At 38.9% G+C, this 72,089-nt stretch overlaps 1 protein-coding gene across 1 annotated transcript; it reads right to left on the minus strand.

Annotated features, from left to right (window-relative positions):
- Positions 1–7,626: 7,626 nt before the first annotated feature.
- On the minus strand, positions 7,627–58,828 carry Nasp (Nuclear autoantigenic sperm protein). Its single transcript, XM_083117680.1, has 8 exons — positions 58,562–58,828; positions 46,919–47,142; positions 39,346–39,477; positions 26,946–27,033; positions 22,618–22,919; positions 19,688–19,818; positions 13,418–13,606; positions 7,627–7,919 (listed from the first exon to the last, which is right to left on the minus strand). Exons 1-8 carry the CDS (start codon positions 58,630–58,632, stop codon positions 7,860–7,862), a joined length of 1,197 nt encoding a protein of 398 aa, XP_082973806.1. The 5' UTR covers positions 58,633–58,828; the 3' UTR covers positions 7,627–7,859.
- Positions 58,829–72,089: the final 13,261 nt, after the last annotated feature.

Consider the following 72,089-nt stretch of genomic DNA (forward strand, 5'->3'; position numbering starts at 1 on the left):
TGGAAATGTGACTCATCTCTGAAAGGTCGTTGGTTGATGAAAACTTGTGTTTTCTCTATCTTTGCAACCATACCATCTGCAATGCTATAAGATGAGTTTTGGAATGTTCTTGACCCAACTAGTGCTCATGACGAGATAGAAGTAGGCTATTTTTTAATGCTGACACAAAGAACGGGGAAAATGAAGCAGACAAACTTGAAACGAACAATTTCATGGAAATTACTCCTTATATATGAAAATTATATGCACGTTAAGCTAAAATATGCACTAACGTCCCAAATATGCATTTATATGCACTATAAAACTTTATAAGAGTAATCCACACCAAGTGAAATCCATTGAGAGATATGAATTTTCCTTAAGGAAAAAAAACATGCAAATATGCAAAAATCCACCCCCTAGTGATCAACATCTTCTATGATAGATTTCTATCATCACAGACAGAGGTTTATCCAGAATTTTCTATTTGGGGGGTGTAAGTTCATGTTTAAGGGGGTGAAAGGGTATATGTGAAGCAAAAATGACCATAAATTGGGCCTTTGTGGAATATTTTAGGGGGTGTTGAGGAATTTTTGAGGAGTGTGTGGATATATCACTGGACACAGATTTGGCATAATCTGAACAAAATTATTGAGCAGTGACTGTGGAAGATTTTTATATCTCTCGTATTCTCGAGAATCATTGCTGGTGGCACTTTTTTAACAGCTAAACGTCTGGTTAAAGAATCCCAAGCATTCAATACTGGATTGATATCAGGGGAACATGCTGGCCATTCCAATCAATGGATATCTTCTTCTATGGGGTCAGCCAGAGCCACTGCACAGTGGGGACAAACTTTATCATCCATTGAAAAGTTAAATCTGGTCTGATCGCTCCAAGAAAGAGGCAAATATGATGGACGATTATGTTGGTATGGTAATCCCTTTCATGCTTGTTTTGGAGTTTTATTTATTTCTTCAAAGCGAAATAATATCTTCTAATTGGATAAAAGAAAGATAAAATTCAGAGAGATTCTGTCGGATGTCAATCAGGTCAATTCCAGAATGGAATTGAATTGTTGTTGTTTTAAGTCCACTTCATGCACAGATTAAGGTAATCAGGACTGGACCTACAGTTTAAAGTAAACCACTGTACAATGTGCCTCCACTGAGTATCAAACTTGGGATCCCTTGATTAGAAGGCAACATTAACACTACATTATTGACGAGGTCCCCCAATTCCAGAATGTACCTGGTTGATATCTGAAGAGAATCTGTTCGTTCAAAATCACACGTTTCTGCAGCGATCATTTGCCAACAAGAAAGCTTCAAGAATTATTTCATAGATAAAAAGTTCTCATTTAATGACAACCTTGTGCCTGGATGTATTTTATTATCACATCTATTAACATCTCTGTTTATGTGGTCAAAAGTTCATTTAAGCGCAGTCCCGGACAGGTAAAAATATCTGAAATACAGCAAATGTGCCACACAGGAAATTCCTATCATGTATCATGAGCAGAGAGTGTATTTATAGGCACAAGAACCTGTAAAACATATAAGCAAATACACTTCAAACTTATGATAGTAGGTTCTTAAAAAGGCACTATAAATTAAAAATGTACAGAAATAGACAATGAATGTGAACTTGGTATTGATTTCCTTTGTCAACTGCATACTTATTGAGTTTTTACAGCCTGTTGTTTTTTCTTATTTTCCTTTGCTTTTCTGTTACCTTTGGTTAATTGCGACTACGATGATGAATGGTGATTAGATAAAATTTACGAAGGGACACTCTCAAAGTAATTCTAAGGCTGGAAAATGAGCCTGGTTCCTTCAGTAGAGAAATTGTGAGTTGAATTGAATTTTTCTAAAATTTTCCACGGTAAATGGAGTTGTAGTGTCTGATACAATGTTCTTATATTACGATGAAGATTTTTCTACTTGAAAGGGAGTTAATGGACAAAATCACAGGTGTAACTATGATTTATTTTTGCCAGGTTGAAATTAATTGATTCTAATGTACAAATTATAATGAAAATAGGAACTTTCGAAAAAAGTACAAAAATAAGCAAAGCAATAAACATGAAATATCAAAACCTGTAAATTAAAATGGTTAAGTCAGGGAATGCAGACACCAGCTAGTTAAGCTTATGAATGAAACATGAAGGTAATAAGTTCACTGGGGAAAAAAACACATTCCATTCTGTAACATTGAACTGGTCCCTTCCAAGACATTGGAAACTTGAAATATGGTCTTTCCCAACGTCACCAAAAAAAAACAGTTGCAAGGGAATGTTTTTTTTCAGGATGCGGGGATGAGGTTGGTTATATTTAAAATATACCTAAATATCTTACAAAAATGTGTGTTGTCATTGCTGACTGGCTGGAATGGAAGTTTACTTGATGGCCTTGACAATGTCTGTCTCACATTAGTTGCCTTACGCATTTTGCTACTTACCAATTGATTTGCTTTATTTTACTTCGTTTTTGTGTCACTTTTGGCTAATTTGTGAAGATGTGGATGAGCGATGATATGATGAAACTGATGAATGGACACTCACAAACATCCATGCCCAGGCCAGGATTCGAACCCAGGACCCCTGGTGTCTTAGCGTGATGTGCTAACCCCTCCACCATGGGAGCTGGCATTTTGCAACTTATGAATGCAAGAAATACTCAAGCAGGCATTTTTAGGCAAGATTATGCAAAATAGACATTTATAGGTATTATGAAATACATTATTGGGCTTGAAACATGAAAATAATTCAAAACATCGAATCATTAAAACAGTAAAGCCTACATTTTACTACAAAGGAATATAAATGAAAAATAAGAAAAAATTTGTTCCTTACTCATGAGCATATTTTCTTCTCAAAAAGAGTACTCAGGTGCTTACCACTTATAAGCTGTTTACACACTGTCAACTTTAATGATATTTCAGAACAAAGAAAAATGCTGTATGTATTACAATTCTCTTTAATAACAATTACACATCCAAAAAGGTAAACATGAAAGAGAACAAATTACTGAAGTACAAAATATTCACTTTGTACGTTGAATTGTTGACAAGTTTTTGTATATAGCCTTAATAAGTCTCTTCACGAATGTCAAATTATTGTCTTATTTCTTATGACATTTTCAGATCATGAAGGCTGTAACAAGTTCACAACAAAAAATAAAATTTCGTAGCTGATTTCAGAAAGAAATGCATAAAATGCCCACAAATTCAAATCTTGTGGTTTATTTTGTTAAACAAATATTTTTAAACACTGACATATTACTCAGTAATGAATTATCCACAATTTATTTCATCACACACAATATTCTGAAAAAAGATAGTTCACTCACTAGTTTAAACTACATTTTTACATACATGCTTAACAACATACACCTGTTTATATGAAAATTACCCTCTCAAACCATCCATACACGATTCAAGAGAGATTGTAATAAATAATTTAAAACACCTTTAATTACGCAATTTATTTTTTGTTGATTGCTATGCAGTAGACCTGATTTAAGTCACTGGGTGTGTGTTTGTGATATCAGTTGAGAATTTTTTGGACATGCCTTACTGGATACAAAGCTCATGGATACTTATTTATAAGGGGAGCAAATTGACAGTACAGTCACAGACACTTCTGGGTTGTAATGATTCCATTCAAGTCAAAGGAGTTGTTACAACCCAGAAGTGTCCATGATTGTACATAGCATCTAAGGAAAGAAATTCTTTTTCTGATTTCAAATACTACAGCAATTGTTATGCAGCAAAATGTATGTATGTACTTCATTCTGATTTAAAATTACTGGCCATATGAAATATGTTTGAAATTGCATTACTTTAATAGAGGAAATACAGAAATGTGAAGTCTTAGATATACAGTTTTTATTTTTAATAAAATTTCCATACAATTTCCTTTTTACAAAACTTTTGCTTTGCTTCTTCTGGTATAATTGTAATTTTGTGAATAAGGACATTTTGTGCATTCATTTATTTACAGTATACATTTCCCACCAAAATGAATTTACAAAATCCTTTTTTCTTGGCCACAGAATAAATATTTTGTTTCACAGTTATTTCTATTCTACATGATTAGAAGCTCTAATTGGAAGACAAGTATGGTTTGAATGACATAATTTAAAACAATTTCAAAATAACAAGTCTTGAACAAAAATGTTACAAATGATCTCTTCAATTCAATAGGGTTTTCAATGTCTTTGTTCAAACTCTCTTCATTCATGTATAGATGGTATCAAACATACTATGGAATGTCATACACAAACTCTCTATGGAAATAATAAAAGGACACGGTTGTCAAGATTCATGATTAACACCCTAAAGAAACAACACTGAACCTATATGGAACACTGTATGTTATATTCCTCCAGTGTTTACAATGAGAAGTGATTACCTTAAGGCACAGATTACACCTTTTCTGTGCCTGCCCATTTTAACTGATGGTAGTACATTTATTCTGGAAAACCAAAAATATCAGGTACAATTTGTTACATTGTGAAAAAAGTTCCTTCAGAACTTCGCCTACCTAATTCCGAAAAGTTTTCAAAAGCATAACAGTAGTAAATACCTACACACAAGAAATCTTTCCCTTTTAATCTGCCTCAACATAAGCTTCCTATTACTTTTGCATGATTTTGCTGTTAACAATTTCAAACAAAATAATGTTTTCAACTGAATCTCTTACTTTTCCTGCAACTAGAATGTACTTTCCACATTACTAGCATCTAATCCTCACACTGTTCCTTGTGTAATATTGCAAAGTGAACCTTGATCAATGCTTTTGTACATAAATCATACACTACTAAAAAATGCAACAGCAAAAACAACTTATTTCTAAACAACTACAACATATTCAAGTGAAGATTTAGTTTGCTTTTTTCAACTTTAAGAATGTTTAAAGTATATTTTGAGAACTCTATATTTGAAGAAACTAAAGTTACATTTTCTATATCTTTAATATTGGTGTGGATTTTCAAATGCTATTCAGATGGAAACAGGGTACTTGCTTATGCATTCACTTTGTTTGTTGCTATTGTTTTGTTTTTTTTACTCTAGAATGATAGTGGGAAAAAATAAAGCTTCAAGGTATTATGAATAAAGTAATTCTCCTCTTCCCTACCTGCTTTCTTCAGTTCAACAGAATTGTTTCTTTTTGTTTAAGTCAAATTTATTCTCAAATATGCAAATTGGGACTGGGCCTGCAGTTTAGAGTGGAGAACACTACTGTGCCTTCACTGGGGTTCCAACCTGGTATCCCTTGATTACAAGGTGACTCACCATCAGGGAGGAACTTCAATAGCATTGTGACTGTATGCTATTGTGCTTCAAATACAGCATTAAAAAATTACTATTTTTGTCAAACTGTAATTACAATGGAATACCAATTTTACATTTTTCAGTGCCTAATGTGGGGAATTATGGCATCAACTTTAAAGGCATGTATTTTTACAGTTTCACTGAAACCTTACTGGAAAACAGTCCGATATGATTCAGAAAATAAACACTTCAGTCTTTAGATGAACATGATCAGAAAGACTGAAGCAGTAAGTGCTGACATTTTCATGAAAATAATTTTTATTCATGTTAAGGGGAATAAACAATGCAGTTGATAATATAAGACGTAAGCGAGTTACTAAAGATATATCCACGAAACTTACTTGTAAATGTTCTATTAATTTCGGTGGCCTCTGCCACCATCCACTTGGGAACTCAATGCTTTACTGTTAGGTTGACTTCCGGTTCCTGTTGTTTCCTCGACTACGGCTTGGGGCGCTGGTGTTGCTGGTAGTGGGTACCGGACTAGCAAGGCACCTCAAGTTCAACAAACACAGGATCCAAAAAAATTCTGTTAGGCATACATTGCACACCCTAATCGACACCAAAATCAAAGAGATGCATGCAATTATGCACTTGCTGAACATAGACAGTGGTCAGGCTCATCATGTTTGGCTCCCGCTATTACATCATCTCAAACAAATCACGTGCAGCAGACAAAATGGCTACACCAGCGCCCCTATCAGTAGTAGAGGAAACAACAGGAACTGGAAGTCAACCTAACAGTAGAGCATAGAGTTCCCAAGTGGATGGTGGCAGAGGCCACTGAAATTAATAGAACATTTACAAGTACGTTTCGCGGATATATCTTAAGTAACTCGCTTACGTCTTATATAATTTTTATGCTGTTTAATAATGAAGTAAAGTAATACAGAAATATGCAACAGACACTTTTGCATGGCCCAAATTTAAGGTAAGTAAGCAATATGCATAATTTTTCACTGATTCTATGCCAATATTTTGTGGTAAAATTTATGATAATTCTATTAATCTGATTCTGTGAAATATTTTAAACAAGAAATAGACAGAATTATACTGTATAGTTGCAATGGAATACTTGCATACTAACATTAAAATTCTGTCCATGTTGCCACATTCTGCATTAAGTTATAATAAAATTACTACATATCTTATTGTGGCATTGTTTTTGCAGCTATCTCTAACTTTCAACAAATAAACTTTACCCACCATCAGGAGTATATTAAAATTATAGCAGAGCTATGATCACATTACAGGAAAATTACAGCAATGTTAAAATGTTTAAAAAGTTCAAAGAAACAATCAAAGAAGCAAAAAAAGCAATGGAACATAGTAATCTCATTATAACTTATATATTAATGTTTATAAATATTCAGAACTTCAATTTCCTTCAATGTTCAGGTATCAATCAGTATCTTTCTTTCTCTAAGAATCAGTAAGAGTATTGACATCACAACTGGTACCAGCTCACACACACCAATAACCATTCAAATAACTTTTCAGTGTTCAAGTATATGCATGTGAATAGTGACCACACACTAAAACAAAACTAAAAATATTATACCTAGTTCTGAAAGTAACTCACTGGTGTAACTAAAAAATGCTATACCTTTCCTGTTCCAAAAAAATAGAAAGGTTTCTCAAACAAGTCACATCAACAGGTAACAATAATAGCTTCAGACAGCAAAAACACAAAAATGAGGTAGAGAGAATGCATGAACACTTCCTTGGTGCTTGATAAGTGATAAATTTACCAGCACGTTAGACCACCATTTCAAATAACTCTTGGGTAATCCACAATTTTCCTTGCAAAAGTTATGTCACATGTATACAAACATTTCTAAATGAGATGTTATCACTGGGTATTAGAAAATGAAAAATATACAACCATCTACAATATTCTCGTTATTGAATTTACAATATAGCTTGGGAATTTTAACTTAGGAACCCAATATAAATGAAAAGACAAAAGAATGATGTCTTGGGCAGATTAATCGGTACTCTACATGTATCATCTGATATAGGCATATTGACATATCGGTAAAATTACCAGTAATTTTGCTGATCTGACATGTATTTAGAGAAAAATTTTGCAATAAAAAATATATTGATATAAATCAGACTGATTGAATATCAGCTAACATTATTGGTAAATTTTATTCAATTTCAAAATAAAATACCATATATCCAAATATATATTTCAAGATTTGAGGAATTTAATATTGCAACTATTCATAGAATACCTTGTGAATTCACTTTTCATATTTTAACATATAACTAGAACAAATCACAGTAATAACCATGTCAACATACCTGCGTCCACTCTTCTAAGGACATCAGGTTTCGCCACTGGTTATGTAAATATGAAAATATTGCATTAAATCAAACATTTTGGTGAGGGGGGAAATAACCATGTATTAAAAATGCCAGTTGGACACAACAAAAGCATCACTGTAGTATCTGTACAAAAAATGTAATATAAATAGTCACAAATGCAGTTCAATATCTCTCGTAATTATCAAAAGAGAACCAACCAAAAAGTGAAGTCACTCACACTTTTTCATTCGTTTCGCATCACTCTCTCCAACCGGATCTTCTGGCTTTGGCTGTGGAAAGAAAAATTACTAGAAAATTTACTGTATTTCTGTAGTTACCTGTGAGTCATTGTATTCAAGTTATTTTAAATTACAGACTATGAACTCAAACCCAGGACATTATGTTCCCCTGACCACTACACATGCAGTAATCATGTACAGAAATGTGTGGATATATTTCATGAATAAATTAAGATATGAATATAATTTGGCATGTAGTTGGAAAAAAAAAACATCTTTGTGAATACTCGATGACAAAAAAATATTATCAAGTACTCATGTCATGCAAAAAACCATCCAGCAAAAAATCACACACAGTAAAAATTTACTCAATTAATGGTCTATATATTTGAAATGCTTAACAAATCAGTTGGAGATTTTTCATATTTAACAACGCCAATTATTTCAATCTGCAGTTATCTTTCATTTGCCAGCAGTTACATTATCCTGCAAATAAAGTCCTAATGTCACTTCTTTCTCCATTAGTTGTTGATCTTGCAATTAGCATGGACAATTCTTCCTCTGTTTTCCTCATTCTTGACAACCTAGTACCAAGCTTCAAATCAATACAGGTGGACATTTCAAACATAAAAATAAAATTCAAAAGTAATTCCAGGATTTCTACATGAGCTCTCCCAAATTAAAAAAAATATAATAAATAAAATATAAAAAACAATGGTATATGCTGATTATTTACTTTTATACAAGTTTTCACACAATGCAAAAATATCTTCCGCATACAAATGGATTAAAAAATTGTAATTTTAGTAGATGTAATCATCAGGGATATCATCACTATTCTCAAGCAAGAACATAAATTCTTCAACGACTGGTGTAGACTAGGCAAGCATGGTAGTGTGAGGGTTTTTTAACATGTTTAGTGTGTGAACGTTTCTTACGGACTTTTTTAGTAGTTGGGAGTTTTTAAGGAAGGGAATAGATCATGAAGTTTTACGTGTATGAAGCCAGTTGGTATGGAATTAACTTTTTATCCATTTTTATCCAGCGTTACCTATTTCCTATATCCTTGTCTTGATTGACGTGGCTATGTAGTGATCATACTGGCCTAGAGTGAGAATCTGAAGATGGGAACAGTAGGATCCCAAAATGTTGTTCTTTCATAAAATAGATACTCACGAAACATAAGTATTTTATGATATATTTTATATTATACTTTTAATATACATAATGTGAGTAAGTCACACACGCCTTGAAAATGAGTATATACGAGGGCAATTCGGAAAAAAACCTCCGTTTGCACATGCGCGAGAAATGTCCGGGAAGAGCGACGTCAGTCCTGTGGCAGTATGTGCAGTAGTCCAGTAGACAGTGAGCAGTGGAAGGAGAAGTTTGTGTTGCAGTTCACTCGTCCATTACAACAATTGAAAATGAACGTTCCAATAGCAAAGCCCGCCAAATGTGAAGTGCGTGCCGTAATTCGATTTCTGTGTGCGAAAAATCTTTCGGCGGCTGCGATTCATCGCGAACTGTGTGATGTTTACGGACCAAACGTGATGAGTGACAGTGTCGTACGTGAATGGTGTCGCATGTTTAAAGATGGACGAACCGACGTGCACGATGCGGCAAGAAGTGGGCGCCCATCTGTAGTCAGCAACGAACTCATGAAGGAAATTGACAAAACTGTCCGTGAAACCCGTCTGTTCACGATATCGGAACTTTCTCTGCGCTTTCCCCAACTTTCTCGGACTGTTTTGTACGAGGTGGTGACAGAAAAGTTGGGGTACCACAAGTTCTGTGCTCGTTGGGTTCCAAAACTCCTTTCGGAGGAGCACAAAAAAACAGAATGGGCTCTGCTTTGGACTTTCTGTCGCGTTATGCCGAAGAAGGAGAACAATTCCTTAACAGAATTGTGACTGGCGATGAGACCTGGGTGTCGTACGTGAACTCTGAAACCAAACAGCAATCAATGGAGTGGGGACATACGCACTCACCAAAGAAACCCAAAAAGGCTCGGCGAACATTGTCTGCCAGAAAGGTTATGGCAACAGTCTTCTGGGATGTGAAAGGTGTACTGTTAGTGAAGTTCATGGAGCGTGGATCGACCATCACTTCAGAAGTCTACTGTGAAACATTACGACAACTCAGACGAGCCATCCAGAACAAGCGTCGGGGCATGCTGACTTCTGGTGTGGTGTTGGTTCACGATAACGCTCGCCCGGGACAAGTGGATCAAATTCCAGAGGTGTCGGGCTCCGTCAGTTATTGATGGTTTCTTCTTGATCCCAAACCACACCGGTGCGTAGACCTTCATTATGTAATATGTGGAATTTGATCTACTTGTCCCGATTTCTCCCACACCACTGGAGAGATCTGATTAATAGGGTCATTCAACAAAACGCATTCTTGGCCCATCCTGAAAATCTCCTGCTGGCTTTAATAACCGACAAAATCCCAGAAATAAGAAGTTTTGGTTGGCAAAGAATTAAGAAAGCAAGAGGATTGAAAAAAAGGCAAAAGAATTCGCACTTTTGTTTTACCAACAATCAATTTTAATGCAGACCAATACTATGACATGGTTGATTGGACTTCATGCTCCCTCCACGAACCTACGTTGGCCAATAATATTACAAATGAAGAAGTAGATGACTACAATAAAAACAAAAATATAGCGGAAATTCAAGACTTCCCCTGCCACACACAAGGAGTGGAGCGATTTGTGAAAATTATCACAGAGGCTGCTTCTTCCGTTTTCGACGCCAGCGCACGTGATGGCTACATCAAAGCGAAATTGGAATCTAGAGAACATATGCTGACATTTCGAACAAAAAGTGACTATAAAGTTCAAAGAGAAAACTAGAAGAAAATCTTGGCCTGCCCCTTAGTAAAATTATGTTTGCCAACATCATTTGGGTGGGTGGAGCTCGCAGTCCAGCCACCTCGTCGTGGTGAGCTCTGGGTTATTTTCAAAGCATAATAAGCTATGAAAATAAGCGAAGCACTGGACAGTAATTGATTAACTGTTAGCAATTAGAAAGCCAAAATATTTTATTTAGTCTTTTATATCGGAAAACCTTCGAATAAAACACAGTCAAAACCAATTGGAAACCATCAATAGAAAAATATGGAGTTTTTAGCCTGAAATTGACAATTTTTGACCAAAAGGATACGTAAACAGCATAGGAAACCACCCCTAAGGCACGAATGTAACATATTTGCCATAAACAAAACAATAAACGACCATAATGCAGAAAAAAACACATGAAATAGCCAAATAATGACATTTTTGTGAAATTGTTGTGCGTGTTGCATAACCAAATCACTATCAAAACTTCAAGGTCGATGCGCGCCACCTAAACGACCTCCAAAAAATCTGAAAAAAAATCAGACGTGTTTTTGGTCACAAATGGCCACTTTTCCGCACTAGCCATCTTAACATTTCGAAAAAAAGTTTTTTTCGATACACCCTATTCCAGGTGGTTCTTTCAAGTATGCACATGCACTCAATCCTAGTGTTAATAACCTGCAAAGGAGGGAAAGGCCAGTCCTTGAAAATTCAGAGAAACATCGAAGACGTAGGTTGCTACTGTGCAATTCACTTGAGCGTCGGGGTTTTATTGCTTCGACTTATGTATCTCTATGTCAATCCACAGTTTCAGGCTGAAGTAAAATGAGCTGGGAAGAGGGGGATCACTTTTTTTTTTTTACTTGTCCTATGGTTTTTGTTCATTTTCAAGAATGTATCCAGAACTGGTTGCCCCATTTTAGACGTCAAAGGAAAGGTAGAGGAGTCCACTTCCACCCTCGCCTGTAATCACTCCGTGTGCACGCACGAGTAAGAAAATATTGTGGCTGAAACAATCGGCATTGCCCCCTCCCCCCCCCCTACACGTTTGCTGAGAGGAAAAAGAGAGAGAAGTTACTTAGCCAACGGAACACTTTTTTGGCAAATATTACGACATTGGCACAGTTAGGAAAACGTATGAAGTGGGAGACGGGAGTTATGATGCACATAAGATTGAAGTAAACTTTTGCGGATGCTTGGATGACAAATCATTAAGCGGATTGACAATCTTTAGTTGGCTTATGTGGCTTTGATTATCTCTAACAGTTTCGCTTTTTATGAAGTGTTACAGAGAACAAAGAATGAAAGCGGTTACCGGAAGTTGTCGGCTACAAGGCCAAGAGTTGCTCACTCACGGGAACCTACTGAACTCTAAGTCAGAGCTGGACAGATAGTCCAGACTTCCAGGCACCACACATCTATATTTTGGAACATTGCTGCTATCTTACCTCTAATTTCTCAAGGTGGTGTATTTATCGATGAAAGAGCTTGATCTGCCATATACACAGTAAAAGTGTAAAAGCATAGTGTTCCCCTGTGCTTAGCACCACGCCATGAAGGCATATAGGGGGTGTGGGGGTAACACCCCACACTTTCTTGATCCGGTCATAAGTGGGTGTGATGTGATCAGCATCACGCCCCTGACTGCCTTTACCTCCCCAGGGTTTCCCCCAGGTACCCATGTCATTCGACGCTCGGTGGCTGCCGAGACCGCTTCCAACGTTAGAAAAGTTCCCGGATTTGAACCGGCCGGGGATCGAACCCGGGATCTTGAGCATGGTAGTCAGACGCGTTACCGACTGAGCCACCGTGGCCACCATACACACAGACAAGGACTGCAAGTCCAGCACAGTCATTTCGGGCTGCTCCCCCACCCCCTCCCATCCAGTTGTCAGCAGCTCTTAGGACAAGGAGACAAGTCAAAGTCAATTTAAAATAACATTCAAGCACATTCGATCTTCTCTTCTCGCGTATCCAAGAGCAAGCGAAATCACAATGGCAAAACAAGCCTAGCGCGATGGGTAGCAGCCGTCGGGGGCGGGGTAACATTGGCACGCTTGGCGGAAGGGAGGGTAGAGGTCAAGTGCTATTGGATATCACTCAAGCTTGGTGTGGTGGTGTCTATTTTTAGATCAGACCCACTTGCGAGCAGTAGAGCGCTCATGAAGGGAATGAGTGTGAATAAAAAGAGTGGAAAAAACATATTTTTGGGCCGATTTCCTTCATTTTTGCAATTTTTTTCCAAATTTTTCATGGTTCCTGGGAAAAGGGTCGTTACTTCAAGAGTGTCATTACATCCGGGGTCGTAGAATTGAGAGTTGACTGTACATGGATTTTTAAACATAGAACTGTTTTTGCTACTCTGGACGTCATTAAGTTAATGAGCTCATTCTGCATTTAGATCCCCAAATAAGTCATGGATTTGGCGAGTCCAAATCCATCTCAGCCATTCCTGTAAAACTGGGTCAAATTTTGTAGTCGTTTCTACCAAATCAAGAAAATTGCCATTGTTGGGGGTCCACAGGAGAAAGTAATCTTCCTTTCCAACAGGATAATTCATACACACACACCTATGTGGTAGATATATAAATAGGTTGTTAATTTTTAAGGGTATGATAGAAGTCATTCTTACGTTTTGGCCCCCCAAAACTGATCAACCTAGCTACGTCCCTGTGTTAAAGAGAGCTTTTACTGTAAATAAACTAACCTTTCGCTTCACCAAGTGTGAAATATCACAGGCAGGTTTCACTGGAATGCTGGAAGACTCTCCTGATGATGATGAACTCTTTACATGTGATGTTGAAGCACCAGGTTGGTCTGTTTTGGCCTCGTTACTATTTGAAGTTGCTTCTTGCTTTGACAATGCTTCATTAAAGCATCTTAAATAACCTTGCTCCTGAAGTGAAAGAAAGAAGAAAAAAATATTTACACACCAACATTATCGTACATTGTAAATTAGTAAATTAATTTGCTTCCTTCAAGTTAAAACTTTGCATGCTACAAAGAAAAAATACAGATCAGGTAAAAATATTATAAAGTTTTTATTTTAAATGACACTCAGTTGAAAGAAGAGAGGGATGGGAGTCAAAAGAATATCCATCCACTTCTGCAGGTACACAGCAGCTCTCAGATGATCAAATCTTGGAGAGAAGACTGGTTCACTAATGTACATTAGCTAGTCATGGAAGTGAGTAAATTAGGGTTGGGGCAAATTAACCCTTAGATGCCGAGGCTGATTTTCCAGGTATTTGCACTAACGCCGAGCAGGAAATTTGAAATTCTGCATGCTTCTAAATGAAATTTTATATTTATTTTAGTTAGAGGTACAAATGATACCTCCTTTTGTTCAGTATACTTTGTGCTATAATCCTGATGAAAAAAATCTGTAATCAGTTAGAAGATGAAAAAAAAGAAAACTATTTTTTTTACACGAAATTTGAAATTCATTGGATCTTGACTAAGGTTACGCCAGGACGTGAATTTCCAAAAGGTGCCTGGTATGTTTGCCATTGATGTGGAAAAATTGGCACACTTATTGATAATACTTTAGGAGATTTTTTTTTTCATGAACTAACGCCGAGTGTGTTTTCAGCAGGAAATTTGAAATTCTGCATGCTTCTAAATGAAATTTTATGTTTCTGGAACTAAGAATGTTAGACGAACAAATGATACCTCGTTTTGTTCAGTATACTTTGGGCTATAATCCTGATGGAAAAAAAATAATCTGTAATCAGGAAGATGAAGAAAAAAAAGGGAAAGTAACTAATTTTTTACACGAAATTTGAAATTCATCAGACCCCTATGCAGGCTATGCCAGGACGTGAATCTCCAAAAGGTACCCACATAATGGGCACCAGGAATGTTGGAAGGTCCTACTTCTATTGCCAAAAGTGTGTTCTGAAACACCAAAATTGAAACCAATGAAAATACATCGCAAAAAAAATTCACAAGTTTTCAGACATTGCCCCCCCCCCCAAATAGTGACAATGAAATTAAACTTTACTAATTGTTAATTACATACCTCTAGACTCATGCAGAACTCAAAACATGTATCTCCGATCATTATCAAAGTTACAGTATGTTAGAAAAGTAACATACTATGAGAAAAAGCTGCTTGTGACACCGGTGTCACAAGCCATCCTTCAGGGAAATACCTACTGTGATACTGCGACACATGTGTCATGGCCCGTCCTTTAAGGGTTGAGGCTTGGCTGGACATTTGGTTGACGCTAGTGAAGAACTTTTAAAATTTCTCATGTACCTGTTTGCTCGTCATCACTTCAGACATGGTTCCATCCTGCAGGAGGACAACGATCCGAAACACTTCATATGGGATGAGCTGAAGCGACACTTCAAACACAAGGCAGCCAAGAATGCCGAAGAGAAATTGCCAAGCTGAAGGAAGAATGGGGCAAGATCTCTCAGTCTGTGATCGGCCCACTGATCAACCCCATGCTATGCAGGTGCCAGGGTGTGATCAATGTTAAGGTCTTTGAAACCAAGTACTAGAGTGAGTACAGCTGGCAGCCGACGAGAAGAGCGCTGGCAGAAGAGGTGTGACGTACTGCCAGGCGACTCCACTCTTTCGCGTGGGGGAGGTGCTCTTCCGCCAGAACTCTTCTCGTCAGCTTGACAATGACCCGCCAACAAGAAAACAAGACTTCCTTCTCCCCGACCACCCCTAAATTCTGCAAATGAACCTGACCCTCCCTTTCCCTCTGTGCCCCGTCTCCCTTCATTCAGCGATCTTCTCGTCGGCTGCCGGCTGTACTTGATACCAGTGACTAGTTTGGGGATTGTTGCATTCATACATTATGGTGATGATAATAATAATTAGGGATGGGACCGATTAATCGGTACTCTATCGCTATTGGCCGATATAGGCATATCGGTGTATCGGTTTATCGGTAAAATTACCGATTATTTTACCGATCCAATATATAGTGCAAAATTCTGCCATTTTGTTGTAATTTTCATGGATAATCTCCATGCCCTTCTTTCTAAAAAAGTAAATGTGTAAATACCGTATTTACGCGTGTATAATGCGGGTGCGTGTATAATACGCACCCTCGTTTTTGATGGGGAAAAGCAACAAAAAAATATATCTCGTATATAATGCGCAGTACAATTCAGGTTCCAGAAATGGCTTTCTTAGCATCCGACTAACATTTACGTATTTCATTTAAAATTAATCAGTAGATCATGAAAACGATCTTTTCCTTGCTTTCGTAGCTGATGCATTCACCACGCGACCTTGAACTTCCAGATGTTGGGCTTTTCATAGGAGAGGGGGGAGCATAGTTATCAACCACCCGTTCAAGGTTGCAGTGCGTGATGCTTACAATAGATGGATGACATCAAGGCAGCATGAACTCTCATCAAGCGGGAGGGTGAAACGTGCGTCGCTGCCGATTGTTTGTGAATGGGTTCGTGAGGCATGGAACTCCATCTCCCTTGAAATGATTATCAAAAGTTTTAAGGTAACGGGAATATCGAACAAGATGGAAGGAAGTGAGGACATTTCAGACTACTTGTATTAGTAACTGGGAATGAATGACAAAATTAAGTGTAAACGTTATTTATTTATTTACGTGAGTCAAGCCGCAATAGCGCAGTAAATATACAGTAATTATTTCTATTTGGTAAGTGTTGACGTAATTATTTTACCTTCATATTTGTTACAGTCAACTCTCGATACAACGACCTTTCATAGTTCCCAGGAAAAAGGTAGTTATTTCGAAGGGGTTGTTATTGGAATTTGCACCAAAAACGATTATTAGGAGATAATCAGGCAGAATTAATGTTGGATTTAATATGGGTCTACTAGATCATTGTCTGTTACAAGATGAACTGGTAAGATAAGATCTCTCGGAAGATCTCACCTTTCTAGGCACAGAAAAAAGGGGCTGTAAATTTCGTTTTGGTTCGGCTGTGTAAAATACGTCGTAAAAATGTCACGTTTTCCTTCCTTCGACAAACTTCTAATACATCCCCTTCCCCATTCCAGGGAGCAGTCCTTCCTCTTCCTTGACTTGCATTGTAAGCCAGCTTGAAAAAGGAAACTGGCAATTTGCGATCTATTTGCACCCAATGGGTATTCTAAGACACATTGAACAGTGTCGTACTCGATAATCATTTTGGTTTGGAATTAGATTTCACTAAAGTGAAACTGTATATTTAGTCCCGATTAACCCAAAAGCATAAAATGAACTCAAAACAAGCTTTATGAAACCTACGCATTTTCAGATATCAAAATGGGAGATCTCTATTTACTCTCACGTTAATCGACGATAATCGGTGTCAGCTTATACATTGAGCATTTTTTAAAAAATCGTTCGCAGCTTACACATTGAGGTTCAGAAGATAAAGGTGCAGAACATGAAGTTGTTTTAACTCTTCTTTTTCTTTCTGAAGATCGAATTTCGTTATCATCAAATCAAAACAGCTTTGCGAGATACAAAACAATGACTTGCCTTCGCGCTGGATGATTCATTGCTGTTATCCACAAGCGACAACTTCCCAGATGCTAGACAAAACACTGGCGCCAGTTGCAGTGTAAAAACAAGGCGACCGGCTGGAAGTTCGAGCAACAGGTGGTCAGGGAAAATCCTCCGTATTTCAAAGATAACGCAACTGTCGAAGGCTGAACTTTTATCAGCTGTGTGAAGAAGAAAGAATAAACCCTTTCTTTACGTTTTACCTTGCAACAGACAATAATACGGGCAATATTTCAATACAATAGCATTAAAAAAAGAAAAAAATAGGACCTGAATTCTGCAATTATTACATTTCCGTGCAGACCAGTGGCGGAGAAAGCTGGGTAGGGGGGCATTTTTTTTATAATTTTTTTTATACTTGTCCTATGGTTTTTGTTCGTTTTCAAGAATGCATCCAGAACTGGTTGACCATTTTAGAAGTAAAAGGAAAGAAAGAGCGGTCCACTTCCACCCTTGCCTGTAATCAGCCTGTGTGCACAGTCGAGCAAGAAGACAATCGGCATTGCCCCCCCCCCCCCCGTAAACGTTTGCTGAGAAGAAAAGAGGGAGAAGTCACCATGCCAACAGAACACTTTTGGCAAATATTAGGACATTGGCACAGTCATGAAAATGTAGAAAGTGGTAAACGGGAGTTATGATGCAAGTAAGATCAAAGTGAACTTTTGCGGAAACCTGGATGAAAATGCATTAAGAGTGTTGACGATCTTTAGTTGGCCTATGTGGCTTTGATTATCTATAACAGTTTCACTTCTTTATGAAGTGTTACAGGGAACAAAGAATACGTTTTGAATGAAAGCGATTACCGGAAGTTGTACGCTACAAAGTCGATTTAAAATAACATCCAAGCATATTCGATCTCTTCTCATGTATCCAAGAGCAAACGAAATCACAATGGCAAAACAAGCCTGGCATGTTGGGTAGCAGCCGTCAGCTGCGGGTAACATTGGTACGCTTGGGGGAGGGGAGGGCAGAGGTCAAGTGCTATTGGATATAATTGAAGCGTGGTCTGGTGTTTATTTTTAGATCAGACCCACTTGCGAGCGGTAGAGTGCTTCTGAAGGGAACAAGTGCAAAAAACGTATTTTTCGCCCGATCTCTGTTCATGACCACGTCTAAGGCGAAAACAATTTTTGTGGAAGTTATTTCTCCCACGAAAAATACCGCTTGATACGTCTCCCGTGTGACGGGAGGCACGTGCTTGAATGCCGCCAGAACGGGTGCTGCTTTTCTCGATGTCACAAAACTTTCCATTACTAAGTGACAACTCATGGAAAACGGCCATTTCACATTAAAAAGTTATTTTTTAAAATTATTATTGCTAAAGAAAGGCAATCTGTAGATATATACATGTTATACGCAGTGACATAGTGAAAAAAAAATGCATGATTTCATTTTGGCTGTCCAAATTATTCCGTGCATAATACGCACCACAGTTTTGAAGGGCAAAAATTTTGGAAAAAAGTGCGCATTATACACGCGTAAATACAGTATTCAACTTATTTTGCACTGCAGTCACCTTGAAACACACATTTATTAAGGAGATCAATGATCATTTCAGGTCCTTCAAGGATCATTTCTAATTTTATATCGGAGCGGTAGAATATTGGTTATCGGTATTGGCAAATTTTATATCGGTACTTTATCGGTATTGGCCAAAATTTCATATCGGCCCATCCCTAATAATAATGGTGTCATTTTTTGCCAGGTTGAAAAATCGAATAAAGATTGTTAAAAATTTTGTAAATTGCAAAAATACGCAACGTTGCTAAACTGTTGCACGGCACTGTAAGTATGTCATTGAAAGGCACCAATACCATCAGAGCCCTCTATAACAATTTTTGAAAGCCTTCTTGCAAGCAAGCCCACAAATTCAGAAGGGATTTTTGCTTGAACAGGAAATAGGAATTTTATATTTAGAAATTTGTGTTGTAAACCATCTCTAATATTAATAAAAACATTTAAAAACATTACCTCTAGCAAGCTGTGAAAATTTTAAATTTTTTAAATAGGTTTATTTAATAACTGACAGTGTATTTTCCTTGAACCTTCAGAACAAGTACTAAAATGATTGATGGATTCATTGATTTGGTGTTTTAAGTCCACTTTGTGCACAGTAAGGCTAATCAAGACTGGACCTACAGTTTAAAGTGGGATCCAAACCACTATGTGCCTCCACCGGGTATTGAATCCGGGACTCCTTGACTACAAAGCAACGATGCTACCACTGCATCTTTGTACCATTTTTCTTTGGTTCACATACACGAGTAACATGTATAAACTGGGTTAGGTGGGAGAACAGCCACTGGTTGAACCTTGCCCTTTGATAAAGAACATTTCAATTTGAATTATACCTGATGGAGTAGTGACATTGGTGAAATATATAGGATAATAAATTTTATGGGGCACCCTGGTGTGTACCTTTTATTAAAAAAAAAAGTACTTAACAAAAGATAAACATGTGCATTAAAAATAATACATACCATTCTTTCTTTCAAGTCGGCTGTCTCAGCTACTTTTTCTTTTATTTCAGAAACCAACTTCTTCAACTCTGTTACTTCACCTTCCACAGTGTAGAATGGATCCTTTGAATACTGTTCCTTATTTGCTGCCTCTAAAAAGAGAAGGGTCAATAAAAATGAATCACAGACAGCATTATTGCAAGCTAAAGTAAACATCTTTTATGTATGGATTACTAAGGCTGAGCTTAGTGGTAACCCATTTAATTTTAATAAACAAAAAGTAAGGCTCAGCTACAATGTTGAATTTGACAACATTAGCTCAGGCAAAAGCTGGCCAATTCTGTGTGTAATTCTGTTGTAATTTGTAGCAACATTTGCATCAGAAAACCAAATTGGATTGTGCAAAAAACCAATACATATTTTAACTTCATTTTATTGTTTCTCTTAATGCTACATCCAAAATAAACAATTTCCAAAATTAATGAGCATGTAAAAACTGAGACCAATCTTTGTTACATGTTTACATGGCTTTTTCCTACTCGAAATTTGTCCTTAGATTCACCTAGAATTTAGGCAAGCTGTAATATAGAGTTTAATATAGGTGAGATAAAGTGAGACATCACCTAAGATTTTGAAGCATGGCAAAAAAAAAAGGGTGGGGGACCTATTTAAATATAGCTGAGTCTAGTTTCTTCTTGATACACCTTGTGTACAAAAGTTTATACTGTATTATGGATGGATCTGCATACTGACTTATCAATAAAATTACCAATCTGATATATCTAAAAATATTTTATAATTTAGTGCAATATTCAGCCATTTTCTTATAATGGATACGAATATATAACTTCCGTTCTCTACTTCTCTTAAAAGTAAATGTCTAAATATGGAGCTTCTTTTGCACTGCAGTCATCTGCTAACATATATTTATTAAGGAAGGTCAACAAACCATTCAGGTTCTTCAAGGACCATTTGAATTTTTTTTTATCAAATCGGTAGAATATTAATTATCACTAAATTTTATATCGGTATTGGCCAAAATTTAAAAAAAACTGATGCTGTACTTTAACAAGAGATTTACACTTGCTTTAATTATTAATGCATGTAAAAATTAATGCTTCAGACTTCATCTTGGTTGGGAAATGGCTACATTACTTTATTTAATATTTTTTACAAAACTTCACACACACAAGAATGTAATTCTTAAGAAACAAAGTGAACAAATCTTAACCCCAACTAAATACAATTTTAGATTTCCAAATATTCAATTTTATCAAATCCCAGTACAGGTATATAACAAAGTAAATTCACTGCACTGTGAAAAATAGCAAAAATAATTGACCAAAAGCCAAAATTGACAACTTTAAGTACTGCCCGAGGCCCAGGCCCATACCCAGGGAAGGGGCCATGCCCATCCTCGAACTATAAAATATTTAAATGTTAAAATTTTCAACAATCTGACTCCGACTGCGGGACGGCATGGGTTCGAGTCTGCCTGGGTTTAGTCTCCGAGTATTCGGCCTGTGAATGGGACCGGTGGTAATCCACCACCATAAGGAGCTACGAATGAGTAGCATAACCTGGTCATATAAATCTCCTATAACAACTGGGGGTTTGACGTGCTGACCCCACGTCACCCCATTACTGGTTGAAGATCTCCACACCTCTAGGTAGGATTGTGGAAGGGAGACTGGCAGTCGGGACAGAGGCCAAGACCCTTCAAGGGCTGTCGAGCCACGGGTTATTACTATCATTATTATAACCTATAAAAAAATTATGAAAATAACATTGGAAAATCAAGTACCACATGCCTAAAGACATAATATTTCAAAATAAAACCATAAATTGGAGTAAAGTGGAGGGTAGAAAGTTGGGAGGGGGGTGGCAGGATTGAAAGTAGAGGGTGCAAGAAATTAACCTTGCCGGGGTAAAAATATTATCTTGAGCCACCTCCGATAATCATTGCTAACACATATAATTTAATTCACAAACACATATTTTTCTAAACATAGATTTATCGTGTTTGTTCGGTGGTTAGCACAGCGCGCTACGATGAAAAGGGGTTCTGGGTTCGATTCCGAGCTTGGGCATAGGTTTTCTGTGTGTTCCTTCACATCAATTTCATATCATCGCTCATCCTCATCATCGCGATTAGACAAACTTGGAAGAAAAGCAAATAAAAAAAATAACCCAATTCAATGAACTTTACAGGATTTCTGATCTTCTCTTTGTTAAACATTTTTGGATCTACCTCCTCCTCCTTTAATAAATCCTGGGTATAGCAACATAAACAAAATAAAGATAAAACACAAATGTAAGACTAATATAAGTATGAAATTTGATTGATCATTATTAATAGAATTACAATCTAACACTTAATAAAAACATTTAAACTATAGCCTCTCTCTCTATATATATATACACACACAAACACATCCACAAACACACTCTCAAATTATTCCTGGACATGGGCCTGCCAAAACCCTTGAGATGTGTACACACTGACCGTGCTATGAGTCTCTCGTATAAACATTAGTTTCAAGTCGCGGCTACTTAGATACAGAAAAGCTTGCGAATAATGTTTTATTTTTAATTAAATGATATATATAAATATAGGGCCACTTATATACTTGTAGGCACCTATGAATTTCTGCACTAGTTGTGACGGTGTAAACTATATTCTCAAATTTGTAACATATCGTGGATTCCACGTTCTCTGCTCCTCCATGTCTACTGAACGGGTTCACTGCAGCGAGCGTACTTCCCAGGCGATCAAAACAATGGCACCCGATCACTGAGCCTTCAGTACTGAGCAGGCTGTTCAGAACACCGAATCACTGAGCTGCTGTAGAGTGGCTCACTCTGCCGAACGCGACCATTCTTGGCTGGTAGACACCCTGATATACATAAGTAAATGTGTGATAATTATTTAAATTAAAATTCAATTTTACCTGTTTCTTCCGTGCTTTTACTTTCAAAATTATCAATTCTCTTCTGAAGTACATTCACAGCTTCATTGTAATGTTTCATTGCTTCACTAAATTGATTCTCCAACACATAAGCTGTACCCAACTGATAATAAGTTTGGGCAAGGTATCGACTATCTTCCTCCGCACATGTTTGTTGTATTTTGAGGCACTCCTGTATGTCATCAATGGCCTGCTTGTAATTTTCCGATTCCATGCTGATCTCTCCCAACTTCATGTAAGTGTCAGCAAGTTTTGTCAGTAATTTTGGATTTGTTTCGGATTGCCTGTAAGAGAACCATAAAGAAATTATTATTATAATTAAAAGTTATGGCATATTTACATCCAGAATTTTTTTTTATTTGTATTTGGTTATTTAGCCATTTCTCCACTTCTTTGGATTAATACAGGGTGGACAGTAGGGATGGACGATATCGGAAATTTGATACTGCGATATATATCGTTAAGAAAATATTGTCTCAGACTATATATATGATATGATATTTTTTCCATATCATGATATCGGTGATATATCATCTCCACGATATATATCACCAAATAAAGTGATGATATATTGCCAACACGATATATATCACCAAATCCTGTGATGATATATTGCCAACACAATATACCTAGGTACAGCACCTTGAATAACGTAGTGTGGAAAATGGCACAGTTCTGCGGCCTCTGGCTGGTTCCACTCGAAAATGATCCGCTAGAGGCGCTGGTGTTGAACCCGGTACTTGGTATTCGTCTGCTTATAATGGAAGTAAATGGAGTTTTCGCTGCAACGTCTGATTCTTACATGAAGCATTTCTATGAATGTGATAATTGCTATGATATTTGGTACAGTGGTCACGAAGATATTAACGAACATTCTAGACAGTCGACCACGTCCTGTTATCGTCATACTTTCGTTAATAATACGGGAGAAAAAATACGCGTGGAATGCTCTTGGCAACTAAATTTTTGTGTATGAATTAGGTTTATTATTATTATCATCATCATCATTTCTTTTAAAGATATACACACTGAAGCATTTGTATTTTGGATATTTACTGTCTCTTTTCTTCCGCTTTAAACTAATTGCGGTGATGATGATAATGATGATTGCATGAAACGACAAGGGGAACCCCACAAAACTTTCTTAGTGCCATCGACATGAGTGTATGGAAACTTTCAAACCAATGGGACAAGCGACACGGGATGTTCACATTGTCACACTAGTGACACACACTTCCAGACTGTAAAATAGCATTCATTGCACATGAGGGTCCAAACAGCAAATGACACGTTCATATGGCATATTCGCGTGCTACTTGTTACTTCGGTCGGAAAGCTCCTTAAAGGAAGGGTGCTCAGACCGAAGCAACGAGCTACAGGGGGAGTTCCCAACTAAGTGACAAGCGACATGGTGCCTTCAGTCTATTGGCACGCTTTCGCTGCTAATTGTGCGAACAAAAGATAGGCGACATGAAAAACCGCACATTACAACAGATCTAGGCGACACGATAAGTCACACGTGTCGCTTGTGCATCGCTCAAACTGGACCATTTCCTCAATAGCTTGCAACATGTTGCCGTGGTTTGTTGTTCGCGCATGCGCGATGCAATGAGTGTCTTGCTTTAGGGAGATTGCGCACCAAAGCGACAAGGGGCACACGACACTTGTCGCTTGAGGATTTCACCAAACGAACGCTGGCCTGTGATTCCCGTCATGCCGCTACAATGTGAAATGTTGCTCTTCATTGGCTCCTTTCCAAGCAACACGTGTCACTTAGGTGTGAAAGCTGCCTTGGACCGAATGACCTGTGTCGCTTTGGAGTGAAATCCTCGTATCGTTTGTTGCGTGTCGCTTTGGTGTAAAATCTCCTTGAGGAAACGGTGCAGTCAGAGCTTGTGTCCCTACGGTTCGAAAGGCTGCATTGATTACGGACTGCTCGCTTCCAAGTGACACTTGTGGTTTGTCGCCTCGATATGAAATATCTCTCAGGATACTATTTATATTCTAATAACATAGAAAAATAAAACTCTAGTACACAATCCAACACCTGACGTCCGGAATCACTTTGCGATGTTTCTTCTTGTGTTACACATGCTATTTATTTATTAATTTTATTTTACTTTTCTTTCCAAATTAATGTCATTTCGTGACTGCAAATCACTCCACAAATATAACTGTTTCCATCAATTCATGTACCACCTTTCAAGACAAACAAATCTACATAATATATTCCAAAAACTAACAAAGCCGCATTACTTTCATAAGAAAATTAGCACCGACATTGAGCGCACTGCCATCTATGTTTGTCATCCATCTGGGGAAGCAGTTTCTTGGGTCGTTTTCCACACTACGTTATTCAAGGCGCTGTAACCTAGGTATATTGCCAAATATCGTGACAATATATATTGCCAACTATCATGACAATACGTATATCTCCAACACAATATATATCGCCAAAATATCATGACGATATATCATCTAGTTGATATCGCCTGGATGATATTTTTTCAATATTGCGATATATCGTCCAACACTAGTGGCCACTTTAGGACCATGATAAAAAATACAAGTATAATTCCAGATTTTCAAGGTGAACTTTCCAAAAATTCAAGGGTGCTGGCCGATATTTTCTGTTTCAACCTTACATATTACTGCCTATCACCACTCGCACACATACACAAATAAATAAACCATATAAAGGGTCTGTGCGATTCCAATGTATACAAATATTCTAATTTAATTAAATGGTATATATATTTAATTTAAGGTGTGGAGTTTACACTGCCACTTCACATACTCAGACTCGAAATACATCTACAAACACAAGTCACCAATGTTACAAAAAATTGTTAATTGTATAAGAATTTTAAACTCAAATTTACTTAATCAACTTCAAGGTATCTTATCAATCATACAATAATCTTCCACCTGTCAGATAGATTGTTCTGTAAAAGACACTTACAAAGTAAAAGGATTGAGAGAATCCAGTTTCATTCTCTACGCAGCTTTCTCTTCCTTCCTCAATAAATATAAAAAGCTAAACTGTGAAATACTGGCCTCGGGGCATTCATAAATGTGCATAAATTCAAAGGGATTTGGATTAATACAAGTTGCAATTTTTCACGTGTATGGAGGAAAAGTCGACCAGAATTCCCAGAGATGCATAATTTCCTGAATTCAAGGAATTCCCGGTGATAACAATGCAGATGGATGATGACCAAAAAAAAAACCTAAGTGAAATACATCCCAAAATCTTCAATTGAGAGACCATGAGTCATTAACTAATTCTATTCCTACTCATCTCCCTTACAATTCAAATGACACATAAATAAGCATTTTTCCTGAAACACAAGGAGGAATTAGAATTGTTGTTTTAAGTCCACATTATGCACAGAAAGGCTAATCGGGACTGGACCTACAGTTTAAAGTGGGATCCGATCCACTATGTGCCTCCACCAGGTATCGAACCTGAGACCCCTTGATGCCATCTGGGAGGCCATTATTATTGAAAAAGCCAGAAAACATATGTTAAACATTAAATTAAAGTGAATGAAAACAGCGAAAGTGAACATGATTGCCAAATTTCTTAGCAAATTTCAAATTGCTCTGCCGGGTTAGCACCTCATAAATATTTACCTTCAGCTTTCATTAAATGGCTTCATTAAAAGTGTGGAGATGAACATGGAACTTTAAAACATATTAAAAGGTAAGAAATTTAAAATGGCAAAGTTGGATAAAGGTTTGTGATCAGATGCCAGCCAAGCATGGAGGGTAAACATTGTGACATGGCAACTTACCAGACCTTTCAAGGTTTGTTAGACCCCTGATATATTTATGTACATGTATTGCGTATGCAACACTTCTATTTCTAAGGTGAGAACACTGTTTAAAAGATTCACTGTTTTTTCCCCGGAAAATAATACAATTTGCTATTGTTTTGTTAATTTGCAAAAACCACCTCTTTCTCCATAATAAGCGAAATGGTAATATTGGGTACAATTTTTTCCGAGCAACTTTGTGAATGACACTTTGTCATGAGTAAGCTTGTTCTTTAATAAAATATACCTCTAATGACATGTGTTAACAAATGAAGAATTCAGTTTGGATTAATGCCCACAGAAGAGGTTATGATTACTGACGTATACAATGCGATTCCAAATTCCTTTTATCCTTTTAAATTTCTGAATCATACCTGATGAAGATATGATGAAATCAAATTAAAACAAACATAAAAGAACTGTCAATATTTATGTTCATGGCCTAGATCCTTTAATTGTAACAGAAAGTAAAATATTCAGCTTAAGTCTCACCTTTGAAATATGGCTTTAGCTAGCTCCAGCACTTCCCATGCAAGCTGCAGATTTGTAACTTCTTCTCCCTCTTCCTCTTCAGTCTGATCTGCATAATAAATTAAACATATTATATTTATGTAACAAAAAAGCTCACCAGACAAAAAAAAAAAACACTTTACATTGTAAGGCATGAACTTTAAAGACCAACTGATAGCAGTGGCGTATTCTGAAAATTTAGCCTGGTTTACCACAACAATTCTTATTTATTGTGTATTTATTATACACTGATTAGATATAAGAGAAATAAAACACTAATGGAGGTAAACTTCAAAGTTTGAGGCAATTTCTATATATGTGAAAAAAGTTGGTTTACAGGACACGAAAGAATATGCCACTGCACTGAGGTTCACAGATTGATGAGAAGTGGTGAAGTGAAACATGTGTGTTGGTCACTCCAAGAAGATAGGTTGCACAACAGATGTGACTGAATGGTAGAAAGTTTTTCTTTTCCAGTTTGCCATTGTAACAAACAATACTGATTCAAAGTTAATGTAAACATATCATAAGAGCTACTGAAAAATTCTGCAGTATATTCTTAAATGACAGTGCATTTGGTTTGGTTTATTTTACTTTGCTTTTCTGCCACTTTTCACTAATCCCAAAGATGAGGATGTGTGATGATATGATAAAATTGATGAAGGAACAAAGAATACCCATGCTCAGGCCAGGATTCAAACCTGGGGCCCTGGCATCATAGCCTCCTCCAATAACCACTCCACCATGGAGGTCGGCAAATGGTAAAATCTAGTAATCCCATTTGGTCACATTTGCTGGTGTCAAAATGTACTGTTGTTAAGTAGTGGCGGATACCTTAGTCAACTGGCACAGGGTAGCCACTCTAGGACCATTCTAAAATTCAATTTTAATTACCAGTTTTCAAGGCGAACTTAAAGGGTCTGTGTGATTCCAATATATCTAAAAATCCTAATTAAATTAAATGGTATATATAAGTTTATATTTTTAAAATACTGAATTTAAATTGCGGAGTTTACATTTGCCATTTCACATACTCACTCAAAATATATCTTTAAACACAAGTCAAAAATATTATGGGTTATAGTAATCTACAAAAATATGTTAAATGAATAAGAATTTCAAACTCAAATTTACTAATCAATTTCAAGATGTCTTATCTTGCAATAATCTTCAGTCTGTCAGATAGATTGTTCTGCAAAGGACACTAACAGAGTAAACAGATTGAGAGAATTCTGTTTTATTTTCCATGCTGCTTTCTTTTAATTCCTTGATAAAAATATAAGCTAACTGAAAAATTTGCCTCAGGGCATAAAACTTAAACATATGAATTTTACAAGAGCGTGCTATCGAACAATTATAGTGCAATATTGATAACAGAAAGCTGGTTAACCAAATTGCATATGGACAATGAAATTTTTGATTATCGTTATGTGGTTTATAGGTCCGATCGAAACACAATAATAACAGGAAAAGAAAAGGGCAGAGGGGTAGCTTTAGCGATAAAATGTAAATTCAAGAGTGTGTTAGTCGACTCTCCGCGACTACATCTGAACATAGACTGCATCCTCATTAAAGTGTTAATTCAAGGCAATGGGATATTGTATATTTGTGTAGTGTACATAGCACCCGGTAGCAACTGTAATACTTACTGTGATTCTTTAGGTTCATAGAAATGCACTGTCAACCTGGTAAAGTTAAACTCCTCTTGGCTGGGGACTTTAATCTCCCTGACATAAGAGACTCCAATTCTGACTTAAGGGAGAGAGAGACAATTTCCCCTAGGTCCTTCTCTCTGAGGCAGCTGGGAGCACTGTTGCAAACTTAGCTCTTTTGGGGCCAGATCTGGCTTTCTCGTGCACTCGTTTGGCTGTGAACTGTGGCACCCGCCCCCTGGCCCACTATGATGCCATCACTAGCCCCGGTCCACATAGACCAACTTTTGCACGTGATGTGATATTATTATATTGGCTGCATCGTGCCACCCCCTCTTACCTCCCCAGCTACTTTTATAATGCCTTGACTGAGGTGAAGATGACAATATTGTTATCCAGTAATACCTTATTTTCAATTCATACAACCATCGGTGGATTATTGTGATGGGTGATGCAGTCAGATGTAGACAGTGAAAACTAAGAATAGATTGTCATCACTTTAAAGTTACTGGTAATAGCAGCATCCCCTACCCCCTTGACAACTAAAATTACCATGGGAAGCACTTTATCCAGCCTTCGTAAATCTAGCTCCTTGAAAGTCAACTGTAGCTCAATTTAAGATGAAATTTAGCTCTCTTGTGTGCATCAGGTTTGGCAACAGTGCCAGGATGGCCTTAAGAGGCAAGAAGAAATGCATTACGCTTATGGGAGAATTACTTTATTAGTTTTCTTGGGGATATCAAACTTCCGATGGCGGAAAAAAACATATGATCGGGTAGAGGATCCATTGAAGATGGAAGATGTCAAAAAAAAGGGGTCGATAATTTTTTATGCGGGGTTGGCTACACTCATGAAGTTGAGCATGGGCAAGAGCATGCCCTAGTATTCTGTGCTTGCAACAGAGATAGAATCGTCAGAGTGGGATTGCGTACGTGTGAGTAGCAGTAAGGTGAAATGGCTGCCGTAATACAAAATCTCGCCAAATGTGAAGTGAGATCTGTCATACGATTTCTGAACGCCAAAGGACAGAATGCAGCTGACATCCATCGGGAATTGTGTGCCATTTATGGACAGACAATGATGAGGGAAGGTCAGGCAATGGTGCAGAGAGTTTCGGGAAGGGCGTTCAAATGTCCATGATGATGAGCGTAGCGGAAGGCCTAGTGTTCAGACGGACGATCTGGTGGAACGCGTTGACAACAAAGTGCGTTCCATTCGCCGGTTCACAATATCTGAACTCCCCAAAGAGTTTAAACAAGTGTCTGCGAAAACAGTGCATTGAATTGTGACTGACAACCTGGGGTGTCACAAACTGTGTGCGAGGTGGGTACCAAAAATGCTGACAGACGCTCACAAAGAGCAAAGAAGGACAGCTGCACGTGATTTTTTGGCCAGCTGGGGGGAGGATGGGGATGACCTCTTTTCGCACATAGTGATGGGGGATGAAATGTGGATATCGTACGCCACTTGGGAGTCAAAGCAGCAGTCAATGCAATGCACTCTGGTTCTCCTAAAGTGAAGATATTCAAACAAACACCATCAGTTCACAAAATCATGGCAAACGTGTTTTGGGACCAAAAGGGTGTGATTTTTGTGGAATTCTTGGAACCAGGATGAACAATTACAGCAGAGGTGTATTGCGAAACAGGGAATAATCTGCAACGTGCCATCCAAAATCGGTGGAGAAGAATACTACGCTCTAGAATTTTTCTGATACATGACAACGCCCACCTACACACAGCTGCTCATACTGTTGAGACAATTCAAAGATTTTGATGGGAATTATTCAATCATCCCCCTTACAGCCCTGACCTTGCCCCCAGCATTTTCTTTCTTTTTCTTCACATGAGAAAGTGGCTTGCATCGAAGTGTTTCAATGATAGTGACATGCTCAAGACATCAGTTCTGTACTGGCTGCACTCTCAGGCGGCAGAATTTTACGCAGAGGGTATACGGAAGCTTGTGCCACGCTATCAGAAATGTCTGGAGGTTAATGGTGACTACGTCGAAAAATAGCCAAGGTATGTACTTCCTTATCGATCACAATAAATTTCTTCACCTATCATTTTCTTGTTTTTTTAAAAAATATCGGCCCTTTTTTTTTGACATGTGCCTCCTCGTATTTACACTAGAAAGAGTCAAAACTCTCATTTGTTTAGCCGTAACTTGAATTTGAAGTTGTCTCTCCATAAGGAATACATAGGATTCTGTACATACTTATTCATCATTTTTTTTCAAACCCGGTATCTAGCTTAATAATTAACTTTAAAACCCGCTTCCACTTGCAACATGGGGAGAAATCCATACTCTCAAATTATCCGTTGATTTTCTTTAGTAGCAGTGACCATTCCGTCAATATTTAAATAAATGCATGCCTGGTGCGAAATTGTCACACCTCACCTTAACTACTTCTACTGGACCTTATTTAGAATTGGACAATTTCATAAACTCATCTGACTTTAAAAGCTTGAATGACATAAATAATAATAATAACGGAAAGACACTTTATCTGATTCTGACTAATGAACAGGGAATTTCAGTAAAGAGGAACACAATACCTCTTGTTCACGAAGATAGTCATCATCCATTGTTGCTTTTGAATATTAATCACGTTAAAAAATATGACACAAAATTGCGAATGTAGAACAGTATAACTTTGCCAAGGCAGATTTTATTTCTATTTATTGTAAACTTCAGGAATCAAACTGGGATGTACTAAAAGCACATAAAAATGTAAATGCGTTTTATGAAATTATTTTCAAAATTTTTGATGAATATGTTCCTCTAAAGCAAAATAAGAATAGGAAATACCCATGCTGATTTAATAGAAGTATTATCAAAATGAAAATATCAAACACTACCGCCGTAAGAAATGGAAACAACAGATAGGAAATAGGCAATATCATTACAATAAATTTAATGAATTACATGCAGAAATTAGGAAACGAATAGATGGCGTGAACTTTGAGATAAGTATTCAAAAATATAGCTCCCTGTTTTGGTCATATATTAAAAACAAAAGGTGTAATATTAATAAAGATCCGGTGTACTTCAAAAACAACAAGTTGACAGATGTGAAATCGTAGTCCAAGCTCTTGCACAGCACTTTCAATCAGTATATAAGAACTCCCCACCAAAAAATACTCATAACATGGGTCCAATACCAATAAACATGGCACACGAGACCTTGGACATTCTTAATCTTATGGAAATCAGTATTTTGGACATAGAAAATGCAATTAAGAAATTAAAACCCAAGAAATCGGCAGGACCTGACAAATTACCACCTTATGTGATCAAAGGATGTGGAGAAATTCTAAAATACCCACTCTATCTAATTTATAATATAATACTGTCAACTCATAAATTTCCGGAAAAATTAAAAGTTACAGCAGTCTGTCCAATTCCCAAACGCAACGACACCGATGATGTGCAAAACTATAGACCAATCAGCTCCAGAAAGATAAAGTCTGACACAAATACATACGTATTTGCTCATGTAAAACCCATCATATCTAAGTTTCAGCATGGCTTCGTTCCACGCAGGTCAGTTCAGACAAATCTTTCCAACATAACAGATTTTATTAGCACAATGTTAGATAAGGATGGGCAAGTTGATGTGATTTACACAAATTTTTGCAAAGCATTTGATATGGTTAATCACGAGGTACTCATAAACCAACTAGCATGTTTCAACCTGTCAGAACAATTACGACAACTGTTTGCTTCCTACTTACAAGACTGAAAACAGTATGTTACATATAAAGGTCAAACATCGGTCAATACAGGGCCAGTAGCTACTTGAGCAATTGATCGGGGACATATCGTATTTACACTAAACATAATGCCGCAAAATAAATTAAGTACTAAGGAGGGCCATGTAAGAGGTAACGGTGACCCCGATATGACCCGCAAGCCATAGTTTGGGTGGTCCTGGTATACAGTAAATGTCCTAATCTGACATCCTCATTTGTGCCCACAAATCCTTCTGGTACGAATTGAAAGCAGCCGATTCTGTCTTTGTTACTATGGAAACAGCCAAGGTCTGAAATCAGATCGTGTTACTTTCGAGGCACCCTGCACCATAAATGGGCTTCCCCCAGCATAAAGTTTTACAACAAGTATATTTATCTCATCTAAGAAACCAGATTACCTTGCACAATGGGTGACTTTCTGTCAGAAACCATAACTTAGCTATATTATTGTAAATTTTGTATCTAATTTATATTTTTTAAAATTTTTAGTATTATTGTTCATTTTAACGAAAAAAAAATGATAACATAAATTAAAGGTCTTATTTAGAGGATTGAAATGAAAAAAGAAAAATTGATATCGGTTGAGAAATAGACGAGAAACAAGTTATTTAAAATTTTGAATTTCACCATCTTTAATCCAATATGACAGCTAAGCGATCATAACTCAAGTCATGTGACCAATTTTTTCTACATACTAAGACCACCTATTAAAAGCCCCTGAAGTCAAAATGAGGGTACATTTCAGTCCACACGAAAATGGAGCTAGTTTCTACACTAAAATTGTGGATCTAATGAACAGAAGAGGAATCGACATCCTTGGAATGAGCAAAACAAAATGGAAAGGAAGAGGAGAAGTGAAATTGAGAAAAGGCTATAAACTGTACTGGGCAGATACCGAAGAGGGCAGGGAGAAGTGGGGTTGGATTTGTAGTCAAAATAAGTGAGGAAGTAGAGAGGGTAAATGACAGAATAATAAAAATTAAAATGAATGTAAGAGGAAAAGTAATAGAAATAATTCAAGTGTATGACCCACAAACAGGATGTACAAGGGAGGAGAAAGAAGAATTTGAAGAAGACTAGGAAGAACATGTAGGAAAGGAATGGCAAATTGTGATGGGTGATTCTAATGCACAAGTGGGAAAAGACAGAACAGGGTATACGGAAGTACTTGGAGCAGATGAATAGGGACAGAGGAATGAGGAGGGAAGGAGGCTACTGGACTTTTGTAAGAGAAACAAACTGCTAGTAGGTAATAGCTGGTTTAACCTTTAGTACGCCGCGCGGTCTGACGAAAGTAAGCCCAGTGTCGCCAAGGCTTTGAGCACGAAATTTGAATTTGTATACATAATGGAGAAAAATCGTAATAACTCTGGCACTATGGGACCAATCTACTTCGAATAACTTTTGTTTTGCAGGTAATACATCGGTGCATGCAACCATGTAAAATTTGGATGCCCCAACCATGGGGGGGGGGGGGTTATGGGCGGGGGCTGCATCCCCCGAAATTCAATAAAAAAAACATAAAATGTGGAGTTTGCCCCCTCTTCTCCAACTACTTTAGGGAGAAAACCGGAACTTTTGCTTTTTTTTTTTCCAAAGAATGGACCTTTCGCAACAGAATGAAACTTGATTCATGTTCGTGGGTGCAATACAATTTCAATAATAAGGCAAAACGTAAAAATCTGTTTTTTCCCTCAAAACAGCGAATTTTAGCCAATTTGCATATTATTCATAAAATTGTTATAACTCGGACACTATGGGACCAATCTACTTTGGATAACTTTTGTTTTGCAGGTAGAAGATCAGTGCATGCAACCATGTAAAATTTGGATGCCCCAACCGCAGGGGGGTTACGGGCGGGGGCTGCATCCCCCGAATTTCAATGAAAAAAACATAAAATGTGGAGTTTGCCCCCTCTTCTCCAGCTACTTTGGGGAAAAACCGGAACTTTTGCTTTTTTTTTTCAAAGAATGGACCTTTCGCAACAGAATGAAACTTGATTATTGTTCGTGGGTGCAATACAATTTGAATGATAAGGCAAAACGTAAAACTCTGTTTTTTCCTCAAAACAGCGAATTTTAGCCAATTTGCATATTATTCATAAAATTGTTATAACTCGGACACTATGGGACCAATCTACTTCGGATAACTTTTGTTTTGCAGGTAGAACATCAGTGCATGCAACCATGTAAAATTTGGATGCCCCAACCGTGGGGGGGTTGTGCTAACTACTCGGCCACAGGGTCGGACAGGACGCAAGGTGTGTGGAAGGAATTTGTCTGCCAGCAAGAGTCCATGTAGTCGTGCTTGTTATGTCCAAAATAGATCCAGAGGGCAAAGAAAAGGAATAATTCTCCAAGGGTGATGGGGGGTTCTACCCTGGACGGATTATTCTCATTGACAAATTGCTGGTAGTATCGGTTAGATTCTACCAGAATAATGTCGAGAATAGCATCCGTCCAGAATAGGTGGAAAGAATCGAAAGGTGAAGAATCAGGAGTCAAATCTGAGGTCTTGCGTCCGGGCCGGCCAGTAAAAGGTAAAGGAGTTGGACCCTGAACATGAGAGGTGCACGGGACCCAGGTTGACGAACTTGATGACATCGATGATGATGTTGTTGGGAGAGGAGAGTCATTTTCATCCGAAGAAGAATCAGATATCCCCCCACAAATACATCATAATCAAATTCATCATCTTGATCAACATCTGATCCCATGCTCTCACATTCATTGTCCGTATCATATAAAAGCTCATCGATCTCCCTAACGCATAATCGTTTCCTTCCGGACATATTTCCACAAAGAGCTGAGTCAACAGGGAACAAATGGATTCACAGTAGCTACACAAGATGCAAGTGCGAATGAAAAAATCAGAAGCACATATCACAAAAAAATTACCCAACACAAGTTCAACACAGCTCAGGGGGTACACAATCAGAAAGCACAAAACACGGTCTTTCACAGCCACTGCTCTGAACGTCTATGGCGAAGCCTTTCCTAAACAGAGGAGGGGAGGGAACCTTTGCAATCCTTTGTTTTGTCTATACTTCTGGATAGACTCCTGATTCTGGCTTCTGGCCTCGGGCTGTCGTCAGGCTTCATTGCATTTCTAACATAGAGGCAAAAGAAAGCTGACACCGCTAAACCTCTTCCAATCCAGCCTCTCCTTGACCCCCCCCACCTTGCTACTACTTTCGGCTGGATCACCAGGTCTAAACACAAAGAAGAATGTGTGCCTTATCAGTACTAAATCACAGCGTTGGAAGCTTGGAGGAAAACAACATCGTATATATCAAGCATTCATTGTGTCTGTCAAGTGTGAGCCCAAACACGTGACATATTCCGAGAAAGGAGGGGGGGGGGGGATTTGAAATTTTCGTAAACACATGTTCCCGAACCAAACTGTCAGTGTTTCAACCTCAATATACAAATATAAGTGTGGCAAACACTCGATAATTGTATCTAAAGCTGTTTGTTCCATATATGCAACCGCGGCTGACAGGGACATACTTTTTTTGTTCCACATATGGAACGGCGGGGGACTAAAGGTTAAAAAGAAATAGGACAGCCATAAAATTACAAGATACAGTTGGAATAATGAACAAAAGTCTGTAATAGATTATATATTGGTAAACAAGGAAGTATAGAAGATAATGAACAACATTAAAGTAATACCCAGTGAGAACTTAGATAGTGACCACAGGCTACTAGTAGGAGATGTGAGGAGATGGAAAATAAAAGATAGAAGGGAGGAACAAGAGACAAGGATAAGAGTGTGGAAATTGAAGGATAATATGATAAAAGAGAAATACAGTATCAAGAAATATTGTGCACCAAAGTGCCAAGGGATGAATCCAAAGGAGTAGAAACAGAATGGATAAGATTTAAAACCTAATTAGTAGAGGCAGCTGAAAAGGTATGTGGAAGGACAAGCAAATAAAGAAAGAAACACCATGATAGAATGAAAGAACTCGAGAAGCAGTGAAAAACAAAAATGATGCATTTAGAAAATGGTTTAAATTTAAATCACAAAATGCATGAAAAGATTACGTGGAAAAGAAAAGAAGCAAGAACAGTAGTAAAGGAGGAAAGAGGAAAGTGGATGGAAGATTGGGCCAAAGTGCTAGAAGATGTAGATGTAAACAGGAAAGTATTGTATGAATTACTGAGAGAAAGGAGAAGAGAAAGAGGAGACAGCTGTAAGCTAGGGGATGGAAGGGGAAACGTTGTAGAAGAGGATGAAGAAATAAGGAGAATGTGCAGAAATAATTTCGAAAAATTGCTGAACGTGAAAAAATGAAAGGTACATGAAGAAGTGAAGGGAAAAATGAATCTCACATAGAAAGAAGTGGAGGAAGCACTGAAGAGAATGAAGAGAGGTAGAGCACCTGGAATAGATGAAGTGTCGGTGAAAATGATACTAGGAGCAGGAGTGATTGGTGTACAGTGGCTGTACAGTGTGTTGAAAACAGTGTGGCAAGAAAGAGAAGTGCCAAGAGATTGGACAAAGAGACTAACAGTTCCCATATTTAAGATGGGGGACAGAAAGGAATGTAAAAACTACAGAGGAATAACACTAATGTGCCACTCAGCAAAGGTGTATGAGAAAATATTAGAGAAAAGAATAAGGGAAGTAACAGAGCTGAACATGAGAGAGGAACAGTATGGATTTAGAAGAGGCAGATCAACAGTAGATCTGATATTCACCATAAGGCAAATGCAGGAAAGGCACTACGAGTATGGAAATGATTTGATTATGGCATTCCTAGATATAGAAAAGGCACACGATAGCATGGACAGAACAAAGATTTGGAAGGCTTAAGGGAGAAAGGAGTCGAGGAAGATATAGTGTGTAGAGTGAAGAGCCCATACAAGGCCAACCAGAGCTGTGTGAAGACACCAGTGGAAAGAACGGAGTGGTTCATTATAAGTAATGGAATAAAACAGGGAAGTGCTCTTTCCCCACTGCTCTTCGTAATTACAATGGATGCAATTAACGAAGAGGTGGGGAGAAAGAGATGAAAGCCCTGTTTGCTGATGACTTAGTAATATGGGGAAACAGGGAAGAAGTAGTACGGAGACAGCTTGATAGTTGAAATAAGGAAATTAGAAGAACAAGAATGAAATTCAGTGCAGAAGAGAGTGAGGTGCTAATAACAACAAGATACAGAGTCAGAAATGTATCAAGAATAAAGATGGACACAGAAGAGTTGACGGTAGTGGAGAGCTTCAAATATCTAGGAAGCATAATTGAGAAAAGTGGAAGAATAGATGAGGAGGTAAACAGAAGAGGACAAATGGGTGGTGGACTATATCAAAGCATTCGAAGATTGGACTTGGACAATGACAGAGAGAGACAAATGAAAGATGCAGGCAGTAGAGATGAAATTTTTAAGGAGTATATTGGGGAAGACTAGGAGGGATAGAAGACAGAATGAGTAGATCCGACAGACAGCATGAGTGGTGAAGCTACAGGACAGAATAGATCAGGCACAAATGAGATGCTCTGGACACATGAAGAGGATGGATGCAGAAAGACTACCAGTAAGAGCTTACAAATGCACAAGGAGTGGGAACAAGGCCAAAGGGAAGACCAAGATGTCGGTGGAAAGAGCAGATAGTGGAGAGTGTTAGGAGAAGAGGACAATATTGGAACACTGTGGAAAGTGAGGAGTGGTGGAAGCCCAGAAGAAAATGGAGAGGCTTGACTTCTATGCCGACCCAGCCAGAGGCAGGAAATGGCGAAGAATGATGATGTTGCTTTCTCAGTTAATGAAAACTTTGTCTACCTAATGGTTATCATAATCAAACACAAATAGTGCCTGACAGGCAAAATTAATTGTAGGCGGCAGCATGATTATTGTGTCCTTGCGCTTCAGACAGACAACTATTCTCTCATTTAATTACATGAGGAATTCAATGCTGGCCATGATGTTATTACATAATATTGATAGATTAATATAATTTTAACCTGAAAATTATATCAGAACACAATAGATGAATAATCAGTACTGTAAAATCAGGATCTTCAGATGATCGCCTGTGACAGAAAAGATATAACTTAAAATATGTTAAAATTTCAATGGTATTTCATGTCACTTGTCAAATATGTGTTAATGGCCTTTAACACATAATAATTACTTGTGATTTTACTTCTATTTTCATAGTTCTTGTTAATAGCAGACTTTTTAAAAAATGATGTCACACTTTTCGACATGATTAGTAAAAATGATCCTCTGTTGTATGAATACATTTACCGAGACAAATAGTTATTAAAAAAAATGTTTTTTTTTTCATATATCACAGCTTCAAAAAAGTTCTTATTAATTATAATCTTGAAAGTGTTGTAAAAAAAAAGGATGAAAGTACAAGCTGAAAATGTCTGCTTGATACAAAGAAAACATGTCAACATTAAATTATTGGAGAGGGCAAATATATAATAATAAATATCATGTGCATACGACAATATACTTTTCTGGATTATTTGGGGGTGTTTTCTCCAATTCCTACACCCACTGTTGAATTACACATACTCGCAACCAGAAAAAAAACAAGGAGTAATGGAGAATCTAAATTTTTGTATTGTCGACCCATGGCACCTGGGAACAATACAAATAATTCCAATTTTAATGTTTTTGTACAAAAACGTATCATATTTAGTCCAACTGAACTACCCTGCCATTGCACTTTAATACGTATATTAATTCTTTGCTTCACAAGAAGGCCATTTTAGAAACTTGTGACCTGCAACATTATCTAAAAAGTTTACTAAACACATTTATATTATCAATTTAGAAAAGAATTTCTTCACTTCGGTGAAAATCATGTTTGAATAACCACTCAATCCTTCTTCAATGTAAAAGATAGGGCAAGCAAATTCATTAAGGAGACAACTAGGGTGGCACCGCCACGGGAAAACTTTGATAGTGTACATTGCTAGAGTAGAGGAAAGGAAAATACATATATTTTTGCTTACCATTATTTGTACTATCTTTTGCTGGTTCCTCCTCTTCAGCTTTACTTTCTTCATTATCCTCCCCTTGTGACTCTTCTTCTCCTTCACCCTCTCCTTCTCCATCTTCACCATCTTCATCATTCCCCTTCTCATCTATTAAATAGATCATCATACAGAAATTTATGAGAAAAATGCATACATCAGATTTGCAAATAGGTATTTGCAGTTTCAATGTAAAAATTAATTTTCCCTAAACTTAATATTTTATCAAACTATTCTTCACAGAAAACAAACAGGACTAAGTTTAAAATCTAAAAAAATATATATATTTTAAATTTCGCTTGATACAAATCGACTAATTGGGACAGGAAAATTTCTAAGCAGATCATGCTTTGATTTCTTTAAAAATAAATTCATTTAGAGATAATGAACATATTCCATTCGACTACAGAGAAGCTCTAATGACTTTTGTACTGTAAATAATCATTATTTCAGGTTTTGAAGTAACAACATAACAAAATATATTTGCATAACCAATATTGACATTAATTTGGGGAAAGCAAAATGCATTTACAAGAACTTTATAATTGGAATGGGACATTAATTGGTGCTCTTTCAGTATCAGCCGATATCTGCAATATTACAGACATTATACCGATCTGACATATCTATAAATAGTCCGTAATTTAGTGCAAAATTCTGCCATTCTGTTGTTATAATCATATAATTCATATAACCTAGTTCCGTAAAGTAAATGTCTAAAATATGCAGTCATCTGGTTACATAATAATAACCTGTGGTGCAACAGCTCGTGAAGACCTACCTACCAACTGCCAGCCTCACTCCACATGCCGAGGTGGGAGATCATCCAACAATTATGGAGTGATGTGTGGTCAGCACGATGAAACCCGACTGGGTTACATACCTTAACTAAGGAGGTTAATCGATCATTCACAAAACATTTGCAATTTGGAATTTTATATGAGATCAGTAGCCATCCATAACATACAAATACTCAGCGGAAGCCTCATTTTACATTATCCTGCATTCAGTCTCCATTTTTCCAACAGAGCAAAATATTCATCTTGGTGTGCTGAAAAATGGAAAATCCAGGTGCCACTGTACACACACATACAATAACTTTAGGCAGTGAGAGGATCTGAAAACTTGAAGTGTTAGTTATGTGCAAAACTTACTATGAAGGGTACAATGTGTATGATATCCTAAAAAGAACACCATTTACGTATTTACTTAGATATGGCTCACAGTCGGATAATTGCCAGTAATGTGAACAAAACTCAAAACTGACTTAACAGGAATAAAGTAATTGTTTCTGACTACCTTGAAAAATAATGTTTTTTGGAAGAGAACTTCATAAAATGGTAGTTGTATTACACAAAGGCTAATCAAGAGTGAAACTACAGTTTGAAAATATCATTTTCTATCAAAAAAATGAATGCAGATCACTTTTATTACAATATGCTGCTATTCACGCTCTCGGCCGCTGATTTAGTCAAGTCTGTGAAAATATGCAACGTTAACTGTTATGCTGACGACACTCAATTGTATATATCCACACGCATATCAAAATTGCAGGATGCGGTCGCACTTTTAAACCAAGATTTGAAGAACATAAGCGATTGGTGTGCTTCAAATGGGTTATTAATAAATTCAAACAAATCAATATTTACAATTATCGGAACAGGCAGTCTCTTGAAACATATTAACATCAATGAATGTGAAATAATTCTTCACACACTGCATATTAAATTTTCTGAAACAGTAAAAAACCTAGGACTGATCATGAACCAGCGGCTCGATTGGTCTGAGCAGGTGATACAACAATGTGGCAAGGTGTATTCGATATTAAAAAGCCTCTATCTTCTGGTAGACTTTCTCTCTCCTAAGATAAAATTAAACCTAGTGCAGTCTCTTATCTTCCCCCTATTTGACTATTGTGATGTCGTTTACGGGCTAAGAATAACAAAAAAGCTTGCAATAAAAATACAGAAAGTTCAAAACGCATGCATTAGATATGTATATAGAACAAAAAAGTGTGAACATATTCTCCCTGTGCTTAATGAGCACAGAATCGTCTCCATGGCACGACGGAGAAAACTGCACTTGTTTTGTACACTGCACAACATAATTAATAGCAAAAGCCCAAACTACCTCTTTTCGAAATTAAACTTCAGAAGCAAAATTCACTCGCATTTAACCAGAAACGCTGCCAGTTTCAGCTTACCTCGTTGCAGAACTTCAGCTTATCAGGCCTCTTTCAGCTACACAGCACCCAAAGCCTGGAATGCACTACCAAATATAACCAAAAATCAAAACTTCAGACGTTTTCGTGATATGCTCCGTGAATCACTGATAAACGATCAGAAGCAGCATAAATCAACTTATGAATAATGATAAATACAGTGAGTTGCCAGAATTTATTTTTTTCTTACTATCAACTTTCTCGACTTCAGTTACTTTATTATCTAATTCACTGCTAATATTGTTCCAATGTATATGATTTTATTCCTATTGTATTTTATTGTACTTTCTTGATCAATTTCTTTGTAATCTGAATTTCATTTTAATTTTTAGTTTTTATCTGTTCTATTGTATGAGATTTTATTCCATTTGTATTTTATTGTACTTTCTTGTTCATTTTCTTTGTAATCTTGAATTTTATTTTATTTTTATTTTAATATGTACTTTTTGGGGTTAGGTGGTAGACCTGCAACAGCTGAACCTCGCCCAGCAATAAAGTCAATTCAATTCAATTCAATAAACTTCCTATCATCTTTAATTTATTTTTGTCATAATTGAAAAGAAGATTTTCTGCAGAAACAAAATCAATTTGCCTGAACAAAAGATGGTGATGTCAGTTTCCACCAATCCATCCTATTCAACAATTGTTAGTGCTTCCAGTTCACTGGACTCCAGGCTGTAATAATGGACCCAGATTTAATTCTCCACTCCACTGCAGAACCAATAAGGGAATGAGATGCAGACTGATGAACTTTTTTTTTTGTAGGTTTCAGTCAAATTTCATTTCATTTACAAAAATTGCCTTATGTGCAATAAATCCTTGTGACAAGTATACAAACTTCAATACATAAAAAAAATCACACACTTATATAGATTGATTGTTTGTTTTGGTTTATTTTACTTCACTTTTCTGCCACCACTGTTGGCTAATCATGAAGATGAGGACATCCAGCACAATGCGCAATGTGTTAACCTCTCTACACACACTATGATAGAAGAAGCACTAATGCAACATTTTGTTCACCAAATTGGTCCCTCCTGTTGAAATTTGTCATTCTATGCTTTTGTAATGGTCAACATCTCCATCATCGTTCTTGATCATGAATTACCATCCTTTACCATTTGCACAAGAAAATGAGCCTCAGTTATTACATACATTTTTCTACTTTTAGTCAGGTTTAGAGGCAATCTGGACCACTGTGTAATGTTGTGAAGTAACACACAGACTTGTTAATCTTTTGTTGGCATTGTCAAAACACATGATGTTCAGTAATGTTTGCCTAATCATCAACATTGAGAACCAAGCAATATAATGTACAGGGTGGGCCAAAAGTCCCTTACCACCCCTTGTAAAAATCGTTTTAGTGGAAATTGATGAATAACAACCATGTGTGACCACATTAGGCCTAGGGGGAAGTCATAAGGTGGGGGTGCCCTTGACGGCCATCTTGAAAGCCGCCATCTTGGATACAAGTCCAGTTTTGTAAATGGGAAGGTAGGCATGCGATACATGATTTTAGGCTAGAATTTGATAAGTTGTAAAGTGAAGGTGAAGTTGTAATGTTGAAATCTTCATTTGTTAAAAAGTTACAGGCATTCAAATGTTGGAATCACACCTTCATTTTTTATTTGTTGCAGGTGCCTAAATCATGCCACTAACCACAGAGGAGAGGAAAGAGTTAATAAGGGCATGGGGTGGAAGGAGTGCAAGGGTTGTAGCAGCTGAATTTAATGAACGACACCCAGATCGACATCCTGTGTCTCATGTGAGTGTTGCCAACCTCTTCCATAAATTCATGGATACTGGTTCAGTAGCGGACAAACCCAGGTCTGGAAGACCCACTACTGCGACAGAAGAAGGCACAACCATAGCAGTGTTGGCATCGGTTGCAACATCACCACACCACACAGTACTCGTCGCCTCTCAGCGGCATGTGGTGTCAGCCATACATCCATCAGACGCATCCTAAAGAAAAACAATTGGCATCCGTACAAATTGCAACTTCAACATTATTTATCAGAAGACGACCCAGATCGATGCCTGGAATTCTGTGACTGGGCAGTTGCCCAACTTGAAGCAGATCCCACATTCGCCTCAAAAATCCTGTTTTCCAACGAAGCAAATTTTTATGTGCAAGGAGAGGTCAACAAACAAAACTGTCGCTATTGGTCCGCTACCAATCCTCACTGGGTTGACCCCTGTAAATTGGTAGGAGCTGGTAAAGTATGGTGTGGTGCGGCCTATGGGGTACCAAACTAATTGGTCCATTCGTCATTCCTGGTAACCTTAATGCTGATCATTATTTGGCAATGTTGCGTGATCTCATCCTGCCATCCGTGTTGTCTGAGGATGGCACATTTCCCTTAATTTTCCAACAGGATGGTGCACCTCCCCATTACGGATTAAACGTCCGTGATTATCTGCATGAACAATTTCCTGGACGGTGGATCGGGTGTCGTGGTCCCATTGAGTGGCCAGCACTTTCAACCGATCTGACTCCATTGGATTTTTATTTGTGGGGTCATTTAAAGGCCAAGGTATACGCTGAGAAGATCAGGAATGTTGCTCACCTGGAAGGAAGGATCTTTGCAGCCTGTGCTGATATTTTACCTGACACACTTAGCAGGGTCATGGACAATTGGGGTGAACGACTACACACATGCGTGGCGCTGGAGGGTGCTCACATAGAGCATGTAGAGCACCATATGTAAAAGTGTGATTCCAACATTTGAATGCCTGTAACTTTTTAACAAATGAAGATTTCAACATTACGACTTCACCATTGTTTTCCTTATCAAATTCTAGCCTAAAATCATGTATCGCATGCCTACCTTCCCATTTACAAAACTGGACTTGTATCCAAGATGGCAGCTTTCAAGATGACCGCCGTCAAGGGCACCCCCACCTTATGACTTCCCCCTAGGCCTAATGTGGTCACACATGGTTGTTATTCATCAATTTCCACTAAAACGATTTTTACAAGGGGTGGTAAGGGACTTTTGGCCCACCCTGTAGAATGCAGAAGGTTGTTTGGGATATGTCCAAATGACCTTGCGACACCATTGCCATCTGTGGGATTGAGCTGGGATGATGGTGCAGCTGTTGTTATCAGTCGTGTATCGTAGCTTCCAGGTGCCGGAGTGTCATGCACGTAGCTGTCAAATGGTGCCAAAAGTGAACCGTTATTGGGAAGGTATGTCATGGCCCTTTCCATGCACATTTCTCGTATGACTGAATAGTAAAACAGTGTCGGGAGAATTGTTTGACTGTCAGGAAAAGAACTGTGAAAGAGAGAGTATCCTGGTACATACAACTGGGGCCCATTGGTAAACATTTACTCACAAAAGACACCAGTGAAAGTATTGCCTGCTGTGCTCCAAGAGATTCGACGAATGGCATGCCAGGAAAATCCACCAACCCAACGTGAGATGCCCAGGAGGGTGCATGTGGCTCCTTCCACTGTGAACATGATCATCCATAACTGCCTCAAGCTGCGGTGCATTCGTAATGCCCACATGCACCACCTCCTCCCGTGCCACATTGTCAAACACAGGATCAACTGCAGAAAACTCAATGAAAGATACCTGGCAGTGGTCACATTCGGTCAATTACGTACCATAATACAGATGGCAAGGAGTGCAGCAACTTTGCTACTGCCGGGACACTTTTCCAAGAGACTTCACAGTTGTCACCGGATTCGGTTATGTGGGGAAGTTGTTGATACATAATGTGGACAGAAATGTGAAGGTGAATGAATGCTGCCTACTTTTGGTCATTCATTATCACCTCCATCTTCCGTACAGACATCCCTTGTTTGTATGGAGGGGTCACTCAACAAATGTGCATTCATAAGGATGAGGCATCAAGCCATACTCTCCGAACATCAGGAGATGGAGCAGGAAACAGGGATCCATGTTATCCCATTTCAGGACATTCCGGTGAAAAGCCCTGCAGTGTGGCCACTCTAGGACCATGATAAAATTGAAGTATAATTCCCGGTTTTCAAGACGAACTTTCCAAAAATTCAATGGCACAAGCAGATGCTTTTTCTATTTCAACCTCCTCTCAACCTCTCTCCCCTCCCCCCACACAAATATATTAACAATATAAAGGGTCTGTGCGATTCTGTGTCTGTGTATTCAAAAATTCTAATTCAGGAAGTTTTTTACATTTGCAATTTCACAATCAGACTAGAAATACATCTAGAAACACAAAGTCACAAATGTTATGGGACACATAAGTAGTAATCTACGAAAAACTGTTTTGTATAAGAATTTCAAATTTACCTAATCAACTTCAAGATATCTTATCTTGCAATAATCTTTCACCTGTCTGCAAAGGACACTAAGCAAGTAAACGGTTGAGAGAATTTTTTTTATATTTTCCACCCAGCTTTCTTTTCCTTCCTCGCTAAAATAAAAGCTAAACTGTGAAAAACTTGCCTCAGAGCATTAATAAATACATAATAAATTCAGTGGGATTTGGATTAACGAGAGTTGCAATTTTTCACGTCTAAGGAGAACAATTCAAGCATAATTCATGCATAATTCCCAGAGAAAATAATTCATGCATAATTCCTGCAATTCAAGGTGAGTACCCACCCTGGCCCTGATGGCACTCCTATGAATTTCTGTGCATTTGAACTCTTGAAACAATGTCTGAAACATCGCAGTCCACACACCCTCCCCGGTCTTTGGAAACCCTGCAGAAAGGAATGGAATAGGATTCCCATGCCGGTTCTCCCAACGTAGTTTGTTACAATGTAAACTCCAATGTAGGGTGATAGTCCACAATGCTGGTGGTCCGATTGAACATATCCAGTTGTGGCGGCATGGCATTTCATGAGATCAATACACCTTGGAAGTCATTTGGATATATCCTGAAGAACTTTCTGTAAATGATTTGTGTGTCGCGCATTGTGGCCATGCAGTCTAAGGCACCAGACTTTGGGCTTGTACTATGAGACGCATGCTGGTTCAAGTCTTCTGGGGAGAAAAGTAACAACTTTTCTCCCGAGATTTCAGCCAGTGTATGGGACCAGTGGCCAGAGCTACAAATGAGTAGTGTAACCTGGCCATGGAAACGTACAACAATGACTGGGGGTTCATCATGCTGACCATACATCACCCCGTAACTGGTTGGATGAGGAATGTGTGTGTGTGAGGCTGGCAGTTGGCTCTCACAGGCTGTTGCACCATGGGTTATTTAAATTATCTACGTTGAGAAGATTAGGAGATTAGCATACAACACAAACATCACCAAATTAAAAATACTTGGTTAAAGCATTATGTTTCTCATAACAGAAAAATGAATATCATCTGGAAAACATACCTCCAGAAATATTTCCTATAACTCCAGTTTCTTCTCTTGCCATTTCCAAAAGTGCTCTTCCATAGTCATAGTAAGCATCTCCACACTCATTAGCAGTTTCACCATACTGTTCTGCAAGAAGTTTACAGGCTTCGGCCAATGAAGTAACTGCAGATCCATAATCACATACTATCAGGTGACGTTTACCTTGGACTAGATGATTCAATGCTTGCTGTGCAGTATCTCTATGATATACAAAAAAAGAGTTTGATTTTATCACTCAATACACAAGGAACAATTTAAATCCAGAACAGAAATCTCTTTGTTCCAGCTCCTTCAAATGGACAATCAAAGGTGCTTTAATAGCAAAATGTTTGGATATGGCATGGAAAAAAAATAATTCTATCTTATCTCTAATCAATTTATCTTTGAGAAAAAAATAGGCACAAGAAGAAAGTTTAAACACAGATGACTGGGCTGACAACTTAGCTGACTTTTGAAACCTATGCATACAGTTCTTTATACCTTGAAGAAGTGAAAATATGCTGAATATGACCAAAAATTTGTTAAAATATCCTCAGTCATGTATAAGTGGTCATTTCAGAGACATGTTTATGGGTTTCAAAATTAATTAAAGTTTATTATATTTTTGTGCAAGATCCCAGCAAGGTTCCAAAGAGGGAATACCAAAGATTGTTCACATGAATAATTGTGTAAGTCTACATAGTGTACATTGTTAACCTTTAGAGCCGTGGTTCTTAACCTTTTTGAGCCCATAGCCTGATAAATTTGTTATTTAAAAGTACAAAAATTCTATTTGTAAATTTCTTATAAACTTTGCACGTTAATTCATTATTCTTCTAGTTTAATCTTAATCAATAAATTATGGCATAATCATACCGACAAAATATACAATTTAGTTTAAATTAGTTCTAAACGACTGGAATTAATGGAATCTTTTAATTTGTCTGGTCAACATCAACCTCCAAATTTGGAGGCACGAAGCAACACACCATCTGGTTAGATCGTTTACCATTTGTCGCAAAAGGATTTCTGGTTATCGAAGTCAAAACCAGAACAAAAGTCCATATTCCCAGGTGGTTGTCAGCTCAGGCTGCAAATCATTTGTGTCTTCCAGCCCTACTGGAGAAAGGTCCCACAGTTGTAATTCATATTTGGAGGCTGCACAGGAGAAATCCCCTTCTCAGCATCTTTGATTTCTCACCAACACTAGTAAGAGGGATTTCCTCTTATCACTAGTGAACAGGAAATGAAGGGTCATCTTTCCAGGTGGTTGCTAGCTCAGGCTGCACATCACAAAACTTTAGGAGAACCTCTTGCAGCCCATTGGCTGAGAAACAATGCTTTAGAGGACGGAGGCTGGTGCGTGTGTGTAGCCTCTTCGGATGGGAACTTTTCAAGCATGCACTTGTCAAACATGTACAAGGTAACCAAAAATGTTCTTGCCGTTTGACGTCCCATTAATCATGCGCTCACAGAGAGGAAACGAAATGACGCATGTGCCTGCTAAGTGATCGGGAGTTAGTCTGACCATCGACTGTCAGTAATACAGGCACATTGCGCACACACAGCAGTCATAGCTCGTCCAGTGTCGAAGAGAAATGGAGGTATCGAAGCAGCTTGTTTGCGTGTGTTTGTTGTATGACTTTATAGTGGGCCTGTCAGCTGCCACATCAAGTCACCACATTTGTCAGGCATTTAGGGAGAATGCCGTGAACGGACGCACTGCCAGGCATTGGTTCCAGAAATTCCGTTCTGGAGATGTGAGCCTTTCGGATGAACCTCGCAGTGGACGACCACATGTGTTGCATGATGAGGCCCTGAAAGCAGCCATCGAGGAGGACAGTGGTCTAACGTGTGATGAACTTGCAGAAAGGTTCCATGTTTATGCTGAAACAGTCAGACTGCACCTGCATGGGATAGGGAAGTCACACAAGTTAAGCAAGTGGATATCCTACACATTGTCGGCAGTCAACAAGGAACAACGAGTGACAGCCTGTTTGTCCTTGCTCACTCGACACCTGAACACACCCATATCTGATCGCTTGCTCACTGGTGATGAAAAGTAGGTCCTCTATGACACTCCCAAGCATACCAGACATTGGTTGCCACCACGTGACCCTGTTCCTCACACCTCAAGACCACCTCTGCACCCACGGAAGGTTATGCTCTCTGTATGGTGGAAAAATTAGCAAGTGTTGCATTAAGAGCTCCTTCCACCTGGTCAAACCATCACTGCTGACCTCTACTCTCAGCAGTTGCAAAGGGTGCACCGTGCATTGTGGCACAAGGAGCTGGCATTGGTGAATTGCAAGGGTGTGCTGTTCCTGCACGACAATGCCAAGCCACATGTGGCAAAGAGAACCCGGAAGACCCTTCAGCAACTTGGCTGGGAGACACTGTGCCATCCACCATATTTACCGGACCTTGCACCAACAGATTACCACCTGTTTCATTCCCTCGACAACCACCTCCATGGGAGATCCCTTGCAAATGAGGGAGACCTGCAGAACGCACTCACGGACTTCTTTGCATGCAAGCCCGCCGAGTTTTATCACCAGGGTATTGTGCAGCTGCAGGAACGTTGGCAAAAGGTGTTGGATGCTGATGGAGATTACTTCGAAACCTAAAGGTATGTACCATCCACTGTATTGCTCTTTGTTTATCACTGCTCTAGAATGGCAAGAACTTTTTTGGTTACCTTGTACAAAAAAATCACAGCTCAGGAACTAGTAACTAATAGTCGTTCAGAGATAAGATTGGTTTTGTTTCTTTCAGAAAGAAAGGTGTTTTAGCAGAAGGTAAATTTATATACACTGCACCTCCCAATGATGAAAGTTAATGGAAGATCTATATTTTAAAAATGATGTTCGGCATGTGCCCACCACAATTGACCAAATTGAATGCAAAATGTAGTGTGTAGCAGTGGTAAATTCCTACAACCATGAAAAGTTTCATTGAAAACAAGCTGATGAGAGGGGGATAATAATGTACAAGAGCAACTGTGTTGCCAGCTAACTGAAACAATTTCAGTAAATTCTCTTCCAGCAAAATTAGGCAAAAAAATTATGGCACAAAAAAAAATATGCAACATTTTTTTCAGAGATTCAAAATTTTCGGAAAATTATGAAAAATGGGACTGCTGCTATTGCTCAATGTTAAAGTGTTCATTTGTCCTCATTATTACATGTAAAAGTGAAATATATCAGAAAAAAGCAGCGGCTGAAAAGTTATACACGATTTTATAAGATCTATCCTATAATACTCACAGGGAAACAAAGGACTGTTTTCAAACTCTGCTTTTTAATAATAGTAACAATGGATATATTGTTTTGTAATTCCAGTACATCAAACCTTCATATGTATACTAACGAATAATAATAATGTATACAGAACTGAAACATCACAAGTAGTTTTCAAGAAATGGCACATTAATTGTTGCCACTGGGTGCTGGGAAAACCATTTCCCATCCGGCCACTCAAGGTTAAACCTTGTGTGTAAGCACTATTGTGTTGTAAGTGTACTGAGCGAAATAAGCCTTTTTGTATTGGAGGGATGCCCACTCAGTGGTGTATTTGTCATTTCATTTCCAGATGTAAATTCTTTTGGGCATTAAAATTTGCATATGTTCCAGTGAGTAAACTAATTGATTGTCTTGATTGTCCCTCAAAACACTGGTTTCAAACAACTGTTTCAAAACTTTTAAATTATTTCGAAAGAGAGAGAGTTGCATACCAAATAACCACTTCACCATTGAGTTCCGTAATCAGCGGAATTTAGCTCGATCTCTAGATGCACAAGGTTTGTCATTGCTTCATGCATGCAAAAATTCTACAACAGCAGAAAAGTCTGACGCCATAGTGGATACTGTTGAAAAAGATGCAACCCATCGAATGTTAAAGCCACGTATGATTTTTCTGAGTTCTACGTTCAAGTTGAAAGCAGATGCTTCCAAATTCTTTTATTTTCTGGGACTACTTGTATAATGAATGGCTTAAAAGGTTTTAATTGAACATCAATGATATCATGAACAGCGAGCTGCAATTTGTGGTTTAGGTAATGAATGACAATAAAGTTATCATTGAAAAGATTCTCTTGGGCTATCAACCAGGTGAGTTGTGGAAAAGATTCCAAGAGCTAACACCACTCTCATCTTCAGGGTAGAAGTCGGAGGCTATCTAGGCTACCTGCGAAGCCCAGGCTCAGAAGAGAAGAAAAAAATCAGTCGGAAAATGTGCATAAAATTGATCATTTCAATAAGATGATGATGGCATTTCAGGAGTTGGCACACTTATTTCTTACAAGTTGTTACACTAATTCCTTAGGAGATGGCAATCTTGCTCGCTTTCTATGAAATCCGCAGGGGACTGCGTGAGTTGAGCTTGGCAGTCTTCCTTCTATGATGCCGTTAGTGTTGCGAACTCATTGTTACCAGCATGGCATCTTACCATGGGGAATTTTGGAGTGAAACTATTAGAGGAAAGGGGAAAAGAGAGTTGCTTTAATGACAGAGAAATTCCCCTCTGAGCCAAAAACATCACTTTCCAATGAACACTTGCACACAGTGCAACAAGAGGCCGTTTACCTTTGAAACAACCAGAGTACATGACGAGGACGAGAAGTTCTGGAGATTTGTTAGCTGACCAGAAATGGTTTGTGACTGCACCTAAAAAAAACTAAGTACGGTACATTGAGGGGAAGTCACGTCCGGGAATGTTCAAGAAAGTTTGTTTCCTTAGTGCACAGGTATTTTTCAAGGTGGATCATGCATGTATCGTGGACGGTGTGTGTGTATGTGTGTATCGTGGTGAGTTAGTAAGTGAATTATAGATTGATTATTTTATTTTACTTTGCTTTTTGTGCCACTTTTGGCTAATTTGCGAAGATGAGGTTGAGTGATGAAATTGATGAATGGACACTCACAAACATCCATGCCCAGGCCGGGATTCGAACCCAGGACCCCTGGCATCATAGAGGGATGTGCTAACCACTCTGCCATGGGGGCTGGCTGTGAATTATAGATATTTTGAAAGTGTGACACTGAAATTTACCCAGAAGAATGGAATTCCTGTTCAAATGAAGTTTTAAAGGTAAAATATTTATTATATATTTTCCTTCCACGTAGACCTAAATAAATATTTCACAATTAGGGCCCCTATTATTTATAAATAAGCATGAAAGACTTCAATAACTATCCTTGACTTATTTATAGTCACAATGTCAAATCACTTCAAAATAACAAAAATGATTGGAAAAAGAGCCCCCCCCCCTCCCCTGGCAAATATTTGTCCATTCAAATACTATAATATAATGAGATGGCCCAAATTTTGAACGCAGTATATGCTAACGGTAAGTGCAGTGCTGAGCATCAACCCGGTGTATATATGTTTAGTTTTCTGGCTTTCGAGACCTTTTCTGTGGGCAACAGAACGAGAGCATCATAAGAGGGCCAGAAGGAGGGAAAGAGCAAGGCATGGAGCTTCGTCCATCACATTCACGCAGTGTGTAGGCATGAACTTGCACCACCAAGTAGCATAACATTTGCAAATAATTTGTAACAAATGTTCCTTGGTTGTTTTCACAAACTCCATATGATAAAAAATCATGAAAATTGTAGCCCAAGTACCAAATGTTCAATTCCCAACTAACAGTGGTATACATGTATTTCTTACATGGTTTAGTTTCTATTTATGGCTGTTAACACTACTGCATCGGCTTTGTGATTACTTGCTGCACGTCATTTTCTGGAGAAGGTTCTTCCCTTCAACATTAATTTTTATTTGCTAGCAGTTATATAATATATTTACTGCCATCTTGGATACATACTGGTGCTGATATTATGTCACTTGACATAAGTTACAAAGGGGTATTACATCCCTTTCATTGTTAGGTTAGGCATATCAACTAAACTGGATAAACTTTTTTAAAAAATGGGATAAAGTCACAGTGAATAGAGCCAAGATGGGCTTCCATGTTACCCCTAAGGTTAGGAAAGCCACCGAGGTGGAAGTTGAATTCACCTTGGATTGGTGACTCACGCGCCCCAGTTGGGGAAAGGCAGGAGGGGAGGAGTTTTCCTTCTCCAAGCATGAGCTGACACCGTGCATTCGCCTACCCAGAGCACTGCTCGGCAGTTTGCCTTCAGCAGCTTTGAACGTTCTTTTGTTTTATAAGAGTATTACGCGGTTTTAGTATGTGTATTTTACATCATCTTTTTAGTAAGTGTCTTTTCCTATACCTTTTGACCTAAATCCTCAACCAACACTTTCTCGACGAGGCACCATGTCAGGTGTCTGAAAACATTGCTTCAACCTGAAGAAGGAGGTAGTATAACCTTCGAAACATAGTTAGACAAATCTCATGCTCACACATGTAATTTATTGATTTTTAATCTTTTAACCTTTAGTTGATATTCGATTGTGAGCAATTAGCACATTACCAGTATGTTAGGTTAGGCAGATCAGGTTTACAGGTCGTATCATTAAAATAAGGTCCCTAAGTGCTTCCAACACCCAGTATTGTAAAACATTTCCTAATACTCCTCTAAAACTTGCAACGATCATTCAACATTTGGAATCACTACCAATATGGCAACTTCTGAATGACAGATGACACATAAATGACATCTGCGGCATGTTGAGAATCTGAGTGCTCAGCGAGCAATGTGATCACTCAGCTACTAATTGGCCAAATAATTGTTGCTTGACAAGTGCTGCTCACTTGATCGCTGAGCAAACTTGAACCTTGCTTGCCACACATTTAAGCCAAAAAATACATCATTTTTGTGTTTCTATCTTGTGAGGCCTTTAACGACGATAAAAATTGTGTGAACATGGTGGCTATTCAAGAAACATTTGTGATTACTGGCTTGTATACAGCGTAATTACAAAGTTCAAGTAACAGAAGGTAACATAATTTTGCACTTTTTATAATTGTGTTGTTTATTCCAAATATACACCAAAACTTTAGAAAGTTTTGCAAGTGTGTAAAAAACAAAATTTGAAATCAACTTTGGTTTTGTTCTCATTCGTAAGCACCCGGACATTGTTTTCAGAAGTAATAATTATAATATTAGTTTTGCACTACACTAGAACCATACTCTTGTTACAACACCTTCAATAACGTACTGTGGAAAACGGCACTGTTCTGGTATCTCTGGCTGGTTCCACTCGAATATGATAGGTATTGGTGTCGGTACACGTGCATGGCATTTGTCTGCTTATAATGGAAGTAAATGGAGTTTTCGCTGCAACGTCTGATTCTTTTAAATGAAGCATTTCTATGAATGTGATAATTGCTATGATAGTTGGTACAGTGGTCGCGAAGATATTAACGAGCATTCTAGACAGTCAACCACGTCCTGTTTTTGTGTACGAATTAGGTTCATCATTATTATCATCATCATCATTTCTTTTAAAGATATACACACTGAAGCATTTGTATTTTGGATATTTACTGTCTCTTTTCTTCCGCTTTAAACTAATCGCGGCGATGATGATAATGATGATTGCATGAAACAACAAGGGAAACCCCACAAAACTTTCTTAGTGCCATCGACATGAGTGTAAGGAAACTTTCAAACCAATGGGAAAAGCGACATGGGATGTTTACACTGTCACACTAGTGACACACACTTCCAAACTGTAAAATAGCATTCATTGCACATTAGGGTCCAAACAGCAAATGATACGTTCATATGGCGTATTCGCATGCTACTTGTTACTTCGGTCGGAAAGCTCCTTAAAGGAAGGGTGCTCAGACTGAAGTGACGTGCTACAGGAGTAGTTCCCAACTAAGTGACAAGCGACATGGTGCCTTCAGTCTATTAGCAAGCGTGCGAACAACAGATAGGCGACATGATAAACCGCACATTACAACAACAGATATAGGCGACATGATAAGCCACACGTGTCTCTTTGTCGCTTGTGCGTTGCTCAAACTGGGCCATTTCCTCAATAGCTTGCAACATGTTGCCGTGGTTTGTTGTTCACGCATGCGCGATGCAATGAGTGTCTTGCTTTAGGGAGATTGCGCACCAAAGCGACAAGCGGCACGCGACACTTATCGCTTGAGGATTTCACCAACCGAACGCTGGCCTGTGCTTCCCGTCATGCCGCTACGATGTGAAATGTTGCTCTTCATTGGCTCGTTTCCAAGCAACATGTGTCACTTAGGTATGAAAGTTGCCTTGGACCGAAGAACCCGTGTCACTTTGGTGTGAAATCCTCATCGCGTGTCGCTTTGGTGTAAAATCTCCTTGAAGAAACGGTGCAGTCAGAGCTTTTGTCCCTACGGTTCGAAAGGCTGCATTGATTACGGACTGCTCACTTCCAAGCGACACTTGTGGTTTCTCGCCTCGGTATGAAAAATCTCTCAGGATACTATTTATATGCTAATAACATAGAAAAATAAAACTCTAGTACACAATCCAACACCTGACGTCTGGAATCACTTTGCGATGTTTCTTCTTGTGTTATGGATGCTATTTATTTATTAATTTTATTTTACTTTTCTTTCCAAATTAATGCAGTTTTTTGACTGCAAATCACTCCACAAATATAACTGTTTCCATCAATTCACGTACCGCATTTCAAGACCAACAAATCTACACAATATATTCCAAAAACTAACTAAGCCGCATTACTTTCATAAGAAAATTAGCACTCGTACTGATCGCACTGCATCTATGTTTTCATCCGTCTCGGGAACTTGTTTCTTGGGTCGTTTTCCACACTACGTTATTCAAGGTGCTGTACTCTTGTCTTATGTGCAACTATACCGTTACATCAAAAATCGGGTACTCAAAGGCACTGAGATTTTAATCAATGAGCTCACACCGTCAAGTAAATGATCTGTGTACTCAACAAATTAAAACCTTGCTCAGATACTCGATGCATCTCTAGTCTACAAAGAGTAGCACTGTCAAAAATTTTGAACATGGCAAAGTACACACACAATTATAGACAATATTCCCACATTTGGATGATGAGGTAAAATGAAATTTAAGTACTAGTGAGCCTATCAAATATGAGAGATTATTTCATAAATGATGGTAAAGAAGAGCCTTTGTTGCATTGTTGTTATAATAATCTGCAATAAAAAATATAGTTATTTATTAATTTTGTTTATTTTAATTTGCGGTAAATTTCTCGTATCGGACAAACGGCTGAAATTTGCTAGTTCATTTAATTTGAATATTCGTACTTACGTATTCTGCATTGAGAAACATTGCTGAAGGTGGCATTTGACTTATTTCATGGAAATAAGCTCTATTTGCGACATATCGAGTCAGTTTACTTCGTTTCTTTTTGCCTTCGGTAACACGCAAAATGGCGGTCACAGTTTCACTACCGTACTCGGCATGCAGTGTTTCCACCCCACTGCACCCAAAAATACCTACGTAGTCCCACGAACCATTGACACATAGCCCCACGAACCATTCATACATAGCCCCAAGAACCATTCCCGGTAAGGTTAGGTTAGGTAGGGTCACTATAGGTTACAATAGTTAAAAATTGGTTTCGAAAAAAATATGCGTAGCCCCACACACCATTCTCGCATAGCCCCACGAACCATTGACGCATAGCCCCACGAGCCATTGACACATAGCCCCATGAACCATTGACACATAGCCCCACGAACCATTTGCGGAAACGTATCTTCTTCAGTTACAAAAACACGTGTTTGGAAACACTGACTGGGATTACGTCATCACACACAGGCTACATCCACCTGGAAGTAAATGGATGCAAGAGCTTTCGTGCATCGGTCACACATTTATATGGAAAAATAGATTATTTACCTGCAAAATTCAATGAACGATGCGAGAAAACACTTCCCCGAACTTCCACAAGTCTAAAGAAACTGCATTCAGTAAGTAATTTCTCCTGTAAATTTGAAGAAATCCGTTTGTCCGATACGAGAAATTTACCTAATTTGCTTTCCTGCCACTTTTGGCTAATTGTGAAGATGGGGATGAAAGATGATATGATGATCGGACACTCACAAACACCCATGAGTGGGCTGGGATTCGAACGTGGGACCCCTGGCTTCATAGCACGATGTGATAACCACTCCACCATGGGGGCCAGCAATAAAAAATCTATTCCTTTTCCGTATCCTCGCAAATTGAAATAGATAAAACTTGAGTCCTAAGTTTTAACAGCACAATAACAATAGTTCGGTAACAGTTTCATACATCGGAGACACATTTCTTCAATTTTACACAAGAAACTACGGTAAAACTATCAAAGCCGGGAATCAGATTTCTTCAAATGTACAGGAGAAAGTACTTGCGGAATTGAGTTTCTGTGTAATTTTGGAAGGTTGTAGAAGCGTTTTCTCGCATTTTTCAATGTATTTGACCCGCTAATTCATGTATTTTTCTATAATAATGTCCGTCCGATGCACGAAAGCTGTTCTTGCATTCCATCCATGTACTTGAACTGGATGTTGCGAGCATCTGATGGCGTAATCCCCCGGTAAATATTTCCAAACACACAGTTTTATAACTATTTTGTCCAACCTAAAGCAACCTAACCTAACCTTAATGTGATGGTGCGTGGGGCTATCGTGAATGGTTTTGGGGGTTATTTGTGGATGGTTATATGATCCAGAATGGTTTTTGGGGCTATGCGTGAATGGTTTTGGGGGCTATGCATGAATGGTTTTTCGGGCTATGCTGGAATGTTTTTTGGGGCAATTCGTGGATGTTCATATTATCCGGAATGGTATTTGGGGCTATGTGGGAATTTTTCTGTTAAGAAGGTTGAAACACTGCTTTGCCATTTGAAACACAATGCTAGTCAAGATTTGCCTGCCATTTTGCGTGTTCAGGAAGCGAGAAAAGAACAAACAATAATTAGTAGATATGTCGACAATAGATACTAATTTCGTCCCCTGTCAGTATTTCAAACCCCCCTTTTTTTGCTATGCTTGCCTAACGTAACCAAACCTAACCTTATCGGAAATGGTTCGTGTGGCTATCGGTCAGCTACCGTGCATAATGATTCATGGGGCTATCCATGAATGGTTTGTGGGGCTATCTGCATATGGTTCGTGAGGCTATCCATCAACTACCCGGGCAATCCGTGCATAATATATAATTTCAACCGGTGACGAACACGATAGTAGGTATTTTTTGGTGAAGAAGTTTGAAACACTGCACACCCACAACTTGAGTCAAGATGTGCCCGCCACATTGCGTGTTCCGGAAGCGAAGAAAGGAATAAAAAAAAGCACTCAGAATGAGAAAAATTGCTTTTGTTTTCGTGTAAAAAGCATAATGGCACCTTGAACTATGTTCCGCAATACACAATTGCTAAGTACGAACCATGCCAAATACAAATTATGCGATTTTAATGTGTCTCCGATCTATGAAACTGGTACCATAATATATGATGGTTCGGCGCCTAATATCCAGCAATGAAAGTTTTGCTACAAGGTTAAACAACAATACACTAAAAAAAAAAAAAGTAAAAATGTCATTCCAACCCAATATCGAGGAAACCAAAGTTTCATTATGGCATAAGTAATGAAATTTTTAGACATACATCAAACAAAATAAACTTCATAAATACACTAACTGTAACAATCTGTTTCCCACAGATATACTCGAAAGAAATCATACGTAAGATGCTTACACTTCTTTCTTGGAAGGTGAACTCTTTTCTGAAGGGGTCTGGTTTTCATTTTTGTTACAATTGTCTTCCATTCTGCAAATTTCCAGTCTCCAAAAACCTAAAGATAGAGGTTACAAACCAAATTCAGCAACAGAATCTCTGAATTATTATCCCTTTACGTTCTCTCAACACTCAACCAACTACTTCAGCACAGAAGCCACCTCTACAAACATTTGCATTTGTTTCATTTCTTTTCGCGCGTATTCGGGTAAATTCCGCTTCCACGATTCATAGCATAAACATGTAGCGAGCCGGTGATTGTCAAGCAAATTGTCCTTCATGAAAAAACCACACCCAGATCATGATTAATCAATTATAATAAGATATCAAGTAACGATGCAAAGTCAAAACCTTAATCATCAGTATACATTCATTTTTAAATGCTTAACAGTTCATATCAGGTATACCGAGGAAAATCTGTTATATTTTCATTGTGTTTCTTCTAGTCGAGGATACGTCTCTTGTAATGGAGTACAATAGAATGTGTAAAGTAAATCATTATTTTTCTTCTTCTTGCATCCTTCGTCTTTTTAAGGAATAGGATTTAATTGCTAATGCTCGTACGGAAATTTTTCACCTGCTTCGTTTTGTTTCAATTCTTGAACTTTGCATTGTGCAAAGTGAACAAACCTGGTACCGGACTATTTGTAGCACTTTGTAGCTAATATTTATGGGTTGCACTTATTGCACATGGTATTGAACACCGTCGTCGACGTCAATGCGGGTTTTCTTCGTTGTTTGGTTTTTTCTACGTTATGTTTAGTTCTCTTATCATTGACCTTTAGTACGCCGCGCGGGTCTGACGAAAGTAAGCCCAGTGTCGCAGAGCCTTTTTAGCGCGAAATTTAAATTTGTATACTTCATAGAGAAAAATCGTAATAACTCTGGCACTATGGGACCCATCTACTTCGGATAACTTTTGTTTTGCAGCTAGAACACCAGCATGCAACCTTGTAAAATTTGGAAGCCCCAACCGCGGGGGGGGGGGGTTACGGGCGGGGGTCGCATCCATCGAATGTCAATGAAAAAAACATAAAAATGTTTAGTTTGCCCCTCTTCTCCAGCTAAGGCGCGTTGCAAAATGATAAGAACGGTACCGCAGATAGCGAAATGGGGAAAACAAAAAGCAAACGGAAAATAAAAACGATGGCCACGGACACAGATAGACGTGTGTATTATACGAAAGCAGTTACTGTTCGCGCAGACGGGTGTATGTACGAGCAAGTACGAAAACATGACACATGAGGTCGGCCGAGTGTTGCAAAATGATAAGAACGGAGCCAGTTAACGTCTTTCCCGTGACACCAGAGGCAGCGAATGAACACGTCTCAGAACACACCAACGGCAGACAGTTGTTAACAGTGATTTGCCCAGGAAAGGTGACGAGGAAGTCGTGCGGACAAGTGTAGTTGAATGGGCCGTGGAAAAGGCCAGATATTGGCTTATAAAGAAGAGGGAGTGGCTGCGAATGTGATCGCACGTCGGCTTGGGCGGAGTGCGTGTGTGGTGAACAATTATCTGCGATTAAGGGAACAATATGGTATAAAGAAAGCGCCGGGAAGGCCGCGAAAATTAACGCCGCGGCAGGAACGTTCTGTTGTGAGGAAGTTGGCAGCTGGGAACACATCACTTGGACAGTTGTCTCGCGATCCGAATATGCGTGTACATAAATCCACGCTCTGCAGGACTGTCAAACGGTCTTCTCTATCGCAAAGCCAAGGTACAGCCGCGACTCACTGCACAACATAAAGATCGGCGAGTCGACTGGGCCAGGACTTACGTGACGTGGAAGGAGGAATGGCGGCGTGTCATCTTCAGCGACGAGAAAAAAATTCAATTTAGACGGTCCAGATGGCTGGCGGTATTATCTACGCAAAGAGGAACGGATCTTCTCCAAGCGACAGCAAGGAGGGCAGTCTCTAATGGTGTGGGGTGGCTTCGGATATCATGGAACCACCAACCTAGCATTTCCTACGGATCGTCTGAATGCACCAGCATACCAAACCATACTGGAGGACAACCTATTGCCTTTTGCTGCACACATAGCTGACACCCCATGGGTGTTCCAACAAGACAACGCCACAATACACACTGCTGAATCCACTGTAATGTGGTTTCTGGAGAAGAACGTCTTTGCAATGGCTTGGCCTGCTAATTCTCCAGACGTTAATCCTATGGAGAACCTTTGGGGTATTCTTTGCCGAGCTGTATACGCCAATGGTACCCAGTATGACAACATCCACGATCTACGACATGCTCTTCGCGATTAAAATTAACCGATATGCCATCTGGTGGGATTTCCAGGAAGTACTCTAAGTAGGATACGTTGTGTTGAAGTCATTTAAAGCATGGGGAATATGCGAGAGAGTAAGGTCTACTGTTCAGTTTTTTTTCTTTTTGCTCTAAATTATGGGTCAGAACAAATTAAACGTTTTCGTGTGTTTCCACCCCGTGGAATCAACAAAATGAAATTTGTTACTAAATCAGGGAAAACGCAATTGACAGAGGATTGGTATGGGGGATATAACACTGTAATTCGGCAAAGAAAATTACGAAGATTGCACGAGTCTGCTTACTTTATTTTTCGAGAGATAAATATATATTACCATGAAAATAAAGTTCTAAATTGTACTTTATAAATAGAGCTGCTTTTTCCCCCCGAAAAATCATGAAGCGTCTTACCCAATGCATCCATGTATTACCGGTATTACGTATGTGTGAAATTTGGAACAGGTGCAAGTCGATTAAAAGAGAAGATGAAAATAGTATGAGAATGAATTAATGTCAAATGTAACCAGAAACTGTTTCATTCAGTACGATGTCCTTTTCAGTGAGTATAGCCTGGTCATGAAATCCTGAATATTATTATTAAACCAGCCTTTCTCTTTCGCGAAAAAACTGCAACGATATGTTCGCAATTTTCTCCTGTCCCAGCTCTTCAAGTACAGGTCAATTTCAATTTCTTTATTTTCAAATTTCCGAGAACCCCAGTTACAACATGACGTGCAGATGATACAGCACTGCTTTAGACAACCAGTGCGTATACATAGTTTCGTCTGCATTTTCCGTGTTATTGTTGCCTATTATAATTAAATGCTTCGTTCTTAGTACAGCTTCACGTTTGTTAAAGTACCTGGAATTCACATCGCATTCGCAATAATTAAAATTAATGCGTAATTTAAACGTTTTCTACCATACCATCATGACAACACGCTGCTATTTTGTACTACTGCTAAATGTAAACAAATATTTATCCTACTTAGAGCGACCATATTGGAAGCAACACTAGCGCTCAGGTGGTAATTTTAATCGCGAATTGTTGCTGCATGGAACGATCTCGATGTTACTCTGTTGCAAACACTCGTGGATAACATGTGTGATAGAGTTTTCCGTATTGTGCACCGACAAGGTTCCTTTATTGGCTAATAAGTGATAGTGTTCGTATCATTTTGCAAAGGTCGGAGTGGCCTGTTTTGTCTTTTTTTCTAAACTGTACATATTGCCCTTGTTGTCACATGCCTGATACTTTTCAGAACGATTTGTGTGCTCTTTCTGTAATAATATAACCATTGATTATATGTTCGTACTGTTATTTTCGTTACTTTGTACACTTTCCCACAGCGTTCTCATCATTTTGCAACGCACCTTATTTTGGGAAGAAAACCCGAACTTTTGCCTTTTTTTCAACGAATGGACCTTTCGGAACAGAATGAAACTTGTTTCATGTTTGTGGGTGCAATACAATTTGAATAATGAGCCAAAATGTAAATCTCTGTTTTTTTACAAAAAATGGCCAATTTGCATATTACTCATAAAATTGTTATCACTCGGACACTATGGGACCAATCTACTTCGGATAACTTTTGTTTTGCAGCTAGAACATCAGCGCATGCAACCGTTATGCAACTGTAAAATTTGGAAGCCCCAACGGGGGAGGGGGGTTACGGGCGGGGGCCGCATCCCCCGAATGTCAATGAAAAAACATAAAAATGTGGAGTTTGCTCCCTCTTTTCCTGCTATTTTGGGAAGAAAACCTGAACTTTTGCCTTTTTTTCAACGAATTCACATGTCGCAACAGAATGAAACTTGTTTCATGTTCCTAGCTACCATACAAAGTGAAATAAGTCGCAATATGTGGAACAATGCAATGACTAAAATAATATGTTGGGTTACAATGGGTGCGTTCCGAAAGTCATAACGAAACGAACGAATCGAACGAAAGTAACTGGGCTCGTGAATCTGGTGAAACCAGTTATTTTACAGACTTATGGGGCGCTCTAGACGAAAGCGCAGGCGCAGAGTTTTGTTTATAAAATATTTCCACATGGCGTCCAGCGGAAGGCATTTCCTTCTGACAGAAATAAACTCTACTGCGGATACTGTTACTCATTTCAATCACATTGTAAGAACAGTTGAGGCACACTCATCTTGTGCATGTTGCTTCATAACGCTCTCTGTTAAAATTATAATATAATTTCCGAACTGGTGCAGTTTGAAGCCATCATGCACCCGCGTTGTCTGCAGGCAGCAGACGATTCTCACTGAACAAACCAACCTCCTGGCTCGTGCGTTTGGTAAATTTGAACCTCACGAAACGCACGGATGCACTTATGGAACTGCCAGTTGCCATAACTCGTTTAACGCGTTAAACTCGTGCGACTTTCGGAACGGGCCCATTATTTGGCAAACCGTTCGAAAAAGAGATATGAGCGAGGGGTAGTTAGTAAGATATAACAGGAAAAAAAATAGGGTTATATAAATAGGTACTCACCATCTATTGTGTCGTGTGGAACTCCTTGAAACAGGGATCAAGGCACAGGTGGACTCTATACTCCTCGCACTGAATGTATGACTGGCGGTGAACTTTTTTCTTATAACACACTTTGCATCTCATGCGGTTACTAGTCTTTCTAGGCCAATGCTTGTTAGCAGAAGCTTCCAATCTTACCATCTGGGGAGGTGGATAATCAGCAAGCAAAGGTCAAGAACGACCAGCATGCTACAAAAATTCCCGCTGAACAAGCTCTTCGTACAAAGCTATCCGGAAGTCTCGAAGTCTGCGACTCCGGGAGACCTTGTTGAGGAGGATATATGCATTGAGGATACTTTGGTTCTGGAGATAGAAAAACAGTTTGTTGGTCCACTTTATCGTCCATCTGTCAATCAGGTATGTACACGTGATTCTGTCTGCCTTATCCACGTAACCCATATGTTTGTTGTAGTCTATTATGATCTGGGGCTTCAACTGGATGCCGTGGTCGTCAGTGAAGTTTCCTTGTGCGGGGGGTGTGTGGAAATTTGTCAACACAAGGACGTCACGTTTGTCGCGCCAACGTATAGCTGTCAGGTCCCCTTTTGTATGTACGTCCAGGTCACCACGTTTGGTCTTGCCCGTCTTCATGGAACGCCGATTCTTATTGACAGTCCCGCAACATTGGGTGTCCTTTGTTGCGAGATCATCAAAAAGTTCGGGAGAGGTAAATTAATTGTCCATAAAATTTTATGACGAATTCCTTGTACTCTCTTACTTAGCTCCATGACCAGGGCATGGGTGGCTGTCACAGTTGGAGTCTCTCTAGCTCTGTCCTTTCCAAGGTAAACTAACATATGAACAGTATATACCAAAGCATTACAAAGCAAGTACAGCTTTATGCCAAATCGCTTGTGCTTCTTTGGGATATATTGCTTGAAGAGCACCTTTCCCTTTTAAAGAACAATAGCCTCGTGAATGGCTACGTGTTCCGTCGGATGATACAAGTCGAAGTAACGTTGTCTTAGATGTTCCACAACCAAAGTCGATCGGTGTTGTCTTGAGGAGGAGAAGAATTGTCGGTGAAGTGAAGGAAAGTAAGGATGTGTCGGAAACGGTTGCGTGACATAACATGCTTGAACCAAGGTGTGTGAAAGGAATTTGTTTGCCAGTAAGAGTCCATGTAGTCGTGCATGTTGTGTACAAAATAGATCCACAGGGCAAGGAAAAGGAATAATTCTCCAAGGGTGATGGGGGAGAGGCTCTACCTTGGACGTATTATTCTTATCCACAAACTGCTGGTAGTATCTGTTAAATTCTACCAGAAGAATGTCGAAAAGAGTATCCATCCAGAATAGGCGGAAGGGATCAAAAGGTGAAGATTCAGGTGTCAAATCTGATGTCTTGGGTCCGGTCCGGCCAGTAAAGGGTAAAGGGGTTGGACCCTGAACATGAGCGGTGCGCGGGCCCTAGGTTGACGAAGTTGATGATGATGCTGTTGGGAGAGGAGCGTCATTTTCATCCTAAGAAGAATCAGATACAGCCTCCAAATCAACATCGTCATCAGTCATCATCTTCATAAACATCTGATCCCATGCTCTCACATTTATTGTCCGTATCATATAATAGCTCACCGATCTCCCTAACGCACAATCGTTTCCTTCCGGGCATATTTCTACAAAGAGCCGAGTCAACAGGAAAGAAATGGATTCGCAGTACACAAGATGCAAGTGAGGACGAAAAAATCAGAAGCACATATGAAAAACAATCACATGGAACACAAGTTCAATACAGCCCAGGAAGCACAAAATGAGAAAAACACCAAACACAGTCTTCCACATTCACTGCTCAGACCGATTCTGGTGAGGCCTCTCCTAAAAGTTCAGGGGGGAGCCTTTTCAATCCGGCTTTGTTTTGCCCATGCTTCTTCCTAGCTTCCAGCTGCATTCCATTTATAGCATAGAGGTGACAGAAATCTGACCCCGCCCCCTCCCACCCCCACCCACTTTAGCAGGACCCCCTGTTGCAAGCAAGCTCCAAAAATTCAAGAACAAAGACGACCGTGTGCCTTATCTCTGGTGAGTCACAGCATCTAAGCTTGAACGAAAACAGCGTCATAAATACCAAGCATTTATTGCTTCTCTGTCAACCCAGGACTCGAACACGTGACATGGGCATGTTGGAAGGGGGAATTTGGAAAACACGATTGCAAAATATGTTCCGGAAAGAACTGTCAGTGTTCCCACCTCAATATACAAATATAAGTGTGGCAAACCCTCGATAATTGTATCTAAAGCTGCATGGTGCATATCTGCACCAAATTACGACAAGGCACTTACTTTTTCATCCCATATCTGGGCCAAATTTCAAATAAAGGTTAATTGTTATCTTCTGCAAATATGCTGTATAAAAAAAAACAGACTGCCGGTGTACTAAGTAGTGTACGTATGTACAAACGTGTGAAAATGAAAAAATAAATGATTGGAAATGACGCTGTATAAACTACAAAGTAGTTGCATAAATATTGGGTCTCACTTATCGGGCACCAACTTTTGAGATACAGATTATTCTAACTCTGCTATGCTTTATCGGCGTGCATTACTGTGAACGGTGTAGCACACGCATCAGGAGGCTTTGACGGCTCAGGGCATTCAGTGTCAATCAGAGGGAGACATCCAACAAAACTACAAAAAAAAAAAACATGCAGTTATCAACTGACGTCCCAACTTCAAATACATTTGCGCCCCTGGCACAAGATCCCTCAGGTGACATGGAGATCCCCCAAGAAGAGGTAAGGGAACCACCTCAAACAACTCAACCTAAGAAAGTCCCAAGGCCTCCACCTATTTCCGTGTTCGGAATTAAGGAAACTTACGCCTTCACCTCTACTTTAAGCAAGACGCTTAGTCAACCTCCTCACATACAGCACAATAGAGAGAAGGTCACCTTCCAAGTATCAACCAAGGCAGATTATGATAAAATAATTGCATTTTGCGACCAGACTAAACGAGAATATGCCACCGGCATCATTCGCAGTGAACGGCCTGTGAAGGTGGTAATACGAAAATTACCCATCGATACGTGTCTGGCCGACATGGAGCAGGACCTGAAAGTCAAGAACTATAAACCATTATCAGTTCACCAAATGTCTCGCAGAAAGAAGGACTCAAATGAACGAGTGTTGATGCCACTCTTTCTGGTGTCGCTTTCAAGAAACTCCACCACTCATGAAATATACAAAGAAGAATATCTTCTTGACTACAGAATTAAAGTACAGGTATACAAACCACCCACCACACTACAGTGTTATCGCTGTCAGCGAATGGGAGATGGTCAAACCCAATGTAAAGCACTGCCCCGCTGCCTCAAATGCGGACAAGGACCCTTGACAAGGGCTTGTCTCAAAACAGACAACACTACCCCACCCAAATGTGCCAACTGCCAGGGTGATCACCCCGCAAACTTCAGAGGATGTCCAGTGTTCAAAGCCTACACGGACGCTCAAACTTCCACCATCAAGAAGACCCAAAAATCTCCCCAAATCATCACTTCTCAACAAACACCTGCAACTTCTGCAGAAACCACTTCTTCACAACAAACCTCGCCAACATACGCAGGCGCAGCCTCTCCGTCCAGACACACCCCAACCAAAATCATCACCAAAGAGACCCCCTCCACAACAAATATATCAAAATCCACTCGGGATGACACATCAGCCTCAGACATTAAACTCATTTTTGAGTTCTTCAAAGGAATGAATCTAAGCAAAATAATACCACATGTTAAAAGAGGTATTGCTCGTCTTACCTCTGCTACAGACACAGCCACAAAAGCAGCCACATATATCGATACCATTGTAGAAATGATTTAAGATGGCTGTTTCTAGTCAGTCGAAAATTCACCACTCACTTACCATCATGGCGTGGAACGCAGATGGGTTAAGAGGGCAGAGACATACCCTCACCCACTTTCTTCAACATAACAAAGTAGATGTAGCACTGATCAGTGAAAGACACTTCTCCCACACAGTCAAAGACTGGAAACTGCCCAACTATCTCATATACCGACTGGATAGAATTGGAAGGCCGAGAGGCGGATGATTAGTAGTAGTAAAAAGGGACTTTCCATCTCAGCAAGTACGTGTACCACCTTTGTACAGTCTAGAAGCGCTAGCTGTGCGCATTCTAACTCCCGGAGATTCACTCATTCTCGTGGCTGGATACAGATCTCCTGCTGCGGGACTTGTACCAGATGATTATGACAACATAAGTAAACTAGGCAATAAAGTGGTCTTGCCAGAGATCTCAATGCCAAGCATTCATCCTGGCATTCACGGTATCCTAATAATGCAGGTGACCTACTGCATGACTACATACATCGATCCACATTAACTATACAAGCACCCCGGGAAACCATTCACTATCCGAAGATGGGTGGCAGGCCTGACGTGCTAGACATAGTCATGAGTAAAGGGGTGCCACTCTTCACAGACCCGTACATAATCTCTGCTTTGGATTCAGACCATGATACTGTTATGTTCCTGTTATGTTCCAAGTTCCAGGGTTGGCAAAATTTGTGTTTTTTTAAAAAAGAACAAAACAAACTGTTTTTTTTGTTTAAAACATGTTTTTTTGTTTTAAACATAGTTTTAAACATGAGTTAAAAAAACATGTTTTAAACAAAACAAATTCAACCTTTTCCCAGTAAATTATAGTTAAAGTCGTTAAAGAGAAAAAATACTCATTTTTATGAGTACAATGGCGACAAGGACAGTTTATTTACCTTTGGAGATAAGGTTTACCATACTGCAGGGTAGGGGTGTGGGGTACAGAATTTTTTTGGTCGGGACGGGGATAATTCTCAATTTCCCGAAAAAGTCGGAAAATTTTCGGGACGGGATGTGTTCGAAATTTCCCAAAGCTCTTGAAATCTCGAATTCTACATGTAATTTCCATCTTAAGTGCTTGTTTTTGCACTTCTGGTACAAAACCACAATGCAGAGAATGTCTAGAATTGACGACGTTTTAAAATGACCATTCGGAATTTCCAGACTGCTTGGGATCCCAAAACGTCGGAAAGTCAGGATCGGGACGGAAATTTTCTTTCCCGATCCCGGTCCCGACTTTTCGGGATCTCGCACACCTCTACTGCAGGTATAGGCGCCGACTCCATGGGGCTTAAGGGGGGGGGGTCGAGCCCCCCAATATTAACAATGTGGGGGCAGAGCCACCCAAATAATTTTGCTTAAGAGGATCTAATGTATTATTTTGCTTCTCTTGTAAAGTTTAATCTGAACTGTGCCACATGAACTTAACTTTTAATACACATTTAAAATTTTCTACACCATCAACTTTGGTGGACTAAAACCGCTAAACCATCAACTTTGGGGAGGCTATGACCAGAGACAGCAAAACGCATGATTTATTACTAGTATATACTAAGTATGTAATTATGAGTATTGTTAAAATTTTTACTAAACATGAGTTTTAAAAGACGATGTGCATGAACTAGGGTAGTGGATGGGACGTTCGGGCTACAAATGGCTCTCGCATGACATTCAGAACGAGATCATTGATATATTAGGGAGATCTGTTTTGCGCTCCGTGGTAGCAGATAATAAAAGTCGGGAATATTTTGCTATTATGGTTCACGAAACTTGTGACATATCCAACCGTGGACAATTAATATTCTGCATTCGAACTGTGAATAAAAAAATGACATTTTTGAGGAATTCATGGGCTTTTATTAGGGGTGTGCGGGACGGGAAAAATTTTCAATTTCCCTACTGAGTCGGGAAATGTTCAAAATTTCCCGAAGCTCTGAAAATCTCGAATTATACACGTCATTTTCACTTTAAGTGATTTCTGGATTAAAAACTAACAATTTACGGTAAGTTCCAGAAATTGACAATGCAGAAAACGTCGAGAAATAACGACATTTTCAAATGAGCATTCGTTATTTCCCGACTGCACGGGATCCCGAAAATTCGGGAAATCATTTCCCGAAGTCCGGATCGGACTTTTATGAGATTCCGAACACTGTGGCCAAAACTTAAAAAAGGGAGAGAGTGAGTCATTCAATAATTTATTTCAGTGATCAGAGCCCCCCCCAATAATTTTGACAAGTCGGCGGCCGTGACTGCAGGGACAAAAGTTGTGGGTAATAGCCCCCCTTTTTCCGCCACTACTGAAGTAGGTTAGGATTTATATTCATCTAAATTTCAAGAAACTAAATATTATAGAATTCCTATCCTCGTCCTGAAAAAATCACGGTGAAATATTTCCTGCTGCCTGAACAGTTTATATAGCAGAAAACAACCTGCAGTGTCATAATAGATTCTCCAGATGATTTTTTTCAAAGTACAAAATTATGTTTCCAAAAGTAAGCATCTGCGCTTCATTCAGTTATACAAACCAATGAATCGTATCGCAAAAGAAAAAAAATCACGTCACGATCAAAATCACGCATTGTGTATTTAGATATTAGTTTCCATTTCAAGCTTCCACCAGTCTCAAACTTACAGGACGATACGAAACAAGGAACTGAGAGGTTTCGATTTCTACAGTAAAGCACGGGTCTTTCTTGTCGCACAACAATCTTGCTACCTTGTGCATACATTGCTAGCCTGCCTAACCTAACAACATAGGCATTTAGCCTAAAATTATAACGCTTTCTCCCGTGACGTCAGAACATAAGGTTGCTCAAGTGTTGTGCGATAAGTGAGACCTGTAAAGAACGGATTAATTGACACAGATTCAATGAAAAACAGGGTTGCCAAACAAAAAAATTATCACAGACTATAAAATATCTACCACCAAAATGTGTTTTAAACACTTGTAAAAAAAACATGTTTAAAACAGATTGTTTTAAACGTTTAAAACATTTGTAAAAAAAACAAAGCCGTGTGTTTTAAACGTTTAAAACAAAGTGTTTTAAACACTTTTGTTTTAAACATGCCAACCCTGCTTCCACCGTACTCTTACACAAGGAGTAAGACCCCTTCTAAGGTACGAGACAAATTGGGATAAATTCAGAGGGAATGTGAACTCTCTTCTCTATCTTCATGGCAGGCCTCAGACACCCCAGCAAATCGATCAGTCAGTATCACATCTCACCCACTCTCTGCTCAAAGCTGAGGCAGAAAGCACAAAAGTAACACAGCTACACCGATCGTCACAAAAGACAGGCAGTCTTCGTCTCCAAATGTACTTTCAGTTAAAGCGGTGGGCGAGACGAAGGTGGCAACACACAAGGAGTCCCACATTTAAAACTCTTTGGAACTCTCTCTGCTCCAAGGTCAAAACCCTCATCCAAAAAGAAACTGCACATCACTGGAATGACACACTCAGTGGCCTCTCAATGAATGTTCAGCGTATATGGAAATATACCAGGGCATTTCTTCGTCCCAAGGACTCATCACACATCAGAGTCATAGAAGGATCAACCGGACTGTTACATGAACCACAAGATCAGGTTGAAGTCTTTGCAAATGCTCTCGAGGAACAATTCACTTCAAATGAAGATCCATCAGATGAGCATACAATCGCACATGTAAACAGGGCAATACGCACTTTCACTACCAGACAAATGGAGCACATGCCAAAGTTGACGTCACCTGCAGAGGTAGAACGCCAAATCCGAAGATTGCCTAAAAACAAGGCTCCCGGGCCAGATGGTATATGACCCGAACTGCTGCGACATCCCACTCGCAAATTACTTGTATACATTACATACATATTCAATGCCATCCTACAACTAGGCTACTTTCCCACTGCATGGAAGAAGGCAAAGGTTGCTCAAACCTGGAAAGAGTACTCTCAAACCGTAAAATTATAGGCCAATAAGTCTCCTTTCACACCTTGGGAAACTCTTCGAAAGAGTATTTCTCTCAAGACTCATGACACACGTAGAAACTTCCTCGCTCCTACCACACCACCAATTTGGTTTTAGAGCCTACCACAGTACCACCTCTCAGCTGGTCCGTGTGGTAGACTACATCACAATGGCATTCAATAGAAAACAGTTCGCAATACGGCTTTACCTAGATATAAGCAAGGCTTTTGACCGAGTCTGGCACTCTGGTCTCATATATAAACTATTACGGCAGGGTTTCCCGGATTGCTATGTCCGACTCCTCCAATCTTACCTGAGCAAACGCAGTTTCTTTGTCTCCTTCTCAGGGGCAACGTCCCAAACCCGGCTCATATTAGCAGGTGTACCTCAGGGAGCAGTACTTTCTCCACTTTTGTACACGCTATATACAGCAGATGTCCCAACATCAGAGAGATGTTTCCAAGCCACGTACGCTGACGATACCACATTCTTTTCAGCCAGTCGTCGAATAGCCTTATGCTACCGCTATCTCCAACAAAAACTCGATGAGTTCCAAGCGTGGGCTCGCAAATGTTGTCTGAAGGTGAACGCCGCGAAAAGTGTATGTGTCATCCACACAAAAAGAAGAAAGTATGAACTCAGACAACTTTCATACCACGGACAAGCAGTGCCACATGAAGACAAAGTCAAGTATCTGGGGGTCACCCTAGATCGAGGACTCACGTTTGCCTCTCACATGTGGCCAACAGAGGACTACGAAAAGTCTTCACACTTTTCGTTATGTTTACATGTCCGGAATTCACACTACAGACAAGGCTGCATCTACTCCAGATGTACATCATTCCAACTTTGACTTACGCGGGCCCAGCCTGGCAGCATGCCGCCTATTCACATCTTAAACGACTG

Source organism: Lepisma saccharinum, chromosome 2 (genome assembly GCF_977018435.1).
Source record: "Lepisma saccharinum chromosome 2, izLepSacc3.1, whole genome shotgun sequence".
NCBI classification, from domain to species: domain Eukaryota; kingdom Metazoa; phylum Arthropoda; class Insecta; order Zygentoma; family Lepismatidae; genus Lepisma; species Lepisma saccharinum.

Coding starts and splice junctions, on each gene's coding strand:
- Nasp (XM_083117680.1), bottom strand. CDS start 58,632: ATGGAAGACAATTGTAACAAAAATGAAAACCAGACCCCTTCAGAAAAG. Junction 47,143..58,561: donor TCACCTTCCAAGAAAGAAGT/GTAAGCATCTTA, acceptor TGTATATCATAG/AGATACTGCACAGCAAGCAT. Junction 39,478..46,918: donor TATAGGAAATATTTCTGGAG/GTATGTTTTCCA, acceptor TCTATTTAATAG/ATGAGAAGGGGAATGATGAA.